The sequence below is a fragment of the Prionailurus viverrinus genome, chromosome B2 (genome assembly GCF_022837055.1).
Source record: "Prionailurus viverrinus isolate Anna chromosome B2, UM_Priviv_1.0, whole genome shotgun sequence".
Taxonomy (NCBI): domain Eukaryota; kingdom Metazoa; phylum Chordata; class Mammalia; order Carnivora; family Felidae; genus Prionailurus; species Prionailurus viverrinus.
The window spans coordinates 27,437,144-27,509,232 of record NC_062565.1 but is presented as its reverse complement, the minus strand read 5'-3'; the positions used below and the strand labels follow the sequence as shown (position 1 = coordinate 27,509,232).

Sequence of the window (72,089 nt, the reverse complement as noted above, 5' to 3'; positions counted from 1 at the left end):
ACTGATACCTCAGTATAGCCTCTAGTTATCACTATGGACTCTGGAGCTTGAGTCCTAGCTTCATTAGTCACACTTGCTGTGTGACATGCACCTCAGCTTCCTTATCTGTAAAATGGGGGATGTTAATAGTGTAGAGTTGTGCAGATTATGAATTAATACATACAGAGACAGAGTACTTAGAATAGGGCCTGGTACACAGCAGGTACTATCCCTACTATTCCCTCTGTCTCAAAATAACAGGAATATACAACCTATGAAATTTGTTTATATGATGGGTTGACTACGAAATGATTTCGTCTGTGGATGTCAGTGAGCGTATGCTGATAGGACCTCAGCTGCCTCCTATTCCCATATCGCCCAGCCTTGTTGTCAGGCCCCCAAGTCCAGTGATCTAGAATCTCTAGAATGCCAGGAATTGTTCATGTTATGGAATTTCATACATATTTACAAAGTAGAAGTGAACATTTTAGTTTATATTCAGAAAAGGAGAACATGTTAACCAGTAATTTGGGTTTGATATGCCTTGAGAAACAGATAAGCTGGGTAGCTGGTCTCTGAATAACAAAGTCCAGGGGGGATGTCTGTACTAGCCTTAGACAGGTGAATGTCCACACCTCACTGGGAGCCAGCATGTAGAGTAGGGTGGTCTATGCCAGATGCCTCCCACACCACTCAGTGTGTTTCCACCAGTGTGAGGTGGCACAGAGCTAGGGGATTTTTTAAGTTCCCTGGGCAAATCTTTGCAGCCAGGGAGGAGAATCAGAGGTGCTGTGAAAGAACACAGGCTTGTGTGAATCTGAATTCACAGGATAATTCATCACTAATTATGTAGGCTTCAGCCACTCATCTTACTTCTATGAGACTTAATTTCTCATTTGAAAAAGAGAAAAAAATGTAGAGAGAAGACATTTATGCATAGATTCCTTTGAAAATTAAGTGAAATAATAATAGAAGATGCCTAGTAAATTTTTGCATTTACCAAGTGCTCAATAAATGCTCAGTACGAATATCAATAATATATTTTTTATTCTTAACATTAAAGTCAACGTGTTATAGGAAGAGGGTTCCAATTTATAATTTTTTCTTCTACTTAAAAAAAATAAACGTCAATTGAACAGAATAGAACAAGCAAGGTACATCTCAGAATGAAGCAAATACCCTACCATATGCTAAGAAGAATTAAAATTACAAGAACACATTTCTATTTGATTTTAAGGAAAATATATATTAATTGAACTTTTCAAAGTTTAGATTATAGACATTGAGCATTGTGACCAAAATAGATTCTGAATGTTTTTAATTAATTAATTAATTTATTAATTTTGAGAGAGAGAGAGAGAGAGCAGAAAGGGTCAGAGAAAGAAGGGGACAAAGAGAGTCTCAAGCAGGCTCCAGACCATCAGCACAGAGCCTGATGTGGGTCTTGAACTCACAAACTGTGAGATGATGACCTGAGCCGAAACCAAGAGTCAGGCCTTTAACCAACTGAGCCACCCAGGTGCCCCATAGATTCTGTTTCTTAATCAAAGATAGCTTCATTGATAATAGCCTCATTGGGATAGAAGTTTAAAATCTGCTTTTTGGTCAAGTAGACAATAAAGCCACCTCTGAAATTTCAGTCCTTACTGTGACTAACAGCAGGAGTTATGCGCTAAAAGATCATAAAACTGCAGTTAGTTAACCCTATGACTACCCACACCCCACCTCTAGCATGTTCACACCTTAGTAACAAGGGAGTCCAGGGGAAAAGCCCACCCTGACTGGAGATTCTCTGGCTTTACTTTGTAGGCAAAAATCTAAAGGGTTCTTTATTTTTTGGTGAGCAGTTCCCACTGTTTCCACCTGTACATCCCAGAGCTAACCCCTAGCTTGTTTCAGTTATAGGCTCAAATAATATACATAAACACATGAAGGCTAATTTGCGTGATTTGCTTCTCTGGATTTCCCAAAAAAAATCCACTCAAAATTCTTCCACATTTAGAATGGGAAAAATAAATCTGTTCTTTGGGTTACCATGAAAAGTATGCTATTTAAGAAATTCATGTTCTGTAAAACCATGGTGATTCATGTCTGTGTTTAGATCACACTACCATCCACACTTGTGAGAGAACACTTGGAATGTTCATTAGTAAGGACTACACTGACCTTTCATAGCTAGCAGTAATCCTTTATGTGAGTAATATGTCTTCAACTTTATTAGAAATTTTTGAACCTGTCTGTAAATAGTATATGTGAATTTCTACAAAACATGTCCATTTTTCAGTCCATAGCTAATATAGGTTGTATACCAAGATTTATAGTCAAAGAATTATGTTTAGTAACATTAACTGTTACCTCAAAATGCTGAAACAGGAAAAGGTTAACTAATTTCTTAGCATTCTTCCTTATTGTACACATGAGTACATGATTTTAAGCTTTCATAACATATACGTATTATTTACTATCACAAGTCTCTATATCTGGAAAGGAACTCAGAGATTACTTAATTAAAACATATAGTATTCACTTTACAAATGAAGAAATGGAATTGGGGTTCAAACATCTTCAGTAATTTACCCAAGATTACTTTGTGTTTTGTAGAGTAAATTAAACTAATTTTTACTATCATCCGTTAATTTACTGAATAACTATTTGTTACACAGTTTCTACATGCTAAGTATCATGCTGTGCTCCAGGAATACAATGCGTAAGGCCCCACTTCTGCCTTCCAAGAGACTTTAGTTAGTCTAGTGGGTAAGAAAATAAGTTAACAGGCAATTACATTGTAGTGGGATAAATGGTAAGCCAGGGAACCCAGCTGTGCTCTAGAATCCTCAAAGAAAGGAAATGATTCTGACATTCAGTGTTCAGGGAATGCCTTATCTGATTTTCAATTCTTCATTATTAAAATGGTGAGCACTGGAAACATGCCTTGACTCAGGGAAATAAAAAAAACTACATTTTAACTTAATTTTGCTACACACTTGCTCTATGGGCCTTGGACAACTTACCCTTTCTGAGTTCCCTCATATTTCAATGAAGTTAATATTAACCCTGGTTATTTGAAAGACTCTATAATGAATACAAAATTCTAAGTATTCACTAAATAGACACTGCTATCCAAATAATAATTTATTTATTTTTAAAATTTTGTTTTTGTTTTCAGAAAGAGAGAGAGAGAACATGAGTGAGGTGGAGGCAGAAAGAAAGGGGGACAGAGGACCCAAAGTGGGCTCCCTGCTAACATCAGAGAGCCCAACACTGGGCTCAAACTCATGAACTGCGAGATTATGTGTAACCTGAGCTGAAATCAAGAGTTGTACACTTAACCAACTGAGCCCCCTAGGCACCCCACCAATATATTAATTTAAAATGTAGCCTTTTGGGGATGATGCAATATAATTCAGAGTATGTATTTCAGAGTGGAGGAGAAAATGCCAGAGATACTCAAGTAAAAGGCTTATGAGCCTCCCAGTACAATGTTCTCTCCTACCTAAACACACTGGGTAAAGCTACTGCAGGGGCAGAAGCTTGGGGATAAAAGGACACAAAAATTCAGGTTCATGAGTGATCACAGAAGCTGTGGCAATCTGGAGAGGCATACAGTAGAATGGGAGTGGGTGATACATGTTATGAACAGCTGCCAGAGGAGATCCTGGGAAGGAGACCTATCTTCCTGATTCAAACACCCCATATCCCAAATTTTTTAACCTGTAAAATTCACTAATGAACATAAGTTCTCCATTGCATTAGGAATTTGGGTGTGACTTGAATTAAAGTTCTTATCACACAAATAAAATTTCCTTCCTTCTTTCCTTCCTCCTTCCTCCTCTCTCCCTTTCTCTCTCTTTCTTTCTTACTTTCTTCTAATTTTATTTAAATCCAAGTTAGTTAAATATAGTGTAATAATTATTTCAAGAGTAGAATTTAGTGATTCATCACTTATATATAACACCCAGTGCTCATCCCAACAAGGGCCCTTCTAATGCCCATCACCCATTTAGCCCATCCCCCCACCCAACTACCCTCCAGCAACCCATAGTTTGCTCTCTGTATTTAAAAGTCTTTTATGGCCAACAGGCACATGAAAAGATGCTCAACGTCGCTCCTCATCAGAGAAATACAAATCAAAAGCACAGATACCACCTTATGCCAGTCAGAGTGGCTAAAACGAACAAATCAGGAGACTATAGATGCTGGTGAAAATGTGGAGAAATGGGAACCCTCTTGCACTGTTGGTGGAATGCAAACTGGTGCAGCCACTCTGGAAAACAATGTGGAGATTCCTTAAAAAAATAAAAATAGATCTACCCTATGACCCAGCAGTAGCACTGCTAGGAATTTACCCAAGGGATACAGGAGTGCTGATGCATAGGGGTCCTTGTACCCCAATGTTTATAGCAGCACTCTCAACAGTAGCCAAATTATGGAAAGAGCCTAAATGTCCATCAACTGATGAATGGATAAAGAAATTGTGGCTTATATACACAATGGAGTACTACGTGGCAATGAGAAAGAATGAAATATGGCCTTTTGTAGCAACACAGGTGGAACTGGAGAGTGTTATGCTAAGTGAAATAAGTCATACAGAGAAAGAAAGATACCCTATGTTTTCACTCTTATGTGGATCCTGAGAAACTTAACAGAAGACCATCGGGGAGGGGAAGAAAAAAAATAAAGAGGTTAGAGAGGGAGAGAGCATAAGAGACTGAAAAACTGAGAACAATCTGAGGGTTGATGGGAGATGGAGGGAGGGGTGGGTGAGTGATGGGTATTGAGGAGGGTACCTTTTGGGATGAGCACTGGGTGTTGTATGGAAACCAATTTGACAATAAATTTCATTTTTAAAAAAAATTTTTAAAAAGTCTCTTATGGTTTGCCTCCCTCTCCATTTTTATCTTATTTTTCCTTCCCTTCCCCTATATTCATCTGTTGTGTTTCTTACTTTCCACATGAGTGAAATCATATATTTATCTTTCTCTGACTGACATAGTATTTTGCTTAGCATAATACTTTCTAGCTCCATCCACATTGTTGCAAGTGAAAAGACTTAATTCTTTTTGACCATCAAGTAATATTCCATTGCATGTATACCACTTCTTCTTTATCCATTCGTCAGCTGATGGACTTTTGGGCTTTTTCCATAATTTGGTTATTTTTAATAGTGCTTCTATAAACATTGGGGTGCATGTGCCCCTTCAAATCAGCATTTATGTATCATTTGGATAAATACCTAGTAGTGCAATTGCTGGATCGTCAGGTAGCTCTATTTCTAATTTTTTCAGGAACCTCCATACTGTTTTCCAGAGTAGCTGCTCCAGTTGGCATTTCCACCAACAGTGCAAAAGGGTTCTCCTTTCTCTGCATTCTTGCCAACATCTGTTGTTTCCTGAGTTCTTAATTTTAGCCATTCTGACAGGTGCAAGGTGATATCTCGTGGTTTTTCTTTGTACTTCTCTGATTATGAGTAATGGTGAACATCTTTTCATGTGTCTGTTAGCATTCTGGAGATCTTCTTTGGAAAAGTGTCTATTCATGTCTTTTGCGCATTTTTTCACTGGATTCTTTGTTTTTTGGGTGTTTAGTTTGATAAGTTCCTTATAGATTTTGGATACTAATCCTTTATCTGATATGTCATTTGAAAATATCTTCTCCCATTCTGTCAGTTGCCTTTTAGTTTTGTTCATGATTTCCTTCACTGTGCAGGAGCTTTTTATCTTGATAAGATCCTAATAGTTCATTTTTGCTTTCATTTCCCTTGCCTCCAGAGACATGTCTAGTAAGAAGTTGCTGTGGTCGAGGTCAAAGAGGTTGTTACCTGAATTTTCCTCTAGGATTTTGATGGTTTCTTGTATTATATCTAGGTCTTTCATTCATTTTGAGTTTATTTTTGTGTGTGGTGTAAGAAAGTGGTCCAGACTTTTACATGTTGGTGTCCAGTTTTCCCAACACCATTTGCTGAAGAGTCCATCTTTTTTCCACTGGATATTCTTTCCTGCTTTGTCAAGGATTAGTTGGCCATACATTTGTAGATCCATTTCTGGGTTCTCTATTCTGTTCCATTGATCTATGTGTCTGTTTTTGTGGAATTACCATACTGTTTTGATGATTACAACTTTGTAATACAGCTTGAAGTCTGGAATGCCTCCAGCTTTGGTTTTCTTTTTCAGAATTGCTGTAACTATTTGGGGTCTTTTCTGGTTCCATACAAATTTTAGAATTGTTTCTTCTAGTTCTGTGAAGAATGCTGGTGTTATTTTGATAGGGATTACATTGAATGCATAGATTGCTTTGGGTAGTATTGACATTTTAACATTTGTTCTTCCAATACATGAGCATGGACTGTCTTTCCATTTTTGTGTGCTTCTTCAATTTCTTTCGTAAGCTTTCTATAGTTTTCAGCTTACAGATCTTTTACCTTTTTGGTTAGACTTATTCCTAGGCATTTTCTGGTTTTGCTGCAATTGTAAATGGGGTTATTCCTTGATTTCTATTTATGATGCTTCATTATTGATGTATAGAAATACAACCAATTTGTGTACATTGATTTTATATCTTTCAACTTTGCTGAATCAATTCTAGCAGTTTTTTGGTGGTCTTTTGGGTTTTTCACATAGATTTTCATGTTGTCTGTGAAGAGTGAAAGTTTAACTTCTTCCTTGCTGATTTGGATGCCTTTTTGTTTTGTTGTATGATTGCTGAGGCTAGGACTTCCAACACTATGTTGAACAATGTTGGTGAGATTGGACATCACTGTCATGCTTCTGACCTTAGGGGGAAAGCTTTGTTTTTCCCCACTGAAGACTATATTTGTTGTGGGTCTTTCATATATGGTTTTTATGATTTTGAGGTATTTTCCTTCTAATCCTACTTTCTTGAGGATTTTTATCAAGAAAGGATGCCATATTTTGTCATATACTTTTTCTGCATCTATTGAGAGGATCATGTGGTTCTTATCCTTTCTTTTGTTTATGTGATCTATTATGTTGATTGATTTATGGATATTGAACCACCCCTGCAGCCCAGGAATAAAGCTCAGTTGATTGTGGTAAATAATTCTTTTAATGTATTGTTGGATTTGGTTCGTTAGTATCTTGTTGAGAATTTTTGCATCCATGTTCATCAGAGAATGGTCTGTAGGTATCCTTTTGTGGGGTCTTTGTCTGATTTTGGAATCAAGGTAATGTTGACCTCATAGAATGAGTTTGGAGGTTTGAATAAAATATTCTTAATAGTACCTTGGATTCTGAAATCCTAAATCTATAAATTTGTGTATGAGACCAAAATACAGAGAGGTAAACTGACTTGGCCACAGCCATTTAAAATTTACCAATATGAGGCTGGATGTGCAAGAATGTTATACATCCCCATGTGAGAGAGAATGGACAGGGAATGGAGGAAGATTGCAAAAACTATGACTGAGAGGCAAGTGTGTGCTGGAGTGATAGAGTGGAGGCAGTGTGGTGAGGTGGGGTGGAAGGAATCATCCTACACTGCTATTAAGCCAGTCTGAGAGTCAGTCTTTTTTTTTTAATTTTTAACATTTATTTATTTTTGAGAGACAGAACATGAGCAGGAGAGGGGCAGAGACAGAGGGAGACACAGAATCAAAAGCAGGCTCCAGGCTCTGAGCTGTGAACACAGAGCCTGATTACAGGGCTTGAACTCATGAACGCTGAGATCATGAGTTGAAGTTGGACACTTAACTGATTGAGCAACCCAAGTGCCCTCAGAGAGTCAGTCTTTAAGCAAAAGTCAGAGAAGCCCATTTCTTCCAGGGCTGGATTTGGGATCTCTGCTGCCCTGTTATTAGCCAGGAAGAGGGATGGCCATGGCACAAATATGGTGAAAGACTTCAGAAGGCAGATGCTGGGCCCCTCATTCAATTATTTCTCTATGGTTAAAGATCATACATTTGGGAGCAGTGCCTCCCTGGCTCCTGTGGGGCTTTCTCCAAAGGGAAAATGCAGAATAGGGAGATGATTAGGATGAACTGTATCCTCCTTTGCCATTATGAAAGTTGACTTGGGGGCACAACCGGTACTTATCCTCCCCCTACTCCACTCTCTGTTCTAAATGTCCCTTATGCTGAGAGAGTGCCTAAGCAGATCATGTTCATTTATTTTATGGGATGACCCAAACCTTCATTCATGGAGAGTCCAAAACTTGATAAGCATATTCTTCTCAGTCCAGGGTTGCTCAGAATGTCCATTCTTGCTCACAAAGGAGAAAGTCCCATTTGGGCCCCTGGCTTCCACAGGTGTTTGTTTATGTTCCAACCATGTAAAAGCAACCCCAGCTCGTCCCTTGATCAGGGTCAATTTCCCTGCCAGTATGGTAACACCCCTTTCTGCTTGCTGGTTCTTGAACACAGCAGTCCAGCGTGCCCTGTGATCATTATAACTTTTATTCAATAGGACTCTTGTTGTATCATCTACAAGGGTATACTGCCCTATAAGACCTGGAACCTCTAACTCCTCTGAGGTATATGAAAAGCATAGCAGTCTGTGGAAGTAATTGGGAGTGATATTAAGTGGGGCCCTGCCTACTTATACCTCTTGATTTCCAGACCCAAGTATCTTTCCTACTGGGGACACAGCACCACTGTGGGGTGACTGATTTAATAAGTATGCTATATTTTCAAGGATGGTAGCCTATCCTTTCAGAGAGGTTTCTCTAATCTAGTACCTCAGTTCAGCCTTCAGAAGGCTATGCCAATGTTCTACAAGACCAATTGCTTCTTTAGGGCAAGGTCATGATATACCTAGTGTATTCCATGGTCATGGACCCACTCCTGTGCTGCCTTTGCTCTGAGGTGGGTGCCCTGGTTAAATGCTAAAATGTATAAGGTTCCATACTTGTGGATCAGGAATTCTTCAAACACCTGGACTGTGGTGCTGGCTGAGACTATGCAAGTAGGAAAGACAACCCTTCTTCCTTTCCAATATGGATGCATTTTATTTCTTTTTCTGACATAATTGCTCTGGCTGGGACTTCCAATACTATGTTGAATAGAAGTGGCAAAAGTGGGCATCCTCATCTTATTACTGATTTTAGAGGAAAATATTTCAGCCTTTCTCCACTGAGTATAATGTGAGCTGTGGGCTCTTCATATACGGTCTTTATTATGGTAAGGTAGGTTCCCTCTTTACCACTTTATTGAGTACTTATCATACATAAATGTTGAATTTTATCAAAAGCTTTATCTGCATCTATTGAGGTGATCATATGATTTTTATTCTTTATTTTGTTAATGAAGGGTATCACATTGATTGATTTGCAGATGTTGAACCGTCCTTGTATCTCTGAAATCCCACTTGATCAGAGTGTATGATCCTTCTAATGTTTTGTTGAATTAAGTTTGTTAATATTTTGTTCGGGAGTTTTGATCTATGTTTATCAGGGATGTTGGCCTGTAATTTTCTTTTCTTTTGATTTCCTGTCTGGTTTTGGTATTAGGGTAATTTTGGCCTCCTAACATGAGCTTTAAGTATTCCCTCCTCTTTTATTTTTTGGAGGGTCTTAAGAAGGATTGATATTAATTCTCTTTTGAATTTTTGGTAAAGTTCACTAATAATGTCTGTTTAGTTTTGGATTTTTGTTTGCAGGGAGTTGTTTTTTTGTTTGCTTTTGTGTTTTTTGTGGTTTGTTTTTGTTTTTGTTTTTGTTTTTAGACAGCACAAACAGGGAAGGGGCAGAGAGGGGGGGGGAAAGAGGATTCAAAGAAGGCTCTGCACTGACAGCAGTGAGTCCAATGTGGGCCTTGAACTCATGAACTTCGAGATCCAACCTGAGCCAAAGTCAGATGCTCAACCAACTGAGCCACCCATGTGGTTAGGAGTTTTTAAATTATTGATTCAATCTTCTTACTTGCAATCACTGTGTTTGATTTTCTATTTCTATGGGGACCTATTCTTCCTGCAACACATTAACTTTGATGTTAAGAATAAAAATATATTATTGATAATAGTACTCTGCATTTATCAAGCACTTGGTTTATACAAAAAGTTTACTAGGCATCTTCATCATTATTTCACTTAATTTTCAAAGGAATCTATGGGTAAATATGGGCAATGAGAAATTAAATCTCAGAGAAGTAAAATGAGTTGCTCAAGGTTACGCAGTTAGTAAACAATAATCCTGAGATTCAGATTCACACAAGCCTGTGTTCTTTCACACTACCTCTGATTGTTCTTCCTGGCTGCACAGATTTGTCCAGGGAAGTTGAAAACAAATACCCTAGCCCTGAGCCACCTCACACTGGTGGACACACATTTCTGAGTGGTGTGTCATTCTGGTTCCCAGTGAGGTGTGGACATTCACCTGTCTAAGTCTAGTCAGACCTCCACGCCCCCACCCCGCCCTGGATTTTGTTATTCAGAGACCAACTATCAAACTGATCTGTTTCTCAGGCATCTCAAATCTAAATTACTGGTTAACATATTCATGATTCAGTCTTGGTAGATTATGTTTCTAGGAATTTATCCATTTCTTCTAGATTATCCAATTTGTTAGCATATAACTGTTCATAGTAGTTTCTTATGATCCTTTGTATTTCTGTGGTATTCATTTTAACATCTCCTCTTTCACTTCTGATTTTATTTATTTGAGTCCTCTTTTTTCTTTGTGAGCCCAACTAAAAGTTTGTCAATTTTGTTTGTCTTTTCAAAGAACCAGCTCTTGGTTTCATTGATCTTTTATATTGTCTATTTAGTTTCTATTTTATTTATTTCTGGTCTGATCTTTGTTATTTCCTTCCTTCCACTAAGGAAGTTCCTAGTTCCTAGTTCCTTGAGATGCAAAGTTAGGGTGCTAGGTTGAGGGTTTTTTTTTTTTTTTTTGAGGTAGGCTTTTATTATCCCTTTGAACTTTCCTCTTAAAACTGATTTTTCTGTATCCCATAGGTTTTGGTGTGTTGTATTTCCATTTTTGTTTGATTGAATGTACTTTTTGATTTTACTTTTGATTCCTTTCTTGACCTTTTGTTTGTTTAATAGTGTGTTGTTTAGTCTACATATCTTTGTAAAATTTCCATTTTTATTCTTATAATTTATTCTAGTTTTATGCAGTTTTGGTCAAAGAAGATGCTTTGATATAATTTCAGTTTTCTTAAATTTGTTGAGCCACTTGTTTTGTGGCTTAATACATTATCTATCCTGAGGAATGTTTCATGTGCATTTGGGAAGTATGTATATTCTGCTGGTTTTGGATGGAATGCTCTGCATTTATCCATTAGGTCCATCTGACCTAATGTATTTTTTAAAGCCAATGTTTCCTTATTGATGATCTCTCTGGATGATTTATCTATCACTGTAAGTGGTGTATTAAAGTGCTCTACTATTATTGTTTGCTGTCTATTTCTCCAGTTAGGTTGATTAATCTATATATATATATATATATGTACTTCTATGTTGGGTGCATAAGTATTTATAAACGTTATATGCTCTCTTTGAAATGATCTTTTTATCAATATATAATATCCATTGTTGTTTCTTATGGCAATCTTTGTTTTAAAGTCTATATGGTTTTATATAACTACCCCAAATATATATATATATATATATATATATATATATTTCCATATATATATATATATATATAACTACTATATATACATACACACAAACATATATATATGTGTATATATATACATACACACAGACATATATATATATATATATATATATATATATATTTGTATGTTTCCATTTGCATGGAGTGTCTTTCCTCATCTCTTCACTTTTAGTGTGTGTGCTTTCTAACATTTGAAGTGAATCTTTTGTAGGCAGCATAGAGATGAATGTAGATTTTTAAAATCCATTTAGTTACCCTAAGTCTTTTCATTGGAGAATTTAGTTCATTTACACTTAATGTAATTATTGATAGATATGACTTATTGCCATTTTGTTATCTTCTGGCTGTTTTGTAGTTCATCTCTTTGTTTCTCTTTCTTCTGTTCTCCTCTCTTGTAGTTTGATAATTTTCTGAGTAGTATGCTTAGATTTTTTTCATTATCTTTTGAGTTTTTATGAGGTTATTTTCTAAGTAGTTTACATATAACAAATTATATTTATTACAGTCTATTTTAAGTTGATAGCAAGTGAAGTTTGAACAAATTCTAAATCTCTATATTTTATGTTTTTGATGTCATGTTTTACTTTTTTATCTTGTGTATCCCTTAACTATTATAGTTACAGTTATTTTCGCTTTTAAACTTTATATTAGCTTTATAATTGATTAATCTACTACCTTTATCACAAATTTACCTTTACAAGTGAGATTTAGATTTTTATGTTTCCCTTTACTAATTAGCACTCTTTCTTTTCAGTTTCTTGTAAAGCTTGTTTGGTGGTGATGAATTCTTTTAGCTCTTTTCTCTCCTCACCCCACCTTCTTTTTTTTTTTCATTTAGCTTCTTAAGTTTTTATTTTATCCAGTTGGTTAATATATAATATTATATTAGTTTTAGGTGTACAATACAGAAATTCAACAATTCCATACATCACTTGGTGCTCATCACAAGTGCACTCCTTTATCCCCATCACCTGTTTAACCTATCTCTTCACACTCCTGCCCTGTAACCATGAATTTGTTCTCTGTGGTTTGTTTCTTGGATTTGTCTATCTCTCTCTTTTTTCCCTTTGCTCATTTGTTTTGTTTCTTAAATTCCACACATAAGTGAAATCATATGGTATTTGTCTTTCTCTGAATGGCTTATTTCACTGAGCATTATACTCTCTAGCTCCATCTGTTTCATCGCAAATGGCAAAATGTCTTTTTTTTTATGGAGGAATACTATTCCATTGTAGATATATATTTGTTCTTTTGTTAACCATTTATAAACTGATTGACACTTGGGCTGTTTCCATATCTTGGTGATTCTAAATAATGCTGCAATAAACATTGCGTACATGTATTCCTCTGAATTAGTGTTTTTGTATTCTTTGTGTAAATAACTAGTAGTGCAATTGCTGGATCATAAGGCAGTTCTATTTAATCCTTTTGAGGAACCTCCATATTGTTTTCCACAGAGACTGTACCAGTTTACATTCCCACCAAGAGTGCAAAATGGTTCCCCTTTCTCCAAATCCTCACCAGCACCTGTTGTTCCTTATGTTTTTGATTTTAGACATTCTGACAGGTGTGAGGTGGTATCTCATTCTGATTTTGATTTGTATTTCTCTGATGATAAGCAATGTTGAGCATCTTTTCATGTGTCTGTTTTCCATCTGTATGTCTTCTTTGGAGAAATTTCTGTTCATGTCTTGTGCCCATTTATTAACTAGATTATTGGATTTTTGGGTGTTGAGTTTGATAACTTCTTTATATATCTTGGATACTAACCCTTTATCAGATAGATTGTTTGCAAATATATTCTTCTATTCCATAGGCTACCTTTTAGTTTTGTTGATTGTTTTCTTTATTGTGCAGAAGATTTTTATCTTGAAGTCCCAATAGTTCATTTTTGCTTTTGTTTCCCTTGCCTCCAGAGACATGTCTAGTAAGAAGTCGCTGCAGCCAAGGTCAAAGAGATGGCTTCCTGGGTTTTTATTCAAGGTTTTGATGGTTTCCTATATTACAGTTAGGTCTTTCATCCCTTTTGAATTTATTTCTGTGTATGGTGTAAGAAAGTGGTCTGGTTTCATTCTTTGGCATGTTGCTGTCTAGTTTTCCCAGCACCATTTTTGTAAGTTTTATTGATTTTATTTTTGAGAGAGACAGACAGCACAAATAGGGGAGTGAAAGAGTGAGACCCAACTGTATCTGTTTTTATGCCAGCACCATACTATCTTGATGACTACTGGTTTATGGTATGCTTCAAGTTGGAAACATGATGCCTCCAGCTTTGCTTTTCTTTTTCAGGATGCTTTGGCTATTCAGGGTCTTTTGTGGTTCCATACAAATTTTAGGATTGTTTGTCCTAGCTCTGTGAAAAATGCTCATGGAATTTTGATAGGGATTGAATTAAATGTGTAGATTGTTTTGGGTAGTATAGACATTTTAACAATATTTTTTCCTCCAACCCATGAGTATGAGGAGTATGAGATGTTTTTCCATTTCTTTGTGTCCTCTTCAATTTCCTTCATAAGTGTTCTATAGTTTTCAGAGTACAGATCTTTTACTACTTTAGTTAGGTTTACTCCTAGGTATCTCATGGGGTTTGGTGTAATTGTAAATGGGATCAATTCCTTGATTTCTATTTCTGCTGCTTCATTATTTGTATGTCAAAATGCAACAGACTTCTGTACATTCTTTTATATCCTGAGACTTTGCTGAATTCATGTATTATTTCTAGCAATTTTTTTGGTGAAGTCTCATGTTTTTCACATTAGAGTATCATGTTGTCAGCAAATAGTGAAAGTTTGACTTCTTCTTTGATGATTTGATTGCCTTTTATTTCTTTTTGTTGTCTAATTGCTGAGGCTAAGACTTTCAGTACTATATTAATTAGTAGTGGTGAGAATGGACAACCCTGTCTTATTCTTGACCATTGAGGAAAAGTTCTCAGTTTTCCCCATTAAGGATAAAATTAGCTGTGGGTTGTTCATATATTGCTTTTTTTAAGTTGAGGTATATTCCATCTATCCCTACTTTCTTGAGGTTTTTTATAAAGAATGGATGATGTATTCCGTCAAATGTTTTTCATCTATTGAGAGGATAATATGGTTGTTATCCTTTTGTTTATTAATGTGATGTACCACATTGATTGATTTGTGAATACTGAGCCACCCCTGAAGCCCAAGATTAAATCCCAGTTGATCATGGTGAATAACTCTTTTTATATGCTGTTGACTTTGATTTGCTAGTATCTTGTTGAGAATTTTTGTGTCATGTTCAACAGGAATATTGATCTTTAATTCTTCTTTTCAGTGGGGTCTTTGTCTGGATTTGGAATCAGGGTAATGCTGGCCCCATAGAAGAAATCTGAAAGTTTTCTTTCCATTTGTAGTTTTTGGAACAATTTGAGAAGAATAAGTATTAACTCTTATTTAAATGTCTGGTAGAATTCCTCTGGGAAGCCATCTGTCTCTGGACTTCTGTTTGTTGGGAGATTTTTGATTACTGATTCAATTTCTTTGCTGATTATGGCTCTGTTCACATTTTCTATTTCATCCTGTTTCAGTTTTGGTAGTTTGTTTCTAGGAATTTGTCCATTTTTTCCAGATTTCCCAGTTTGTTGACATATTTTTCACAATATTCTCTTATGATTATTTGTATTTCTGCAGTGTTGGTTGTGATCTCTCCTCTTTCATTCATGATTTTATCTACTTGGTCCTTTTGTCTTCTTTTTAATAAGTCTGACTAGAAATTTATCAATTTTGTTAATTCTTTCAAAGAACCACTTCTTAGTTTCGTTGATATGTTCTACTGGGTTTTTGTTTGTTTTTGTATCATTTATTTCTGCTCTAATCTTTATTATTTCCCTTCTTCTGCTGCTTTGAGCTTTGCTGCTACTTTTTTTTTTTTTTTTAGCTCCTTTAGGTGTAAGGCTAAGTTGTGTCTTTGTGACTTTTCTTGATTCTTGATGTAAGCTTGTATTGCAAAATACTTCCCTCTTAGGATTTCCTTTGCTGCATCCCAAAGGTTTTGGACTATTGTGTTTTCATTTTCATTTGCTTCCATGTACTTTTTTATTTCTTTTATTTTCCTGGTTAACCAAATCATTCTTTAATAGGATGTTCTTTAACCTCCAAGTATTTGTGGTCTTTCCAGTTTTTCTTCTGGTTTTTAAGTTTCCTAGTATTGCGGTCTGAAAATATGCATGGTATGATCTTGGTTTTTTGTACTTTTGGAGGGCTGATCTGTGACCTGCTATGTGATCTACTCTGGAGAATGTTCCATGTGTACTGGAGAAGAGTGTGTATTCTGCTGCTTTGGGATAAATTGTTCTGAATATGTCTGTTAAATCCATCTGTTCCAGGGTGTTTTTCAAAGCCATTGTTTCCTTGTTGATTTTCTGTTTAGATGATCTGGGGTAAGTGGGGTTTAAAGTCCCCTACTATTATTATATTATTGCAAAGTGTTCCTTTATGTTGGTCGTTCATTTTTTTTTTTTTACATATTTGTGTGCTTGGATTTGGGAGGCATAAATGCTTACAATTGTTTTATCTTCTTGTTGTATGGTCTCCTTTATTATGATATAGTGACCTTCTTTGTCTCTTGTTAGTCTTTGTTTTAAAGTCCATGTTGTCTGATATATTTATTGCTACTCCAGCTTTCTTTTGACATTCATTTACATGATAGATGTTTCTCCATCCCCTCACTTTCAATTTGCAGGTCTAAAATGAATTTCTCATAGGCAACATATAGATGAGTCTCTCTTTTTTTTTTAGATGAGTCTTATTTTAATCCATTCAGTCACCCTATGTCTTTTGAATAGAGTGTTTAGTTTATTTGCATTGAAGTAATTGTTGATAGATATGTATATGGTCATTTTATTATTTGTTTTGTGATTGTTCTGAAGATTTTCTCTGATTCTTGTCTTTCTCTCTTTCATGGTTTGCTTAGTTTCTTTAGTGATCTATTTAGATTTATTTCTCTTTATTCTTTGCATATTTATTTGTGTTTTTTGATATATGGTACCATCAGTTTTGTATATAAGCTCTTCTGAGTATAACTATCTATATTAAGTTGATGGCCCTTTAAGTTTGATCTTATTTTTTACTCTTCTCCACATTTTAAGAGTATGTGGTCATATTTTATATCCTTTCATTTTGTGAATTCTTTGACTTAATTTTACAGAAATATTCATTTTTACTGCTTTTGTGTTGTCTACCTTTATACTATCACTTTTGGTCTTTCCTTTTCATTCAAAGGGCCCCTTAATATTTCTTTTAGGGTTGGTTTAGTGGTCATGAATTCCTTTAGCTTTTGTTTGTCTCAGAAACGATCTCTCCTTCTATTCTGAATGTTAGCCTTGCTGGATAGAGTATTGTTGGCTGCAGATTTTTCCATTCAGGACTTTGAATATATCATGCCACTACCTTCTGTCTTGAAAAATTTCTACTGAAAAATCCCCTGCTAGCCTTATGAGTTTTCCATTTTCATCTTAATATCTTCTTTTGTCTTGCTGCTTTAAAATTTTTTTCCTTATTATTATATTTTACCAATTTTAATTACAATATGTCTTTGTGTGGATCTTCTTTTTGTTGATTTGATGAGAGCTCTGTTCCTCCTGAATTTAGATACCTATTTCCTTACTCAGATTAGGGAAATTTTCAGCTAGTTTTTCTTCAAATACATTTTCTGCCTGCTTTTTTTTTCTCTTCCTCCTCCTCTTCCTCCTCTTCCTCCTCTGCTTCTGCTTCTGTTTCTGGATTCCTATAATATAAATATTATTATGCTTGATGTAGTTACTGAGTTCCTTAAGTCTATTCTCATGTTGCATATTTATTTTTGCTCTCTTTTGCTCAACTTGATGATTTTCCCTTACTCTGTCTTATAGGTCATTAGTTCATTCCTCTGTTTCTTCCAGCCTGCTGTCCATTCCATCACACATGTTTCTCATTTTATTTATTGAGCCTTTTATCTCTACTATGTTATTCCTTATCTTTGTATTAAGAGTATCACTCATGTTTTCCACTGTGTATCGAGTTCAGTGACTATCTTTATGATATTACTTTAAATTCTCTATCAGACATGTTACTTATATCTATTTTGCTTAGATCACTGGCCATGGCCTTGTACTTTTCTTTGTTTGGGATAACTTTCATTATCTTCTCGTGTTTTCTAAGTCGCTATGCCTGTTTCTGTGTGTGATGAAAGTCAACTATATCTCCCATTCTTATGGATAATGGCCTTATGAAAAAGAGGTTCTGCAGTGCTCTGCCATGTAGTTTCCCCTGTTGCCCACAGCCTGGCTCTTTCAGGAGTGTCTCCAGTGTGTGTTATATGTTCTCTGGTATTTTGTCTTGGCTGCTTTATTTTTCAGGTTAGTCATCTTCAAAGGCTCTCTTTGCTCAATGTGGGCAGTGTTTGGTCCTTAGCCTGAATGTGGCTCATTTTAACTAGGTGTGCTCTGGTCTATTTGTGAACTGAAACCTGTTGTTACCACTATGGACACAGAAGCTCTGCAAAATTCCTACATCAGGAGGTAAGGTGTGAGCAGGGGTTTGGGCTGGTCTTCTGGGGGAGGGTGCCTACTCTAATGGGACTGAGACAAGGGTGACTGGAAGGGTTGTTCTTTTGGAATCCAGGGCTGGGGTTTAGTGTAAGCAAATTAGGTAGGAACTATTTGTCTGTGCTAGTTCCAACAAATGTCTCTCTGTTAATGTTGAGGGGTGGGGGAAGGAAATGCCACAGGCTATTTCCTTTCTTCCTGGAGGGGGTTTCTCTGTGATGCTGCCTCTCTGGGATGTTCTAGTGATGATGTTTTTTTGAAGTGATGGTAAGGTTTGTTGCTAATGGTCAAAAATAATTCTTAAAGATGTCTTTGGTACAAAAAAAAGAGGTGATTTTATGAAAGCGTGGGGACAGGACCCATGGGCAGGAAGAGCTGCCCTGTACCTTGAGGAGAGACTGATTATATACTTGGGAGTTTGGGGAGGTGAAGTCAAGAGGAAGTTTCCAAAGAGATTTTCATATGCTAAAGAAGACTCACAGGATACTGGAGGCCTCCGTATTGTCAAACTAAGGTTTTTTTTCCCTCTAGCAAAATATTAACATTAAGACAGTAAGGCATTCTTGGAGAAATGTTTACCTGCCTCAAGTATTTGTTAATGGGCTGCAGGTTAAAGGAAATTTAATTCTATATGCCCTTTCCTTCTGCCTTTGTATCCCATATCACTAGGAGATGAGTGAATAACCTCCCTACTGTGTGCGTCAGCTACTTTTTAGATCTCAGTTTCCTCACTGTCTGTCAGGGGTTGTTTGTATGCCTTGACTCCAAAAGCAATGCAATGCCCTCTGGGCTCTATCTCAGCCATGGCTTTTGACTTTTAAAACTCCAGACTTTATGCCTACTGGGGCATTTACTATGAGGATTTGTTTTCCCAGTGTGCTCTCCTCTGTGTCAGTCTGTCTCACACCCTTCTCTGCAACCATGGCTCCCTCCCCACTGCAGTAGCCATGATCCACTTCTCTCCCAAACCACATCTCCACACTTCCTACCTTCTTCAACATGGCCTCTTCTCTACCTTTCGTTGTGGAGTTTGTTCTGCCAGTCTTCAAGTCAATTTCTTGGGGCATTTGGGATCATTTGATAGTTATCCAGTTGTGTTCATGGAATGAGGTGAGCCTCGGGTCTTCTTACTCCACAGCCATCTTCCAACTCCTGTTTGTTTTGTTTCTTTTAGCACTTTGAATATATCATGCCAGTCCATTCTATTGTGCAGGGTTGCTGCTGAAGAAAATCTGCTAATAGTCTTGCAGGGGTTTTCTTGTATCTAGAAAATTGTATTTCTTTTCCTGTCTTTAAGATTCTCTTCTTGTCTTTAACTTTTAACATTTTAATTATGATTTGTCTTGATGTGTGTCTCTTTGGGTTCCTCTTATTTGGAACTCTCTGGGCCTCCTTGACTTGGATGTCTGTTTTTTTTCCTAGGTTAAAAAAGTTTTCAACCATTATTTCTTCAGATAAAAATTTTCTATTCATTTATATCTCCCTTCTTCTGGGATCCTTAAAATGCAAATGTTAATCTGTTTGATGTTGTTCCATAAGCCCCTTAAGCTATCTTCATTTTTTAAAATTCTTTTTTCTTTTTGTTTCTCCCATTGGTTGAGTCCCTCTGTCCTGTTTTTTAGTTCACTGATCCTTCCTTCTGCTTCATCTAGTCTGCTATTAAACCCCTTTGGTGTACTTTTCATTTCAGTTATTCTATTCATTTGTTCTGTGACTTCTGTTTGCAATTCCCTATATTTTCTATCTCTTCATTGAAGTTCTCACTGTATTCATCCATTCTTCAGTTTGGTGAACATCTTTATGACCATTACTTTGAACATTTTATCTGGTAAACTCCTTATCTCAATGACATTAAGGTTTTATCTGGGATTATATCATATTCTTTCATTGAGAATGTATTCCTCTGGTTCTTCATTTTGGTTGACATTCATATTTATTTCTATACATTGGAACAAACAGCCACCTCTCTGTCTCAAAGCACTGACCTTGTATAGGAGATGAAATTTATCATTCAATCCTGCTCTCTTTGGTTTTCTCTCAAACTTTTGTGATTTCCAAGTGGCTTATGTTATTTTTCACAGCTCCTTGTAGTTGAGGGTGTGCCAAGATCTATCAGTGTCCCAAAAAGAAGTATCTCAGATACTAAAAGAAATATCTGCATTTAGATTTAGGGTGATTGGAAGTGAGACCCTCAGGCAATAGCTTTATAAAAATGCAAAATATACAGTCCTGTCACATGTTTTAGCCCTATTGCCCCCAAGACCTGGTAATCTGGAGTTGTTCCCTGGGTAGCAGTTACAAAAAGTGGGGCTCCAGACAAACTTATAAGCTATTTTCTGGAAGATACAAGGCAGACAGAGAGAATAAAGATGGCATTCTTCAGCCTATATTCACTGAAAGAACTTGTATAGCCTCTACATGTGTGCCTAGCATGAAGACTGCCACTAAGGCCAAATCTCCAGGACTAACCCATTGGCCTCTTTCCTGAAAGTCTGGGAGTGTGTATTACTATGCTGTTTGTACAGTGCCCTGGAGGTGGCAGCCTATCAAGGGATGTTTCTTTGATTGTTATAGTCCAGGGGACCCAAGAATGCTAGCCCCTCTACCAGTTCCAGGATATCAAAGAGTACCCCCTTTGTGGCAGCTGCAAAAACCAGATCACAAGACATAAACTAGAATACCAAGCATGTATAAGAACTCCTCTTTAATGGATGAGCACTCTGGCACTCTGGATCATGGCAGAGGGAAAGCATGAAGGTAGTGCTCTCCTTCTGAGGTCTCAGGAAAGGTTTACAGTCAGCCCTTAGATCTGCCCCTCAAGCTGAAGCTGTGATGATAAACAAATGGATCTCTTTTCAGAAATATTGAGCTTCTGGGTCAGTGCCTTTCACTGTGTCCTGGTGGTGGTAACTATTTAAGAACTCTTTCTCCATTGGTTATAGTTTTGTGGGATCCATCCATAAGCATAATCATCACTGGTCACGAGAGCCAGATGATGTACAGGTGTCCTCTGGTAGCAGATGAAAAATTAGGGCACCAGAAAAGGATGTAAGCTCCTTTCTGTATGATACTGATGAGCTGTAGTGAAGCAGAAGAAAGCACAAAATTGAATTTATCAGCCTCCATTCCCTGGAAGCTCCTCTGTAGGCTACTCTAAGTGTCCCTGACAACTCTGTGGGATGTTGTAAGTGTACCAAACCAGAAAGCTGCCCCTCAAGCCAAAGCTCCTGGATAAGCAAATAGACCTCTTTCTCAGAAAGACTGGAAGTGTGTTTCAATCTCCTTTCAGTGCAGTACCCTGGGAGTAATAGTCTGCCCCAAACTGTCTCTCTCATTGTTACAGCTTTACGAGACCCAGAAATGAAAGCCCCTTCCTTGACCTCCAGATCCAGGCAATCAAGGAACGCCCCTGGATGGCAGCTGCAAAATCCATATAACTAGACATAAAAATCAGGCAACAGACATGTGTAGAAACTCTCCTTGGGAAGATGGGAGCATTCTGGAACACAGCAGTTGCTCTTCTCCCAACTTTTTTTTAATCCTAAGAACATTTTGCTCTATTAACAATCTCTAAAACTCCCTGTAGGTCAGGTATCTATGGCTACCTCTCCATTGATCATGGTAATTATGGCTTCCTGGATTCTACTCTCTATTACTTTGGGGCCCTGTCATTCCCAGGATGTTATTGAATCCAGTTTGGTGACCCAGTGTGCAGAGAAGGGTTATCACCAAACTTCCTAGTGTTCATGCCCTTCTCACCTGTGCCTTCCTATGCCCTTGGTGCATGTATATCCATTGGGCCTTCTCATGAAAGATAGTCATTTTGTAGCCCTTCGGTTTCTTACCATGTGCCTGTTTCTACGCGTTCCATTCTCTTAGCCTCTTTTTTCCTTCCTCTACATCTACCTACTTTGCTGATATTTAGCCACCAGTTTTCTCTAGTCTTCTCAAAGTCACCTCAGTAGTGAATTAGCTCCATTCTAGGACTCCTGACTAAGATGTTAAATCCCATATCCTAAAAACACACACACACACACAAAAACCAAAAGAAAACAAAAAACAAAAAACAAACCAAAAAATCCCACAAAACTTTAATTATTGCTTATCTGACTTTATAGTCTGAGCCCTTTGATCACACACCCTCAAAATCCATCCCAAGTATACTCCCTTTGCTCCTGGTTGGGAGCCTTTCAATTCTTTAGATGAATAGTCTTTTTCCTCCCTTATCAGGCCCAGCAAATCCCTAACTGGGTTCTGTTAATATTTAATCTTAGTTGTTGTCTTGGGAGCTAGAAGAGGAAAGTGCCTATTGGCTTGTGTATGGGGGTGGGACCTTCTGAGCTCTAACTGGGAAAGGGGAGGGCACCTCTGTAGTCCTGAAAGACAATGGGATCTGTAGAATCACCATCCAAAGGGATCTCCACCCAGATACTCCTGTCATAGTTTTCAGGTTTCCAAGTTTCTCCCCACCAAGGTTCTGACTTGCATATCTCAGACCTGCCTTCACTGGACATTCACACCACTATAGAGATCTAAAACTCTCACAAAGACCCTCTGCTATATTGCAGCTTCCTGCCAACCACAGATGATGAAAATCTCTTTGGAAGCCCTGGGTGAAGCTCTCTGGCTCCTATGCTTACTCATACATGTAAGTAAATCTCACTCTCCTTTTTTTGCTTCAGGACATCAGCTCAACATAGCAATAACTGACCAACTCCACTATCTTTGTCAGCACTGTTCCCTCATGTTTTTCAAATGCTTGTATCATTGCACTTAGCTCAGCAACATTCCACATAGGGTCATTTTCCAAGGCCAACTCCAGTGAAATCTTTAGTAATTGAGCTCCCGTCTTGCATCAGGGTCTATATGTGCCCTTTCCATCAAGGATTGTGTCTTCTTTATCTCATAGCCAGTGTGAGATCCAATCCCAAGCCCTCATTTTGTGTCTCCTTTTTAAATTTTAATATAATTTAATTTAATGTCAAGTTAGCTAACACACAGTGTATACAGTGTGTTCTTGGTTTGGGGAGTAGATTCCCATAATTCATGGCTTACATACAACACCCAGTGCTCATCCCAACAGGTGCCCTCCTCCCTGCCCATCACCCACTCACCCCCATCAACCCTCAGTTTATCCTCAGTTTTTAAGAGTCTCTTATGGTTTGCCTCCTTCCCTCTCTGTAACTTTTCCCCCCTTCCCCTCCCCCATGGTCTTCTGTTAAGTTTCTCAGGATCCACATAAGAGTGAAAACATATGGTATCTGTCTTTCTATGCCTGACTTATTTCACTTAGCATAACACTCCCAGTTCCATCCACGTTGCTACAAAAGGCCATATTTCATTCTTTCTCATTGCCAAGTAGTATTCCATTGTATATATAAACCACATCTTCTTTATCCATTCATCAGTTGATGGAGATTGAGGCTCTTTCCACAATTTGGCTCTTGTTGAAAGTGCTGCTATAAACATTGGGGTACATGTGCTGCTGTGAATCAGCACTCCTGTATCCTTTGGATTAATTCCTAGTAGTGCTATTTCTAGGCCATAGGGTAGTTCTATTTTTAAATTTTTGAGGAACATCTGCACTGTTTTCCAGAATGGCTGCACCAGTTTGCATTCCCACCAACAGTGCAAGAGGGTTCTTATTTCTCTGCATCCTCACCAGCATCTGTTGTTTCCTGAAGTTGTTAATTTCAGCCACTCTGACTGGTGTAAGGTAACAGTGTGGTTTTGATTTGTATTTCCCTGATGATGAGTGATGTTCAGCATCTTTTCATGTGTCTGTTGGCCATCTGGATGTCTTCTTTAGAGAAGTGTCTATTCATGTCTTCTGCCCATGTCTTCACTGGATTATTTGTTTTTCAGGTGTGGAGTTTGGTGAGTTCTTTATAGATTTTGGATACTAGTCCTTTATCCCATATGTCATTTGCAAATATCTTTTCCCATTCCATCGGTTGCCTTTTAGTTTTGTTGATTGTTTGCTTTGCAGTGCAGAATCTTTTTATCTTGATGAGGTCCCAATAGTTCATTTTTGCTTTTAATTCCCTTGCCTTTGGAGACATGTCAAGCAAGAAATTGCTGTGACTGAGGTCAAAGAAGTTGTTGCCTGTCTTTTCCTCCAGGGTTTTGGTTTCCTGTCTCATGTTTAGGTCTTTCATCCATTTTGAGTTTATTTTTGTGAATGGTATAAGAAAGTAGTCTAGTTTCATTCTTCTGCATGTTGCTGTCCAGTTCTCCCAGCACCATTTGTTAAAGAGACTGCCTTTTTTCCATTGGATATTCTTTCCTGCTTTCTCAAAGATTAGTTGGACATACATTTTTGGGTGCAATTCTGGGTTCTTTATTCTATTCCATTGGTCCATGTGTCTGCTTTTGTGCTAACACCATACTGCTTGATGATTACAGCTTTGTAGTAGAGGCTAATGTCTGGGATTATGATGCCTCCTGCTTTGGTTTTCTTTTTCAACATTACTTTGGGTATTTGGGGTCTTTTTGGCTCCATACAAATTTTAAGATCATTGTTCTAGCTTTGAGAAGAATGCTGGTGCAATTTGACTGGGATTGCATTGGATGTGTAGATTGCTTGGGGTGGTATTGACATTTTAACAGTGTTTATTCTTCCAATCCACGAGCATGGAATGTTTTTCTATTTCTTGGTGTCTTCTTCAATTTTCTTCATAAGTTTTCTATCGTTTTCAGCATACAGACATTTTACATCTTTGGTTAGGCTTATTCCTATGTATTTGTGGGTTTTGGTGCAATTGTAAATGGGATCGATGTCTTGATTTCTCTTTCCATTGCTTCATTATTGGTGTGTAGAAATGCCACCGATTTTTGTACATTGATTTTGTATCCTAAGACTTTGATGAATTCATGGCTCAGTTATAGAAACTTTTTGGTGGAGTCTTTCAGGTTTTCCATGTAGAGTATCGTGTCATTTGCAAAACGTGAACGTTTGACTTCTTCTACCAATTTCTTTTTGTTGTCTGATTGCTGAGGTTAGGACTACTCAGATTTCACTTGTTGTTTAATAATAACTAAGACATTACCTGGAAACCTTTTTTTTTAAATATAACCTACCAATCAGTGGTTTGCTGGTGAACTGTCCCTTCAATCAAAAAAGTCCTAATTGGTATCATTTACTGATTTCTGTGATATGAATGTCCCATGATGGCTGGTTCTCAGCTCCCAACGTGATGTGTGGATGTGGAATGGAAGGAAGTGAGCAGCATCTGTCTTGTGAGTGGGTATAGGCCTGCTCCAGGAGAACACTTTTGCCAAACCTATCTGTTTAATTTTTTAAATGTTTTTTTAAGTTTATTTATTTTGAGAGAGAGAAAGCAACAAAGTATGAGTGGGGGAGGGGCAGAGACAGAGGGAGACACAGAATCTGAAGCAAGCTCCAGGTTCTGAGCTGTCAGCACAGAGCCCAATGTGGGGCTCGAACCCATGAACCATGAGATCATGACCTGAGCTGAAGTCGGATGCTTAACTGACTGAGCCATCCAGGGGCCCCTTGCCAAACCCATCTTTGATTGATTGTTTAGTATCCATGTACTGCATTGTCTACCTTTCAGCTGAACAAAAACACAAGCTCACTAGCACAGACACAATATAAATGCACTACACCCTTTAAGTGCTCAGATACTAACACTAATGTTTGGAAAGAGTTATTGTTACCAAGTATCTCCATATATATTTCCCTGTTCAGTCATTACAACTGTCCTGTAAAGTCAGTATCATTTTTTCCTTTTTAGGTTTGGAAGCTGATGCTCAGAAGGGTTCAGTGACTCACCCAGTCAGCCCTGATGCCAAATCGGGGTAAAGCAGTCTTATCTCACTCCATTCGATCCAGTCCTCTTCCCACCTGGCCTCTCTTGATTTTCCTAATGACATGCTGGAGATCATAGCCAGAGTGGGATTGGAAGAATTAGAACATTGACTTGGATCTTTTTTAGGGATAAATTGGTAAACTTCCTGGAATACATTGTTTTTAATCTCCATTTTGTGGATGATAAAGGGATGCAGTAGCTCTTTGTGAGAAAGAACAATCATAACACACACCTGAGGTAGGGAAGGCAGCCAGTGGAAAAGCACAATAAGGCCTCATGCCTGGATCTAAGCCCCTTCCATTTCTTCCCTACTGGGCCCAGCACCATCAGATGGGGCAAGGATAGGCCTCTTCCTCTTTAGAATACTTGAGTATGGACAAAACACCAAGTCTCTTTTCTCTGTTCTTCTTTGCACAGCTGAGAAAGCATGGGATTTTCAAAAGAAATTTTACTTAGACATTACAGAAAAACAAACAATGAGTGAACAAATGCAAAAACCATAAAGGCAAAAAGAGCCTTCAAAGTTTTGACATGGAGACCCACAAAAGCTTACCCTTTCATCAAGCATAGATGCTTATTTAGCAACACACCTTGTCTGACAAGCAGAGCCCTTCCCTTGCAATCCCTGTACCTCTTTACCCTGCCAATTTGTCAAGGAGAGTCCTGCTACCTAAGGGAGAAAGGGTACAAAATGAACGGGGTAGTGCTGTAGCTGGCAAATGCAGCCCTTCTCTCCAGAGGTTATGAGATGCAAAGGGAGTAAGTGGTGGATCACTTTTGTGGAGCACAATGTGTGGGTACCTGGGCTTGGGAGCCAGGTGGACATAGTATAATGCCCAGGTAAAGCGAAAGACTTGGATGAGTCCCTCCATCTTTGGTCAGTAAGATGGAAATAATTATCTTTTCTAAATTGTTATTCAAAAAAAAATTTTAACATTTATTTTTGAAAGAGAGAGATAGAGAAAGAGAAAGAGTGCAAGCAGGGGAGGGGGAGAGAGAAAGGGAGACAGAATCTGAAGCAGGCTCCAGGCTCTGAGCTGTCAGCACAAGCCAGATGTGGAGCTCAAACTCACGGACCGTGAGATCATGATTTGAGCCTAAGTCAGATGCTTAACCCACTGAGCCACCCAGGCGCTTCTGGAAATAACTATTTCTTAACTCTTGCTGGGGGTTGTGAGGACAGAAGGAAATGACACATGTGATGGACTGAGCATAACTCCGGACTCATAATAAGTCCTCAGGATGGGCCATTAATGAATGTCACTAACAACAGCTGATTTGAGCCTGACCTTTCCGGGGGCCCTACCCTAGTTCTTTACAGGGGCAAATGACAACAGCATATCCATGTATATGAATAGGACTTGCATTGGCAAAGGTCTATGAATTCTATGCCTGTAGACTAAAGATACTGGCCCCAGATTCTGTTCTCACTAGGTAGGTTTTCATGACCACCAAGGGAAACATGAGGAAGGAAAATGGAGAGAAGATGGACAAAAGAGGCAAGAAAAAAGAAGAGCAAACCATTCAAGACAGCAATACTGAGTTCCTGGCTTTGGGAATATGTTGCATAATGCCAAAAGCTTGAAGAAATAGAGAAATTGTGCACCTGGAGTTTGCTTTGGGAATATTAAGAATCAAAAATCAAGAAAGCCCAGATATATGCAGCATCTATTGGGGAAGGCCTATACCACCTAGGACTTCCTTTACTATTACTGAAACTTTCCATTTCTTCATTCTGCTTTGTTGCTTTGTTCTTTATACCCTACCTATAAATAAGGAAAAGGGAGTGTTACATGGAATACAGCAATGGTTTTATACTTTTTTGAAAAAAAAACCACTATTTTCCCCCAAATTATGTCTTATACCGTAGACTATAAATGTCAAGAAGGCAAGAGAAATGTCTTTCTTAATTATTGTTGAAATTTCAGTCTTAGAACAATGCCTAGCAGATACTCAAAATACGTTGGTTTAATGAACAAAGAAGAATCCAAATCATAAAGCTGAAAAAATTGCTAATTTGGGACTTCGAATTAAAACTTAGAAATGAAGAGGTTTACTCTCTTCCCATCTCTGGAAGTCATAAAAATGAACAACAACAAACAACAACAAAAAGAAAATGAAGTAGAAAACTTCATCTCTAACTAAATTAGGAAGGAGTTCAATAATATTAAGAATTCCACCAGATAAAATGACATTTTGATCAGCTGAGAATACTATGGTTGCCTCCACACCTTGTACCCATTCTCTCCTCATAACTGGACTCCGGTCTCCTGGCCATGTGGTTTCAGTGGAATTGAACTTTCCTCCCAGCCCAAGCAGAGACTCTGATTATCTTGAGACCATCTCAAACCCCTGGGCTAAGATTATTTGTTCAATTCTGGACACAGAACCCAAGTTAGACCCATAAGGGCCTATTAGACTAATCTCCAATACTTTGGCTGACATACTGGAGAAGCAGTTCATTTCTTTTTCCTTTTGCAAGTAAATGAGAATTATATTGGCCCATATAGTCAGTCAGCCTCTTAAGACCTCCAAAAAAGACCTGCTTGAGAACTCCCAAGATGCAAAGACAAAAAACAGAGAGAAAGTGGTTCATGGTCATGTTGCTTAAGGCCTGGTTAAATCTCATTTGAAGCCAGATATGCCCTTGGATTCATCAGCTGTGGGAGACAATTGACTTTGTTTATTTAGAGCTCTTTCAGTTGGGTTTTCTATAGCTTGCATATGCATCTGAAGTGGAACAATCTCAAAGCTGATAATACACCTCTCAAGATTTTTAGATTGCTCTGAAGGTAAGTGGACTTTGAGGAATCTGATGAAGCTATACTTGAAAATCAAAAGGTGAGAGCATGAATATAGGAGAGGAGTAGTAGGAGACATACAATTTTCCATCTTGAAGACTGGTTAAGGGTGGAGGTCAACACTAGACATTCTTATTTTCTATAAACAGGTTTTTAATCTGGAGAAGCAGCTGGAAGTAAGAAATTGTTAACCAGAGTCATGGGAGCAGAGAAAAATCAATGTTAAATTATTATCAATGTTAAACCTAATACCTTTTGAGCTATGAGGCATCTCTGGAAATCACTGTCCAGCTGCTGTTGGGAGATCATTTTACTTCAATAAAGTGAAGACTCCAAATATAAGGAAAGAATTATGTCCACCAAGTGGTAGATTTTGTGGAAAAAGCACTTAGTGACAATAGAACTAATTGGACGCTATTGACTGATTGGAAGCTAATACTCTCTGCCCTCCTAATCTTTTTTTTTTTTTTTTGAGCAAATAGAAGGTACAGACAAACCCATCCCAATAAAAATGAGTAATATGCAGAAGGGATATGAAATAGACCATGTGCACAAACATCGCAAATTTTTAAGTGAAAGTAAATGATAATTACACGCAAAGAAGAATACACTTAAAAAGAAAACTCATTGAAGGTAAAAAAAGAAAATTTTAGGAAAATATTTCTCTGTACTCTCAAATTGAAAAGTGAATAGATTCTTTTTGGCAGTTGGGAAATTGTTTGTTTGTTTTAAGTAAGCTTTAAGCCCCAACATGGGGCTCAAACTCACAATCCTGAAGTCAAGAGTTACATGCTCTACTGATTGAGCCAGCCAGGCGCCACCAGTTGGGAAGTACTTTAAAAAAGAGATTTAGAGGATATAAAATGAGATTGCAAAACTCCGAAAGGCAGTCAGTGATAACAATATAATTCTTACTGGGAAAAAAAAATTGTTAGTTTAGAAAAATATTAGAATATATATCACTGAACACAGTGTCAGTAATATGAGGAAATCACCCAACAAAGTTAAATAAAAAGAGATTCCGATTCCTGGGTGGCTCAGTAGGTCAAGCATCCGAGTTTTACTCAGATCATAATCTCTGGGTTCACCAGTTCAAATCCCAGCTTAGCCTCTGTGCTGACAGCTCAGGGCCTGGATCTACTTCAGATTCTGTGTCTCTTCTCTCTGCCCTTCCCCCACTCATGCTCTAGCTCGCTCTCCCTCAAAAATAAATAAACATTAAAAAAATTAAGAAAAGGGATCATGACTAGACAAAAATGAAAGATATCTAAAGCAAGACAGAAAAAATTAAATTGAGTGAGTTAGTGTTCCCGAGGAAATGAAGAGAATAAACAGAAAAGTAAAAGTACTCAAATATAATAGAATGAAACATTTCTAAAATAAAAACAAGAACTGAAACTGCAGGCACACTTCGTACTGGGTAAAAATTGATACAGAATTATTAACACTGAGTCATACCTTAGTAAACTTATTGAGCTTTAAGGATAAAGAGCAAATGCTGTAGACATCCAGGAAAAAAGGAAGTCACTTATCAAGATGAGCCTCAAACTTCTCTAGAGGCAGACACAGTGCTTTAAGATAAAGTAAAAAAAAATATTCAAGAATTCTGAAGGAGGAAAAGTTCGACCTGAGAATTTTCTACCCAGTCAAATGTTAATTCATCATCTAAAAACTTAAGCATATAATAGTCATGAAAGATTTTTGAAAAAATATTTGACAATTGTATTTATTCTACTAAGAGAAGAATCAAAATAAAGAACTAAGAAAATTACATTACATATAAGTATAGGGATAATAATATCTATTTAATAGGATCAAATCAATACTTCCAAATTGTTAAAACCTTTAAGTTTTTAGAGTAGTTTTATGTTTATAATAAAATTAAGAAAAAGGCACAGAGACTTCCCATATATCCCTTGTTCCCAAACATGCATGGCCTCCCCTATTATCAACATCACTAACCAGAATGGTACATTGTTTTCAACCAAGGGTAAGCCTACATTGACACAACATAACCACCCAAAACCCATAGTTTACCTAAAAGTTTACCCTGGACATTGTATATTCAATGTATTTAGAAATGTATCCATCATAGGGTATTTTCACTGCCCTAGAAAAGCTTTACACTCTGCCTATTCTTCCCCACCCTCCCACCCTCTGGGAACCACTGATGTTTTTACTGTCTCCACAGTTTTGTCTTTTCCAGAATGTCTTATAGTTGGTGGAATCATACAGTATGTGGCATTATCAGATTGACTCCTTTCACTTACTAATATGCATTTAAGTTTCTTTTATGTGTTTTCATGGCTTGGTAACTCATTTCATTTCAGTGCTGAATAATATTTCACTGTCTGCATGTGCCATTTATTTATCCATTCATTTACTGAAGGCCATCTTGGTTGCTACTAAGTTTGACAATTATGAATAAAGCTGCTTCAAATATCCATGTGCAGGTTTCTGTGTAGATATAAATTTTCAACACTTTTGGGTAAATACCAAAGAGTGTGATTGCCAGATTGTATAGAGAAGTAGTTTTATAAGAAACCCTAAACTGTCTTACAAAGTGGTTGTACCATTTCACATTTCCATCAGCAAAGAATGAGAGTTCTTGTTGTTCCATATCCAAATGCTATTGTCAGGTGTCCCAGATTTTGGATGTTCTAATAGGTGTGCAGTGGTATCTCATTGTTTTAACTAACTCTGTTTATGTCAAAGAAGTTATCAAGAAATGAGAAATAATAAGCTTTAAAACTGAGATAAATTCATAGAATATAAATATTGTGATTCCTCATAGAATAAAATTAATCATAATGTAATTTAAATATCTGGAAATACAGAGTGAAAAGAAACCTAGGAAAAAATTTAAGTGTTTTCATGTCCTCATATGTAATATCAGAGAATCAATGAAAATTATATTTAATTAATACAACTTTATTTTAAAATCCAAAGTTAAAAAATACTTAAAAGGTAAATGAAAGATAATCTAGATTCTTTTGGTGACCATGGAATTTGAAATCAGGGCATATGGATTTTGTATATTTCCAGTTTTCAGCATATTTCTGTATTTATTTTCATTACACAGACATGAGAAACTCATGATACATACAGATAATTAGTTGTAATTGATTTTTTAAAAAATTTTAATGGCTAGTCTTGGAATCTCAAGGTACTCTAAATGTGTCAGGTTGAATAACTAAAAACAGACCACAATTGCTCTCATTTCTAAATAGACAAATACACAGTTGAGAAGGAATCAGTGAGCAGATTCCTCAGACAATTAACATCTGTATTATTTGACAGAAAAAAAAAAACGCCTTTCAAATATACATAGAGTGACTATGCGGGCTGCCATAAACAAAATACCACAGACTGGGTAGCTTAAGCAACAGGTATTTATTTTTTCACAGTTCTGAAGATGAGAAGTCTAAGATCAAGGTGCCATCATGGTTTGTGTCTAGTGAGAGTTCTTTCCTTGGCTTGCTTCCATCTTGCTGTGTGCTCACAGGGCTTCTCTGTACCAGTGGGAAGACAGAAAGTTCTCTGGTGTCTCTCATTTTCTTGTAAGGACACCAGTCCTATAGGATCAGGGACTACCCTTGTGACCTTCTTCAGCCTTAGCTACCTTCCGATCTCTAAAGAGAGTCACCTTGTGGGTTAGGACATATGAATCTCAACATGTGAATTTTGAGGGAAGAAAATTTAGTCCATAGTACCTAGTAATAGTTTAATATGTTCCATGGTATCTTTTTCAGAAATCTCAAATACTTCAGATTAACCTCTGTCAAGTTTACTGAGAATTAAAAATTTATTTTATTTATGTTATGGACATTAACTCAAAATAGAATTCACACAACAGGGAATTGTGGGGGCGCCTGGGTGGCGCAGTCGGTTAAGCGTCCGACTTCAGCCAGGTCACGATCTCGCGGTCTGGGAGTTCGAGCCCCGCGTCAGGCTCTGGGCTGATGGCTCAGAGCCTGGAGCCTGTTTCCGATTCTGTGTCTCCCTCTCTCTCTGACCCTCCCCCGTTCATGCTCTGTCTCTCTCTGTCCCAAAAATAAATAAACGTTGAAAAAAAAAATTAAAAAAAAACAGGGAATTGTGAATGTATACTGAATTATGTCAGCTTATTAATTAGATCAGCAAAACACATAGAGCCAATTTATAATATTTTAGCTAGTAGAGATTCCTTATCCCTTAAAAGTAGTGATTTATTGTGCATTAAAATGTTTGGTTTAGAATCTTACTTTTTGACAACCAAAGAACTTGGTTCACTTCTCATTAAATAAATAAAATCCTGAGAATAACTATTTCATGTTATATAACTGAAATTTTTATAATAGAAAACTGTACCTAATCGCTATTAGAAAAAGAAAGATGTTACATGCATAAAAATTGGATTAGAACAGGTAAAGTTATCATTGTCTACAGATCATATAATTATAAACATGAGTAAAGAAAGAGAACTAAGTGCACTCACTGGTGGTAGGAATACAAAATAGTGCAGCTGCTATAAAAAATGGTATGGTGGGTGCACCTGGGTGGTTCAGTTGGTTGAATGACTGACTCTTGAGTTCAGGTCATGATCTCACGGTTTGTGACCCCACATCAGGCTCTGCACTGACAGCATGGGGCCTGCTTGGGATTCCCTCCCTCTCTGCCTGTCTCCCACTCTCACTCTCTCTCTCTCTCTCTTAAATAAATAAACCTTAAAAAATGGTATGGTGATTCCTTAAAAAAATCCTTACTATATTATCCTGCAATTTCACTTCTGGGAATATATCCAAAAGAATTGAAAGTGGGAAGTCACACAGATATTTGCACACTCATATTCATAGCAGCATTATTCACAATAGCCAAAGGTGGAAGCATCCCAACTGGTCATTGATAAATGAATGGATACACAAAATGTGGTATTTGCATACAATAAAATATTATTTGGCCTTAAAAAAGAATAAAATTCTGATACATGCTATACCTTGGATGAGTGTTAGGACATTATGTTCAGTGCAATAAGCCAGGCACAAATGGGCATATACTGTATGACTCTATTTACATGAGGTTTCACACTAGAGTAGTCAAATTCTTAGAGTCAGAAAGTAGAATTGTGGTTTCCAAGTCTAGCAGAAGAGAGTAATAGAGTTAATGGTAAATGGATATGAGTTTCAGTCTTGGAAAAGTTCGAGACAGCTCATGATGATAGTTGCAGAACTCTGTGAATGCCATGAAACTATACAGTTAAAAATGGTTAATATGCTAGGTTATATGTGATTTATATTTTATTGCAGTTGAACAAAAAAAGAAAAGTAAGAAACTGTTATCAATACCACTCCATTCCCCCAAATTCAGAATAATACTTGGGTATACGATTAATATGTAAAAGTCAATAGCCTTCATATATATAAAAGCAAACACACAAAAAACAAAAACAAAACAAAGCTCCCAAAACCAAAAAAAGAAAAAAAACCAGAAATTATAATCAAGGGCCTATTTTTAAAATTTTGTTTTGTTGTCACTTAATATGCATTACATAAAATTTACCACCTTAATCACTTTTTTGTGTGTAATTCAGTGACATAAAGTATATTCACAATGTGTACAACCATCACTATTATCCTTCTATAGTACTTTTTCATCATCCCAAACAGAAATTCTATACTTATTCAATAATAATTACCCATTCCACCCTTCTCCTATTGCCTGGCAACCTCTATTCTACTTTATGTCTCTATGAATTTGCCTAGCCTGAGTACTTCATATAAGTGGAACCATAAAATACTTATCTTTTTTGTCTGCTTTATTTCATTTAGCATTTTCAATTTTCATCCATTTTGTAGCATGCATCAGACTTGTCTTCCCTCTTAGACTGAATAATATTTCATTCTCTATATACATATTTTGATTACCCATTCATCCACTGATGGATATTTGGATTTTTCCACTTACTGGATACTGTGAATAAACTGCTATGAATATCACTACAATTGTCTTGGTCCCTGGTTTCAATTCTTTTGGGTATATTGCTAGGAGTGGAATTGCTGGATCATATGGTAATTCTATTTTTAATTTTGTAAGGAACCATCAAACTGTTTTCTACAGCAGTTGTACCATTTTACATCCCCATCAAAAACGTACACAAGTTCCAATTTCTTCACAAATTTGCCAACTCTTGTTATTTTGTTTTTGTTTTGTTTTCTTTTGTTTTGTTTTGAATAGCTATCCTAGTGGGTGTGAGATAGTCTCCCATTGTTATTTTGATTCGTATTACCCTAATGATTACTGATATTGAGCATCTTTTCATGTACTTAGCCATTTGTGCATCTTCTTTAGAGAAATGTCTATTTAAGTGTCCATTTTCTAATTGAGTTGTTTGTTTTTATTTTTATGGAGTTGTAGGAGTCTTTTACATATTCCGCACAATAATCCCTTATTAGATATATGACATACAAATATTTTCTTCCACTTACTTGATTGTCTTTTCATTCTCTTAATAATAACCTTTGATGCATACATTTTAATTTGATTAAAAAATGCAATTTATTTATTTTCCTTGTTGCTTGTTTTGGTGTCACATCCAAGAAATCATTGTCAAATCTAGTATCATAAGGATTTATTCTGTGTTTTCTTCTATGATTTTTATAGTTTTAGCCTTTAAATTTTGGTCTTTGATCCTTTATGACTTAACTTGTTTTGCATTATGGCACAGGGTAAGGTTTAAATTTCATTCTTTTGCATGTGAGCATCCAGTTTTCCCACACTATCTATTGAAAAAAAACTGTCCCTTCAATGAATGATCTTGGCAAGCTGGCTAAAAATCAATTGACTATATGTTATTTCTGGTGTCTCTATTCTAATCCATTGGTATATATTCATGTTTTTGTGCCAGTAAAATACTGTTTTGCTTATGGTCACTTTATAATAAGTTTTGAAATCAGGAAGTGTGAGTTTTCCAACTTTATTCTTCTTTTTCAAGATTGTTTTGGCAATTCAGGGGCCCCTGAAATTCCATACGCATTTGAGAATAGAATAAATTATGTTTCTGCCAAAACATCCTTGGAATTTTCATAAAGATTGCATTTAATCTGTAGATTGCTTGGGCAATCATCTAAACAACATTGAATTTATAATCCATGAACACAGGATGTCTTTCCACTTATATTTCTTCTTTAATTTTTTTTTTCAGAAATGTTTTGTAATTTTCAGTATACAAGTTCTTCATCTTCCTGGTTACATTCATTCCTAAATATTAAAATTGGTGCTATTATAAATGGAATTTTTCTCATTTTCTCTTTGGATTTTTGATTTTTAGTGTATAGAAATGAAACTGATTTTTGCGTTGGTTTTGTGTCCTTCAACTTCACTGAATTTGTTTATTAGCTCTACCAGTATTTTTTATATGTGTTTTTTAGGGTTGTTTACATATAAGATCATGTCATCTGCAAACAGATAATTTTACTTCTTCCTTTCCAATTTGGATGCTTTGTATTCCTTTTTCTTACCTAATTACCTTGGCTAGAACTTCATGTTGAAGAGAAATAGTGAATTCAGGCATCCCTTTCTTGTTCCTGATCTTTGGGGAAAAGCTTTCATTCTTTCATTATTGAGTATAATGTTAGCTGTGGCTTTTTCCTATTGGATTTGATCACAAGAAAGTTTCCTTCTATCCCTAGTTTATTGAGTGGTTTTATCATGCAATGAGTTGAATTTTGTCACTTTATTTTTTTTTTGCATCAATTGATATGATCATGTTTTTCTTCTTTCTTCTTCATCTCCTTCTTCCTTTCTTCTTTCTCCTTCTCCTTCTTCTTCCTTTTTCCTTCTCCCTCTCCTTCTCCTTCTCCCTCTCCCCTTCCTCCTCCTCCCCTTCCTCTTCTTCTTCTTCTTCTTCTCTCCTTCTTTTTCTTCCTTTCTTCTTTCTCATTCTTCTTCTTTTCTCTGTCTCCTTCTCCCTCTTCTTCACTTTCTCTCTTCTTCTTCTTCTTCTTCTACTGGCTTTGGTATCAAGATAATTCTGGCCTCAGAGAATGAGTGAGGAGGTGCTCCATGCTCTCCAGTCTTTTGAAAGAGTTTGAGAAAGAAATGGTATTAACCACTTTCTAAATGTTTGGTGGATTTCACCAGTGATGCCTTCTGATCCAGGTCTTTTCTTTCTTGGGAGATTTTTGAGTAGTGATTCAATATCCTTAATAATTAAAAGTAAAACACTATTTTTTAAGTTGATTTATGTTGAGAGAGAGAATGCATGAGCAGGAGGGGCAGAGAGAGAGAAGGAGAGAATCCCAAACAGGCTTTACACTGTCAGCACAAAACCCAATGTTGGGATTGAACTCATGAACTGTGAGATCATGACCTGAGCCAAAACCAAGATACGAAACTTAACTAACTAAGCCACCCAGGAGCCCCTATTTTTAAAGCACCAAAATATGTATAAATTGCTTCAAATAAATTACAATAACTGCATGATATATATAAGAATAATTGTAAAATTTATTGGTGTATACCTTTGTGATTTGAAAAATATTCTCACTCTATCTTCTTGAACAAGAAGATTCAGTGTCATTTTTAAAACTGACAATATTTCTAAAGTAATTTATAAATGCAATGCAAAATCAATATCAGAAAAATATTTTGAGTGAAAATGTAGAGAAACTTTGATAGGGGATTTAAAAAATTTATATAGAAAATTAGGGGTGCCTGGGTGGCTCAATCAGTTAAGGGTTCCACTTCAGCTCAGGTCATGATCTCATGGTTCATGAATTGGAGTCCCACATTAGGCTCTGTGCTGACAGCTCGGAGCCTGGAGCCTACTTCAGATTCTGTGTCTCCCTCTCTCTCTGCCCCTCTCCTGCTCCCACTCTGCCTCCCTCTCTCTATCTCTCAAAGAAATTGAAAAATTTAAAATTTATATAGAAAATTAAATATGCTATTCCCAGAGAAATTCTGACAGAAAGGAGTAATGAGATGAGATTACCCTATAAACCATGAAAACATAACATAATTAAAACAGTGAGGTACTGATATACTAATATGCTGACAAATTAATGCACAGGATGATGTAACATCAAGGAATAGGTTCATGTATCCCTGGAAATGTAATATTCAGCAAATATATATTATTTTCAAAATCACATAGTCAAATAGAAAATAATATGAACTTGGATTAAAATTATGTACCAAAACAAATCCCAGAAAGATCAAATATTTAAAATGGAAAACAAGAAACTTTTAATTTTTTTCTAATGTTTATTTATTTTTGAGAGAGAGAGAGACAGTCTCTCCTCTCAGGGGACACAGAATCTTAAGTAGGCTCCTGGCTCTGAGCTGTCAGTACAGAGTCTGATGCAGGACTCGAACCTATGAGATGTGAGATCATGACTTCATATATAAACAATAAATATATATATTTGTATACATAACCAAATATATATTTGTATATATTCATTTTATATATTATATATTTTATATATGTAATATATAAACAATATATGTATGTATGTGTGTGTGTATATATATATATATATATAATCAGTAAGAAAAAATACCAATAACCCAACAGAAAAATAAGCAAAATATATAAACAACAAAAAAGGAATTACAAAACTACAGATTATTTTTAATATATTGAAAGATGTTCAATCTCATTTATTATTAGAAAGATGCAAATTAAAATAACACTGAGATGCCATTTTTTCTCCTATCATATTGGCAAATGTCTAAAAGCTTGATAAATTTCCCTGTAAGTTTGAGTATAAGTGTATGAAACATGTCTGCTAATACACTGCAAGTGGGAGTGTAGACTGGTACATCTCAATGGTGAGCATTTGGCAGCATCTATCAAAATTATAAATGAACCTACCTTTTGACCCAGCAATTCCATTTCTGGAATTTACCTTACAGAAATACTTATACCTGTGCTACTTGATGTATGTACAAGGCTATTCATTGCATCATTGTTCTTGTAGCAAAGAGTTGGAGATAATCTAAATATACAATGTAAGACTAATTAAATAAATGATGGTACAATCATACAGTGGAATGCTATGTAGCTTAAATAAACAGTGAGAAAGCCTTGTATGTACAGATATGGAACAATGCTCCAAATCTATTGTAAAGGTTTTTTTTAAAGACCATGACTTAAAAGTATGAGTATTATTAGTTTTTTTTGTTTGTTTGTTTAAAGGGAAGAGAATATGCATAAAATATCTCTGAAGAGATAGGCAAGAATCTGATAACATTGATTTCTCTCAGAGAAGGGAACTTGGATGGTTGCAAGAATGAGTTTTTTCACTGAATTCACTTTTGTCCAATTTTATTGTCATAATTTTATTTTTTAATAATTTTCATTACCTATTTCAAGGTTAGTAAATAAAACATAAGAAATAAAGCAAAATAAATATATTCCTTCATAAAATTGGCAATTTTTGTATGGGATTCTCCCACACTTTGGGAACCTGGCTATTGCGAAGCTTGGATTTGCCCACCAGCATGATGTGACAATATTCTTGTGTTTCTTTTGCATCATTGATTTCTTTGTCATGCCATGTTATTATAAACATATGTAAGTTATTGGATGCATGAAAAATTCTAATTAATACATGAAACAAACACACTAATATCAGTACATGAAAACTAATATGTGAAAAATGTTCCTCTTTTTTTAAAAAAAATAATAAAAATTCCTTTTATTCATTATGTGAGAATATTATTTGAAAATAAAAAGTTCATGTTCCAAGTCCTCATTATTTTGAGGACTAATTGAAATTTTGCTAAATCTGTAGTCTTATCCAGTTGAACCATAATGATTTTATATAATCTCATCATCTAAATGAGTGAAGGATATTGAATTTTTTTCTCTAGTTTGCATTATCATAATGTTTTCAAATGACACAGTGGGATCCTTTAGTGGGTTATGGAATTTGATGGGTCATAAGCAGATTTTTAAGAACATGAAATACAATAAAACAGAGTGAATAACAGTGAATCACATACAATAAAAAAATATGTTCTGGATTGTGATGAAAATTGTGTTTCTTTTTTATTTTATTTAAGTAAGCTTCATGACAGCACAGAGCCCAGTGAGGGGCTTGAACTCATGACCCTGAGATCAAGACCTGAGCTGAGGTCAAGAGTCAGACACTTTACCAACTGAGCCACCCAGATGCCCCTGAAAATTGTATTTCTTACATACCAGGTACTGAGGGTTCTGGTGCTGAGAATGCAATGGCAAACAGGACTTTGTTCTGGCCCTTATAAAGTTTACACTCTATTGGAAAGAGTCAGGCAAGAAAGAAGCATCAAATAAGCCAGTGTGGATTATAAACAGTGCCAAGAAGGAATTAACAACATGCTGGAAGGAAGAATACCAGGGATAGTAATATCTTAAATGGAGAACCTGAGGAAGGCCTCTAGGAGATGATGGTCAAGTTGCAGCTGAAAGATGAAAAGAAGCCAGCCATCTCATGGTCCAGAGAAGAGAGCTTGAGGGACAAGGAACAGCAAGTGTGGACCCCCAAGCAGAGAAAGAATAAGGTGTGTTCTAGGGATGGAAACAACAGGGAACGTAGCATGAGATAAGACTATGGAAAGAAACAGGAATCAGACCATGCCAGGTCTCCCAGGCCAGGGGAAAGCAAATATGGATTTTGTTCTAAGTACAGTATGAGGTCACTAAAGGACTTTTATCAGGGCAGTTATAAGTTAGTGCTTGAATTTTAAAATAACATCCTGGTTTTCAGTGGAGGATGAATTGAAAATAGGGCAAAGGTTGGTGGTCAAGAATGCTTTGGAGGGACAGGAGGTGAGAAGGGAAGGAGTTTGCCCTTGATTTGGAGGTAGAACTGACATGTCATCAATGTAGAGTTAAGCAGAAAGGAAATGTTAACAAGAATGACCAGCCTCATGGCTTTAATAGCTGGGTGTATGACAATACCATTGGTTGCATTTTTGTGGCTACCTACTCATCTAACAGACTTAATACAATGTCCCTGGCATGGCATGTGATTAGCTTTGGCTTTATGGATTGTGCTTTCCTGCATATATAACATGGTAACTTAACTTTGAATGATGTTCAACTTTAATTTTTTTTTTTATTTTAGAGAGAGAGAGATCATGAGTGGGCGAGAGGGGCAGAGGGAGACAGAGAGAGAGAGAAACAGAGACAGAGACAGAGAGAGAGGGAGAGAAACAGAGAGAGAATCCCAAGCAGGCTCCATGCTCACAGTGTGGAGCCTGAGGCAGGGCTTGATCACATGACCTTAGGATCATGACCAGAGCCCAAATCAAGAGTCGGATGCTCAACCAACTGAGCCACTCAGGCCCCCCTCCAAGTGATATCTAAATGTATGCTCATTGTTGAATTTAAATGTTATGTATATATACATTTGTTATAACTTTGAGCTATTCAGTTTATCATGAAAAGTATTTAGAGCCTCATATCTATTCTCTAGAGAGTTTTCTATTGATCTGATAGGTTACAAATGATGTTTCTTATTGGCAGAATTCATAAAGCTATTTTCCAAAATTTCATAAAATGGTGAGGACTTGGGCAATTTGAACTTCTTGCAGAGTGAACCCACCCTCCTGAAAAATAAGTTGTATCACTTCCTTATTTTTCATCACATTGCTATTATGCCATGCTATTGGCAGTTTAGATGTAATTGAAACATCAGTTAGTGCTGTGTAATATGATTTGTTATTGATCTTGAGTCTGGTCAATCTGTTACATTTATTTTCAATTAAAAATATTTTTAATTTTTAACTAATAATCTATTTCTAATTTTAAGGAAAAATGAGAAAATAATTTAAAAAATAGAAAATGATGAAAGATTACTACTTAATAAATATTGAAATAGAAGTATCCCAATGTCCAAATTTATAATAATTCCATCTTGTATATCACAGACAAAAAAATTCCAACCTATGCTTAAAAGAACCTATGACTCTTGTCTCTTATTAGGAATACAGGCTGTTTTGGGTTCACTTATTATTAGGAAATGATTATGCATTGATAAATGCTTACCCCAGATGATGCTCTGTACTTTTCCTGGCCTTTAATTGAGGGAATGCCCATGGGCCATGCAGGTGAGGTATGACTTTCTGGGGCCTGAGCATCCACAGGTCTCCACCTAAAGAAAGATCAATGCAGGATTATACTTATTAATCACTGATATATGAATAACAAGTTAAAATTTAAATACAGGTATTGGGAGAAAGAAATTTTTAAAAGTGTTTTAAGAGAAAAAACTTACACCCATACTCCAAACCATTGTATTATTAAATATGGCTGATAAATTTGAGGACACATGCTCTTTTCTATGGCTTTGAAACAGTTAAAAAATGTATTTTTCAAATTTGATTTGGAAAAGAATGTTTGCAGAACCACTAAAACATATCCCTGAAGCCCAAATGGTCCGGGGCATGGTTCAAAAACTATAATAACAGACAAGATTGATGACTTATGAGGACACTGAGAAGAAGTTAAATGCTTCTCTGCAGGTTCTACTCTGATGATCCTCTCCCAGCCATCCCATCACTTCTCTGGAGTGTTCAAGGCCATGGTTTTAGAAAAACCCCAAATATTTTTTATAATTTCTGTACAGTTTCAGAAGGGCAACCAAAAAAAAGGAGGGGGGGGAGAAGAAAGCCTAGACTTTGCTACTGTCTAGCTCTATGGCCCTTGGGCAAATAAACTAACCTAAGTTCTATTTCCTCATCTGCTAACATCTGGCATATAGGGCAGTTCTGAGCAATAAGTGAGGACTATATTTATCTGATCTAGCACATTGCCTGATATATATTAAGAATTCACTAGACAGTAGATATATTAATTAGTCAACAAGGGTATATTATGTATCTACTACATGCAAATTTCAATTATAAGAGCTGTGAGAAAAAAAAAAAACGTAGACCACAGAACCCTGCCCTTCATGAATTTATATCAACAATGGGTGGAAGAAGGCAAACGAAAGGCTGATAGTCCTTGTACCAGGTTGTGCTAGGTTCAGAGTGATGGATTCTGTTCAAAGAACAAAGTGACTGAAACTCATGTTTAAATTAAATAAATCATGGTACCTGGGTGGCTCAGTTGGTTAAGTGTCTGACTTTGGCTCAGGCCATAATCTCACCACTTGTGGGTTTGAGCCCTGTGTTGGGGTCTGTGCTGACACCTCAGAGCCTGAGGCTGCTTCAGATTCTGTGTCTCCCTCTCTTGATGCCCCTCCCCACTTATGCTCTCTCTTTCTTTCTCTCTCTCTTTCTCTCTCAAAAATAAATAAACGTTAAATAAGTCACTGTTAGTCTGCGATTTCATTTCTAAGCTGTTAATTTCTTTGTACAGTAATCAGCTGTTGCTGTTTCCAGTAATTGATCAGGGGTCAGAGTGCTGGATTTAAGGTGTAACATCTATAAACTGGGAAGAAAAACCTGATTTCTTTATATGTAAACCACTCTTTACAATGGGAATATGAAACTCAAGTCCAACATCTGCTGAGATTTTTAAAGAAGAGACCCTATTCAGTGACAAAGCAGAAGAGCATGGCCTTCTCACTTAAATACAAGTGCCTGTTGCTAAACAAGAGGCAGACATTTCTAGAACTAAAGAACAGTCAGATTTGACTAGACCCCATAATTCTCTGGTTTTACAATGTTTCTGATTCAGTTAAATCATAAGTGTGTTTTGCTTAAGTGCTTTTCACCCCTGATTTTCAAATGTAAATTTTTCCAACGTTATTTAACCAACATTAAAAATTATTTTCTTGAATCTGAACAATTTTTAAGAACTATAAAAAACTCTTAGTGTCTACTCCTCTCTCTCTCTCTGTATATATATATATATATATATATATATATATGAATGTATAATTTGCTGTTCAAACCTTCAGCACAGCCATTAACACCATGCTCCCTTCCTAGGAGGCTTAACATTTGTGGAAGAGGCTAAAATGCTTTCACACATATGTGAGGTAGGTAAAAGAGATGTCATTGTCTGAATGTTTCCAGTCAAGAAACAGAAGTTAAATATCTAAGGTCACATGGCCAATAAATGTTCAAACCCTGTCTAGTACTCAGGGCGATGGATTCCATGTCCTGTACCGTCCATGACAGGGATACATAACCTGGAGTCAATTTGTTGGCATTTGACTACTGTATGTGTGTGTACATAACCCAAGCACCAGGAAGAAAAAAAAAATTCCCCAGGGAAATCATGCCAATGGGTGGGGACAGAAACAAAGGAACAGAAGAGATTCTGCAAGTAGAACTCACTGACTGCCTTGATTAATTGCCACCCACACAACTAGGTGTTGTTACTGTTTACTTAGAATTCTGCCAGCAGTGAGGGTTCTGGATTCCTGAGGATTGCTCCATTTCTAGTCCCAACTGAAAGTCATTATCAATTATATCTAATGGATGACCACCACCCCAGGCATTGACTCTCACCATGTTGGATCCAGGCAGCCAGTTGTGTGCACACACACCATTAAGGCTGTCCCTGCATGTTCTTCCCTGTGGCTGCACCCTCAGGCCCTCTCAGGAACTTCACCCCTCTGTTTCACCATGTCAAGTTTCTACTTGTGGCTTCATTTTGTATTTCTCAAGGCTTAGGGGAACTCTGTGGGATTTGTCCTGAAGACAGGGGCAATGATAAAAAGGACTGGACAAATAAAAGATGAGAACAGAGAGAAGAATTCACCTCTAAAATGTGGACTTGATTGGCTCTCAACCCACCTGAGCGAAGATACACAGCCTTCAAGGGGAAATGGCCGGGAAAGGTGCAGAAGCTTCTCTTTCTAATCTGCTGCTGTGGTTTTCATTAGACTTCCAGAGCTCAGGGAGGAATTGAATAGAAGTCTGAGGAGACCCACCTAAGAATTGGAGGAGGGCCCTGGGCAGACACTGGTTCAGGGTACACTTATTCCTCCCAGAAGCTTTGGTGTGCTTACTGCGAAATTACTGATTCCTTGCCTAACCAAGCCAGGAGCCTCCATTGTCTCCCCTTGAGCCTCTCCCAGGCAAAATAGTAGTTTCCCAGAATTATCCCTCCTACCAACCCCACGTCCTGCCTCCATCACACACAGGGAGGCATATTCACAGGGTATAAGATGGATAAGAGGGATGTCTGTAAACAACATTCCTGTCACAAATGGAAATTCTCTCTCACTGGCCTGTAATTTCATGCCTAAATTTCTACCTCTAGTCTTCATTATTTATTGAGTTTCCTTCTTCTAATGGCCTCTCTGTCTCTTTAAATACTTTTTTTTAAATTTTTGGTTAAAAAAACCCACATAGCATAAAATTTAGTATCTAAACAATTTTAAGGGTACAGTTTAGTGGTGTTAAGTATATTCACATTGGTGTGCAAAAGGTCTGTGGCCCCTCTTTCAGAACACAATGTCCCTGGGAGGGATAGAGTATTATGAGTGGATGAGCTTTCTGAAGCCAGGATATCATGTCCCTTCAGTAACAGGAGAGACACAGGGGTCATAGCCAGGGAACATGGGACAGCTGGGACAAAGATGGGCTCAGGTGCCTTGGGAAGAAGGAAAGGGGGACAGAACTGTCACAACCCATGCCCCTGTGAGCTACACATACCCTAATGCCACATGACTCCCTCTCAACTAAAGACAAGGGGAGATGCTTAAAGAAAACCAGAATGATTACCAGAAGCCTCATTTCTTTTACTGATTATAGATGGCTAATGCTTACAATACATGAGCAAAAACCATTAAATAAAGAATTTTGTTAAACAAAGGTAAAGTAAAAAAGTGTTTTTTTAAATTCTTAACCTTTCACTATTCACCTAAATATTTACCAGAATACAATTATTTTAAAGTACATTGCTAATTCTTAAGAATAGAATTATCTTATTTATATGGTCTAAGATATGGGCAATCAGTGCAGAGCCCAGAACAAAATAAAGGTTTGTTTTTTGCATACCAAAAATAGTTCTTCCATAATATACTACAGGCACTATTGCCAGAAACAAATGATATAACCAACCTTTTCAGTGGAGGAACAGGGAAAGAAGTGCTTCTTGCGTTTCTTTTTCACTTGTGGTAAAATATACACAACATAAAATGTACCATCTCATGTTTAAGTGTACAGTTCAGTGGCATTCAGTGTGTTTACATTGTTGTGCAACCATCACCACCATCCTTCCACAGAATCCTTTTCATCTTGCAAACTGAAATTATGTATTGTTTAATTTCATTAAACAATAACCCCCATTCCCACCTCCTCCAGCCCCTGGGAACCACCATTCCACTTTGTGTCTCTCTGAATTTGACCACTCTAGGAACCTCATATAAGTGAAATCATTCAATACTGGTTCTATTGTGGCTGACTTATTTTAGTATAATGTCTTCAAGATTAATCCATATTGTTGCATATGTCAGAATTTTCCCCTTCTTAAAGCCAAGAAATATTCTATTCCATTGTATGGTTATGTCACATTTTATTTATTCATGTACCTATTGTTGGATACTTGCGTTGCTTCCACCTTTTTGACTACTGTGAATAATGCTGCTGTGAACATAAGTGTACAGATATCTTGCTTTTTAAATTCAATTGCCATCCAGAAAAAATCATGAGCCATCTCACTGCTATCTCATCAGGGAAATCAGAGTCATGGTTAGTTTTTGTCTATTAGTCCCTCTTATAGTAATGTTAGGCTTCAGAGTAGGCAGTCCTCAATCAAAATGGTTTTGATTATTCCCTCCACTTCTTTGGAAGTCAGGAAGGGTCATTAATTGGAGCTTTCTTGAGAGTTGTAACTTCTGATCTTGTCCCCTGTAAGGTTTGAATCAAAGTTATGAATCATGTCAGGGATGAAAATCTTGGTTGAAAATGAGTTGAACTGGTGTGTAAAATAATAACAAAAAAATAATAATAGGGGCACCTTGGTGGCTCAGCGTCAGACTCTTGATTTTGGCTCAGGTCATGATTTCATGGTTTGTGAGTTTGAACCCTGTGTCAGGCTCTACATTGACAGCACAGAGACTTCCTAGGATTCTTGGTCTGCCTCTCTCTCTCTCTCTCTCTCTCAAAAATAAATAAATAAACATTTAAAATAATAATAATAATAGGCTGAATCTGGTGTAAAACAATGATGCTTTCATGGGTTAGCTACTCGGAGTATAGGTCTGAAAGCCTAAATAATCAAAGAGCTGGGCAAACAAATGTCAGAAGGTAGGCTTATATTGGGAAGTCATCAACAGCATGGGGACATTAAATGTACAGGAACTTACAACCTGCTAAAGAAAAATTAACAGGATATTTATATAATTTTTTAAAAGCACATTTTGCTTTAAAAAACATGAAATACATATTGAAGTATCAAAGTGTAAGTAAACCATAGCAATTTTTGAGTTAATGTAGTTTTCCTTATGGTGATAGATAAAAGCTTTATTGACCCAAAATTTGCCTGATAATAGTAAAGCAGGTAATCATTGAGTCCTGAGTAGAGCATGGCTTGATTTGGATGTCAGGGGGTCAGGGTTTAAATCCTACTCTGCTGCCTGGCTAAACTACTTACCCTCGCTGATTCTGTTTCCTTTACTATATAATGGGAAAAATGATTTAAAAAAAAACCTCACAAGAATATTATCAGAATTAAATGGCACATATGTTAAAGTGTCTCATGCAAGACAGGCATTGAATGTTTGCTCATACTCATTTCCCTTCTCTTCCATCTGCCTAGTAGATAGATTTCACAGGTCAGGCAATGGTGTTTTTTTCAAATACTTATGTCTGTGTTGCCATTATTGAAGAGTAACTTCATCTGAGCCAAACCAGTTCAGTCGCTAAGTTAGAATAAAGATCTCTTTTCAAAAAAAAAAAAAAGATATTTGACCCAAATGGAGAGCTGAATACTCTAGGACAAATACCCCTAAGGTATTTTCTAATCTCTATTAATTACACTTGGTAAGATGTTGGAGGATCCAAATCAATGGGATGTTAAATTACTCCTGTGTGGGAATGTTATGCCTCAGAAGATGTGTCTTTGGTTTTACATTGAAGGTCTCATTCTCCACGGTCAAGTCAGCATGTCAAGGCTAACTGAACAAAGGGAATGGCATGTGATGATTCAGGGTTTTTTTCTCTGAGTTCTTGGCATTTTTTTACCAGAAAATTTACATGTATGGAGTGTTTTGGTACCAGCTGCATTTAAATATACCTCTTATATGTTGCTTTGTTCTTTTAGTGACATAACTGCCCTCCAATTATTGCTGCAATCAGCACTTTGCTTTCTTCTCCTTGTAGCTCTTTGTATAGTGTATACAGTGAGGGAAATGATGTATGCTGTTTAGAAATACTCTGGTCAATTCACTTCTCTTTCTTTCTTCATATGATCATCTGGAGACATGCTGTGTTTACCAGTGGTAAGCCATGAAACATGCACTTCCCTTGGAAGAGTACTGGAGAAGAATGGCATGTGGTGGAGATTAGCACAGAAAACCAGGGACAGGAATCCCAGAACCTAGATCTTAAATTCATCTCTACACCCAACCATTTGCTAAATTACAAAGAGCAACTGTGAGTATGCCATTCTCTGATCACTTCAGTAGTGTTTTTCAATCTTATTTATTCATTATTGAGTTGACTAAGCAGCAGAGACAGGGAATGCCATGTATCGACCAGGGAAAGGCTACTATTCCTTCTCTAAAATCCTTCTGGGAAGATAGATATTAAATAATCAATTCCAGGTGTGTTCAGGGTCTCAACAGAATAAAGTCAGAATGCTATTGGAATGTAATTTAAGCCTCAGTGCCTCAAAGGAGGCTTGAATTGGCAAATGCCATTAGAGACAAGTCATTGGAAACCCCAACCCTGCCTTAACTGAGAACTCCACATATCCTAAATTGTTTGTAGTCACAGGTCCTGGGTTGTAATAGGTCAGTGTGTTCTCCAATGCCACATCTTTCTGGAGTGGCCAGTGTACATCCATTCCACAGTGCCCAGGCTGTTAAGACCAAAATTTTCCTGTGAGTATGGTGGTGAAGGGCAACTCAAACTTTCTTGGTTCATTGAACACCCACACTTCCTCCTCAGTAGGTGTGTTTACAGAAGAAGGTAGTTATCAGGTGCACCATAAGCATACTTTTCAGAACAATTGCCTGCAACCAATGTTTTTATCAGCTTGGCTTTCTTGTCCGGAATGCAGTCCTTGGCAGGAAGTCAGCTGTCTATTGACTTTACTAGTAGGATAAACAAGCCTCCTTTGACATACAGAATAGCAGAAACTGTGACTTCCTTCCCACCTCCCATAAAGGCAAAGCAGTTCAAGTTGGAGAAAGAGAGATTCCAGTTTAAATGGATTCAGAAAGAAAGTCATATTAAATATCTGGCAAAATGCTCCAGGCAAGGAGTGAAAGGCATAAGAATCACCCAGGAAGCCTCAAATAAGAAAGGAAGGGGAAAGAGTCCAGGAAGAAAGGGATAGACCCACTTCCCAAGAGGTATTTGTTTTGCAAACAATGATGTCTAAATGAGCTTTTTTAGCTTTGAGTTTGCACTCTGAATCTGCTGCATATTATTTAGTGACATGATTGTAAGTGAACTTGAACGATCAAGAAGCATTTTGGTAACTGTGGAATTAGTACATTGAAAAGCAAGATTTAGGAAATGTAATCACAAAAGCATCTTTCATTTGTGTGCTTCTGCTACCCATTTAAATTTGCTCATTACAGTTTAAAGGTTGTCTTCTGCTCCTAGCTGAAAAATCAAGCCATCTCCATGACACTCTACTCACTGTTTTGTAATAGAAAATCCTACCCATACTGTAACATTTAAGGGCAAATGTAATTAGGAAATTACAATGTTCAACCAAATGATAAATAGAACTCTAAGCAATACTGTATTAAAGCTTCAACTCCCTGTACCAAGCTTGGGTGGGCTGAAGGCTGCTTATAGTGGTGGCATCAGTGTGAGGAAAGATGGGCTTGGTTCTTCTCTATTTCTCCACTTTGTGTACTAGGTTTCCAATCTGGGCATGGTCAAGGGTTGGTAAGAAAAGGAACAGATATAAGAAAGTTTTTAAGTTGGTAAGAAAAGGAACAGATATAAGAAAGGTTCAGGGTCACTGAACCTGGTATATGTTTATAGTTGGCTTTCTATGGGCATTTTTATGAGTTCATTGGGGGTAGGTGCCATTGAAAATTTTGCTTACACTTTCCAAAATGAAGACAGTATATTTTCTTCTGAATAATTCTAGAAAAATACTCAATGTTAGGAAATTTTTATTTGGTGGCAAAATTGATGCATGTCAATAAAGAGCATGTGTTATTCCATATGTAGAATTATTATAATGGAGACAAATCGGGACAGAGTTTGTTGTCTCCCTCCTATAATATGTAGCCAGTCCAGTTTTTGTACATGTGGCTGACCAATGTCTTTGTCCTTCCCCTTCTGATCCTGGACATCCATTCCTCTGAGGTCCTGTCCCATGGAAAGAATGCTCTCCTGGCCCTTCCTCCAGGTCACTGAGGAATAGGGAGGATTTAGCGCTGCTAAAGGAAGGAGAGGTGCTCTTGGCATTGCATCTTGGAACTCAGATCTCATTTTGCTGATAAATTTTAAGTCTCCCAATTTGAGAAATGGGAAATATTATTACCCACAGGATTTGGGAGAATTTATGGAATTAATCAGTGAAAGTACCCTTCCTAAAGCCAAAATGCAATAAAAATGAGTTTCTTCCCTATTTCTTCAAAAAAAATTTTTACTGTGAATGAGTGGGGAAAAGAAAGACTGAAAGTACAATAATCATAAGTATCCATTATGTGGCAAACAATGGTTAGGATAAATGGCGCTACCAATGTTCAAAATCAGTTCCTTTGTAGATTAATCAGGATTTTATGGATTAATCTGAAACTTCATAACCATTTTGGCAGGGTTTTTTGAGAAAAATGTGGTATAGATTCTGAACAAGTGTTTCGACATGAAATTTGGAACTAAATTTGGAACTAAAAAATGGCAAATGCTATATATATATTATAATATTATACATATTACATATGTATAATATATATTATATTGTATATAAATGCTATATATAATATATATGAAATCATCAAACATATATTGTGAAATATTCTCCATTTAAGATTAAGTGAATTTTAACCTGTTTTGCTAGAAAATTAAAATTTTTAATTTTTTGTTACCAAAATTGCCAAGATTTTCTGCTTAAAGCTTCAAGGAAATAAATTAGATTAATTAGAAAATAGATTGTACCACTCAACTATCTTTTGGGTCTTCAGATAAACAAATACCCAAAGGATATTTGGGAAGAATAAATTTCTCAAAGCAGCCTAAAGGAATATATGACACTCTGCTTGCAGGATTAATCTGGGCTAGAAAACAGGAAGATTGTGGCTTTCTCACCTGAAAGTAGGTATCTATTGTTCTCCTTCCTGGTAAATTGCCATATAGCTGTTAGGTCGGCTCATCCCTGTGTCCCCATGTCACAGAATTTAGATGATACAAAGGCATATCACCACTCTGAGAAACCCCAAGATACAAGGTCCAACAGCCTGTCATTGTCAAGTGGGGTGGACCATCTTGGTTCATGCAGAAGGGGAATCCCAGCAGGAGAGAGCTTCTGAGGAAGTCTGTGTCTGGAGAAAAGACACATTTGGCTTTCCCTGTGGTGCTAGCCTGTACACTCTAGGAGTATTCTTTGGATTAATCCTGATTATAGAGACCAAATCATTGAAGACTTAGGATGTGTTAAGCAATTTTCTGATGTCTAACCAGTGTATTATTTATTGAACTTCTTTTCCACTCTCTTCATTGAGTCACCCATCTGTCAGCATCAGATCTATTCTCTACAATACTGTTCCATGTGCCATGCAGATCTCCCACCTATATCTTGAATCTTCATTTTGCTTGTTTCCTGTTGTCCAAATTCTTTCTAACTTTCTATTCAGTTCAAGTTCTACATTTGCTCTCAGTGATTCTCTTGAATCACTTGAGATTCACCTGGAAGGCTTTTGTCAACTATATATTCCTACCAGAATCTTGTAACCAGTGGAATGTTGGCTCTTAATACATATTGGCCTTAATTATTCAAAAATGGAGTTCATCTCTTCCACACCTAAGTTTGCAGACTGTGTTACTTGGTACTCATGCTGCATCTTTCTCCTATATTGAGAAAACCCTACAGAATTGGGAATATGTTGATAATTTTTTAATATCTTTTCTTGTAGCTAAATTAAAATGGTATCTGCACAGAATCTAAGGAATGTTGAAAGACTGAAAGAACATAAGCTAGAAAATAGAGTACTAACATGTTCTGTTTTTCAGTCTTTCCATCTGTTCAGTGGAAGCACTATGTCTAAAGTAGATCTCTCATACAAAGATAATTCCTGCTAAATCCTTGACAGATGTGAAGCTTCATGAACAGTTCCGGGTGGGTTGTGAATATCTTTCAGATATCACTTGAGTCATTCAATTTTATTTTAAAATTTTCAACCTTTTCTCTTGGCAGAGTTTGTACTTGTTTAGCAACAATCATGCTGTTAATCATGCTGTTAAAAATGATCATTGCTTTCATGAGCAAATTATTACAATATTTTTAAAATTTCTGCCTTCTATTGCTACACACACACACACACACACCCTTGCATGAAACACATCACAGGTTATTTCTTGATTACACTAATGCTTTTGTACAGAGATCTCTTATCCTTGTTTGAACTTTTTGCCCTTCTCCCCACCCACCCCATCTTCCACAGGGAAGAAGACCAAAGAAATTACTGGTGTGCTTTCCCCCTGGCACCATCACCTCAAGGCTTTCTTCCCAAGCAAAGCCTACCTTAAGCCACTCTCCATGGCCTCTGGCATGCCCTCTGACCAGCAGCTTTGAGGAAGGTCAGGATCCTTTGCGTGTCTCTGTTGCTTGCTGTCAGGCACCAAAATAGTATCTCCCCTTCTTTCCGTCTCCAAGCACACATACTTTTCTCTCTTGCTTGCTTGCCTTGTACAAAGGAAAGAAAACATCCTCATGTCCTGGACTTCTGCCAGTTTAAAAAAAAATAATTGAACTTCCCTTACTTTCAAAGAGACCAGTTCTCTGTGACTTCTAAGCTCAGATGTTCAATTCTGTGGGTGCTACTTAAGCTTTGACTGACCTTTCCTCAGGACCCTCTGATGACATAACAGGAAACTCTATGGGCTGAGGAGCAAGTGTCTTGTTATCTTGGCCACTGAAACTGATGGGGACCATGGCTCCAGGGGTTGGAGGAGAGGTTGCTACTGAGGACAAAGGTGTGTCCATAGTCACCAGCATCTTCAAAATAAAAGACTCAGTGCATTTCTATGGCCAGCCTCTTTGTTCTGTTCTGCCAAGTGAGTTTTTAGTTCTGATAGTAAATTTCAGCTTTCTGATTTAGCTTCGTCTCCTCTAGTTTTTCCATCCTGAAGCCTCAAGCCTACTGACAAATATCACCAAACAGCATGCAACATGATGGCTGCTGTGGGAGCAATTCTTTCGCATCCATAGTTGTCAATTTGGAAAGCAGTGGGGTGTAGTGGGAAAAACAAGGTCTTTGCAGCCAGACTCACCTGGGTTAGTCCAAATTCAGCACTTATTACAATTTGACATTGGGCAGGAAATTGGCCTTTCTGAACCTCAGTTTCTCCACCTTTAAAACTGAGGAATGCCTTACAAGCATTTTTTTTATTTTTCTTTTTTTTCAAATTAAACATCATCCTGTGCAAAATTCTTCGTGTTATTCTTGTTATGAAACAAGTCATCAGTACCTTATAGTGTTATTACTGTTAAAAATATGTTTTCCATACTCTTTGAAACGTTGCTTGAGCTAGATCACAAAAGGAACTTAGGCCAGCTACAAAACAATAGACAAGAATTAATATTTTTCTTCCAAAACTTCAATTTTTTTTAAAAAAAGTTTATTTTGAGAGAGGGAGAGAAAGCCCATATGTGCATGCGAGTTGTGGAAGGGGAGGAGCAGAGGGGGAGAGAGAGACAGAATCCCAGGCAGGATCCTTGCTGTTAAGGCAGAGCCAAATTGGGGCTCAATCTCACCAACCATGATACCATGACCTGGGCCAAAATTTAGAGTAGGATCATTAACCATCTGAGCCATCTAAGTGCCCCAAAACTTCAACTTTTTAAATTTAAAAACTTGAGAGACTTTAAAATTAATATTGTAAAAGAAAATGAATGTTCACTTCTCTTGGTGCTTGGAAACCTCCTGTATTTCCATCTACATTATGCCTGTTCTTGAGTATCTCCTGAAAATACACAGTTATTCCGGCAGTTTCCAAGGCTTCTTTCATGTGTACTCATGAAGAGGCTTATAATGCTCTTCTAACCCACTCCCTTATTATCAGGATCAGTATTAGTCTGCTTAGGCTTTTATAATAAAATGCCACAGACCATGTAGCTTAAATAATAGAAATTTATTATCTTACCATTCTGGAGGCTGGATGTCTGAGATCAAGGTGTTGGCAGGGTTGCTTTCTTCTGAGGCCTCTCTCCTTGGTTTACCTCCATATTGTATCCTCACATGGTCACCTTTTGGTCAGTATGTATGTCTATATTCACTCCTCTTAAAGGAAGAACAGTTGGATTAGGGTCTAACCATGTGACTTCATTTTACCTTAAATATTCTTATAAAGACCCAATCTCCAAACATAGTCACATTCAAAAATACTAAGGGGTTAGAATTGCAACACATGAATTCTGCAGGTGAGTGCAGGGAGGAGACACAATTCAGCCCATAATAAAGTCTCTGGAAGAAACACATTTGAAGGTGACACTTCACCAAGTTCTGCTCCCAGGGAAGACACTGATGTTTGAGCCAGAAGTATCATCTCCCTGTGTTCCTACAGCTGCCAGCCTTCAAAATGTAAAATCTCCTTGTGTATTTTTTGGTCCTTTTTGCCAAAGACAACCTAAGCTCTCTACTCCTCTACCACACTTGATCACTGAGGTGGACCCCACTGTATCTTCATGAAGACAGTGTCTTCACATTCAGTCTCAATTTCTTGTTTCACAAGACTCAGAGATGAGTCCTATGACTTCGCTGGTCCTGGACCTATGTGGTCTGCCCACCCAAAGTGGTACTCAGAGCCACTTCTATCCCAAGAAGGTGGCTTGGTTACTGGAATGCAACTAAAATTCCCAGCTCTGTCTCCCTCAAGGATAAGTTCATTACCAGATGATTCCACAGATTCACATCATTCTATTTCACTTGACATGCCAATAGGGATATAAACCTCAATTGTGGACTAAACTTAAGCTCAGGCTACCATTCATATTTCTACACTTTGCTGTGATATGTACCTTTTCATAAGTTTTTAAGCTAAAAGATTTTTTTAAGAGAGAGATAGATACCCCACATGGTTTTAAAGGTGTCCTCTTGCAATATTTTTTTTGTTTGTCTTCCATAGCTTTCTGTCATAAACTAGGATGGAACTTCATGGAAATTTTGAAAGAGAGATAAAGTAAGCAAACAAGTGATTACTTACTCTATGAGGATTAGGACAGGACATTGTCTGCTTTATCCACCCATGTATACTCTGTGCTTATCAAGGTGACCAACACATAGTTGGAACTCAAAAATGTTTGTGGACTGTTGAAAGGCATATGTGCTAGAACAAGTTCTAGTAGAAGGCAGAGATCTAGTAACTTAACTACTATTCTGTATCTCAAGCCAGATTTTCTGGGTACTTTCTTAGACCAGGACATGCTGCAATTTTTAGCCCTCTTAGCTCTTAGCTGAGACTTAGTTCTATCCATAGCCATACACACAGACACAAACATGCACATGCACATACACATAGCAGTGGTCCTTTGCCTTATATAGATCACATGCAAGCAAAAAAATATGCAAATGGGGTTCTGCTCACTAAGGGCATCTTTGTCACATTTCCAGCATCTTCACACTAGCATCACACAGTGTGCAAGTGTAACACAACATCATGGCATCCTGGATGCTAGCTGGAAAGTAGTAGCTATCTTCCTTCAGCATATAGACAGTCCAGTACACATTATCTTGGATTCTATAAGCCATTTTTTATTTTGTTACCATTTAATTGGTTCAAAGTTTAGAAATAATTCAAACATTTATGGAATTGTACTAAAGAAAGACTCAGACATTCTCCACATATAGGATGTTGGGTTGAGTTTCAGAACATTTTCTCATTGATGTATTATTTTGTATCTGAACAAGTCACTGATGTACAAGTCTATCCTTTTGCATACATAAATCTCAAACTTTTTCTGACTCATAAATCTCTTCAAATTGTCCAGTGTTGGATTAATACCAAGATATTCAACCTTTTGGAACTCATCACTGGGTTGAGCACTACAAAGGGTCCTTCACAATAACTTCATTGATAGCATTAATAAACTGTGGAATCCTCCAGCCTCACATAAATTTTTATGATACATTTTCTTGATATTTTAAAAAATTTTTTAACGTTTATTTTGAGAGAGAGACAGACAGACAGACAGAGCATGAGTGGGGAAGGGGCAGAGAGGTGGGGAGACGTAGAATCTGAAGCAGGTTCCAGGCTCTGAGCTGTCAGCACAGAGCCTGATACCGGGCTTGAGCTCATGAACCATGAGATCATGACCTGAGCTGAAGTTGGACGCTTAACTGACTAGCCACACAGGTGCCCCACATTTTCTTAGTATTTAATGTGTTACGTTTTCATCACCAATTTAAGTAATTATTCATAGTTACCTATGATGCATGATACTGAAAAACCTCGCACCCACTCTTCCCTTCCCTCTCAAGAAATAAAGTTTCAACTGTAGCACAACATCCCTCTGTCCATGATAGCCTTACACACAAAATGATTTGACTGTCTATTTAACAGCAGAAACCGGAAGAGAAAAAAATGTGTTTTATTACAACGAGACATAATGTGATGAATTATATGATTCTTTTTTTAAGTTTATTTCCTTTGAGAGAGACAGAGGGAGTGCGAGCAGTGGAAGGGCAGAGAGAGAGAGATAGAGAGGAAGAATCTTAAGGAGCCTCTGTACTGTTATCACAGAGCCCCACAGTGGCTCAAACTGATGAACCATGAGATCATGACCTGAGCCAAAATCAAGAATTGGATGCTTAATCTACTAGGCCATCCATGTGCCCCAGATATTATTCTTAAATATCCTACTCCAGTAAAAACTTTGCCATCAACCCTGGTTGAGGAGCCTGGGATTTCCTCCACTCCTTATAAGGAAAGAAGCAAAAATAAATGCTAGAATTTACAGAGGGGAAAATGAGATAATATGGAAGAGAAAAACATAGATCATGAAGATAATAAACGGAGAATAATAACATAGGGAATGTGTGGATCCATCAGAAGGCTGTATATGAGACTTATGATGTAATTCTAAGGTGTTACAAAACCTTGAGGCAGCCTCCCTCAGTCTGACAACGGGGGTAAGTATGGGGGTGATGAATAGGAAGATAAAATTTCCCATAAATAACAACAATGAAACACTTCTCAGAAACCACATCAAAGTGCATAAATATTGCTCTTCAAATTCCACTCATGCCAGGAATAGATGCCTATAGAAGGAATTCTCAACCTTGGCACTTTTGATATTTTGGGCCAGATAAGTCTTTGTTGTGGAGGACTGTCCTGTGCATTGTATGATATTTAGTAGTACCCATTAGATACAGTACCCCCTTCCTCTTAGTCGTTACAACCAAAAATACCTCCAGACATTGCCAAATGTTGCCAACATTGTTCCCACCAGTTAACAACCATTGGATAAAGAGGGGGAGAAGGGAATATATATGGTAAGGAAATTCATATTATTCTCCTTGGACTCGCCACTGCATAAGGATGTCAGGCAGTAGAGGTAAGCAAATATGTAGAGAGGTTATCTTAATAAAACTTAATTTTAACTTGGCTTTCAACAACCCTCTTTCCCCATCTTCCTACCTTCCTCTACCTATGCACATTCTTTCCTTTTTCACTGGGCCTGTTCCAATAGCTGTGTGAGTCTTCCAAATCAAAATCATTGGCCTTTAACAATCACCTCTTTGATTCTACTGTAAAAGGTGGGGGAAGCCATTCTTTCCTGTTGTGAAAGGCTTCTTTGGTTTTCTGTGATCTCCCTGGGTGTGTAGATTGCAAAACCCAGGTATAGACAAGGAGCTTAGACAATAGGAAGACTCATTAGTAAATCCTTTGAACTGTGCAAACAATGCAATGGCAGACACCTCTTCTTTTTCTTTCTCCCTCCCTCTTTCTTCCCATCCTTCATTCCAGATGCCAATGGTGGGAACTGGCAAAGTAATGGAAGTAAAGAATGAGATCAGGAAAGAAAGGAGTCTTCAGAAGTGACATGGAGAAGACTGCCAATGCTTCTTTTCCCCACTGGGAAAGAACTCAGAAGGCAGCAGTCTGTACCCTAACCTGAGGCCTGGATCCTAAGGATAAGGGAGGCACTTTTGAGAACAGGTCTCATGTGATCTTGGGTAGCTGTTATGGCTTGGTTTAGGGACTGCGAGTCATGCAAGCTTGACTGATCAGCCTTGGCTGCAATAAATTATGGCCTAAAATGTGTTAGAGGAGCACAACTCATCTGTATTGCAACCTTATTTTTAACACTTGGTTTAAAAAGTCAGTTTGAAGTATTCAACACCTAACTTTCCTCTCTATCCTTGGTAAGCTATCCCTACTCTTGGCCAGCTGTACTGGCTTACCAGAAGATGATATGCTTATTCACCTCTGGGATTCCTGACTTCATGTCTTCACTCTGGGAAGGAGAAAAGTCTACAGGTACATTTTGATATTATAGGGGAGGAAAACTTTACCTTTCTTCTTTTCTAGGTCCTTTGGCTGATCTAATAATTAATTAGAAATAAGACATAAAGCTGATCTAATTAATAAATAGACAAAGAAAACAATTTCAATTCATCCGTACAAGAGCTCATAGAAATATGAGATCCAGAAGTGAAAAAAAGCAGATAGATTTTATATATTTTAGACAAAGAAAAAATAAATTTGCAAACAATTGAGGAGACAAAGGGGCTAAGTCTTAGGATAGAAAATTAGGAAAGAAGTAACAAGGTTTTTCATACAATTTTCTTAGCCTTGACTTTCTTATCTCTGATGGTAAGGATGCCTTCTACCTCCAGATGCAATGGAGGTACCCTTCACTTGAGGAATTTATTTTCTGCTTTCAGGAGGAAGGATGAGGGTCAGACTGTCCTTCTTGCATTGGCTGTTTCTTAATAACTTTAATCAAATATAATCAATTTGTTGGGACTTCTGGGTGGCTTAGTTGGTTAAGCATCCAAATTCAGCTCAGGTCATGATCTCATGGTTCATGAGTTCAAGTCCCTCATCGGGCTCTGTGCTGACAGCTCAGAGCCTGGAGCCTACTTCGGATTCTGTGTCTCCCTCTCTCTCTGCCTCTCCTCCACTCACATTCTGTCTCTGTCTCTCAAAAATACATAAATGTTAAAAAAAATAAAAAATAGTCAATTTGCCAAAGTGGCATATTTTGGAACAGCCTTCCGGTGCCCCATAAATTTCCTCCTCTGAAACTTTACATGTTAAGAGCTGAGCTGATTGCTGTGGAGAGCACATTTGGGTTAATAGTGAGTAGTAGATTGTTCCATATCTCATCAAACAAGTTTTTTTAGTCCTGAGAACAGTTAAGGCAATAATTCAGGTGGGCTTCCAAAGTTAGGCTATTGTATAAGCAATCAGGTATTTAATAAGAAGCATTTCTTTGGACACAAAAGAAAAACAATAGTTAATGGTTAGAGCAAATTTCAAACCAGTATCTGAGTTCTGAGTGTACCCAATCAAGAAGATTTTAGATGGCAGGCTCGAAGCATTTTCAGACAGAGTGACAGAGGTGATGACCATCTGACAGATTTTTCCTGGTGTGCAGTCTGAATGTCTCTGATGATCTGTCTGAGTATTTCACATAGCAACAGGCAGGAAGATTATCTATACAGGAACTGTTGTGATGATTTACCTAAAGTTTATATAGAGTTGTCTAACTAGTTTCTAATAATTACAAGTCAGAAAAGTGGGAGAGGAATTATAAATGTTAGTTTGGAGAGTTGTAGCCAAATATTGAGGGAAACTAGAAAAATTCAGGATATGACCGGTTTATAGGTGGAAAACAAAACCTCAAAGACAATTAAGAGAATGAGAATCCAATCTCCACGAGTGTTTATTATGGTTGCTACTAACACATACTTTTTCTTATAATCATTCTCATTTTTAAATTAAAAAAAACTTTTTTAATGTTTATTTTTGAAAGAGAGAGGGTGTGAGTGAGGGAGGGGCGGAGAGAGAAGGAGACACAGAATCTGAAGCAGGCTTCAGGCTCTTGAGAATGCCAGCACAAGAGGAGGGGCCAACATAGTGGAGAAGTAGAGGGAACCCATACTTCCTGTGTCTCTCAAACAAAGAAGTGTAGAAGCCAAAGGACTTTGAACACCAGATTCTGGGAGGAAAAGAGACTGAATCTACTAGGCAGAAAATGAGAAAGCTGCAAAGAAGATAGGTGAGTGACTGCGAACTGGGGGAGATAAAAAAAAGCTGCATAGGCACAGAGGGGAGGGATCCCCTTCTGCAGAGAGACAAAGGGAAGAGAAAGAGCAGCTAGGAAGTGTAGGACCATATCTGAACAAGAGAAAGAACTTGAACTGAGACTGAGAGGGATATAATCTCTAACTGCAGGGCTTTCTTCTGACTGGGGCTGGCTCCCCGTTCACACACCTTGGGAGGAGGGGAGCCAGGGGTCTGGGTGCTGTGATAGGTTAGGGACTCAGTCCTCACTTGGAAAAAGTGGTTACCTCCTTGAAGGGCTGTGCAATAGTACAGAAGCTGCTTGTGTCCACTACCCCTGGGCACATTGGCTGGGCCGAGGGTGCAGTCTTCAGGAGGAAACAGTGGCCATCTCCCTGGAGTGCTGTGGGAAAAGACAAAGGCTGCCTGCTGTCTGCCACCCCAGGGGCTCCAGGCGGTGAGGGCGGTGGCTCTTGGTCCACAGTAGGAGAAGGCTGTCCTCCCTGAAATGCAGCGGCACAGACAAAGCCAGCCAGGATCACATACCTCTGCACTGAGAGGTGCTTCCTCAGTGCCAGAGCTCACAGAGTGGTACTTTGAATCCTAGCCAAGCACAGGGTCAGGGGAGTTGGCAGAAAGAGAAGGACTGCCCCGTCTGCACCTGTGGCACAGTGAGGATGACTCAAACTGAGTCCACCGGGTCTGGCTCCATGGAGAAGAGACTGGGGAATCACTATTCCCGCCACCCCAACCACCACCAAGGTGGGCCTCAGGGATCACTCCCAGGGCCCATAGTGGAGGTGGGTCCAGATACAACAAACACGTTTCTTTGCACTGGGTAACTGCATATCCACCATAGCAGCACAGACCCTGTGGACAGCTACTCCTGTCAAGTGATGCATCATTGCCTGGATTAACTCTAGGTCAATTCTCCTCATCTCCCCCCATTTCTCCTCATCTTTTCCTTCCCCTAGGCTGGTTACTCTGGTTATTGAGACATATTTAATCCAATGTCTTGATACAGGTTCTACACCTCCTGCTTTACACTCCTTTCTCTCACTCTGGAATAACCAAGCCATATAGTTTCTCCATCTAGGTAACTTTATCTTCGTTTCATTTTCTCTGCCTCCTTCTTTATTTTCCTTTCTTTCTCTCTGGATTAAGCCTTTTAGTTTCTCTGACTAATCAATGTTTATTTTTTCTACCCACCCACTCCTCCCCCCCGCCCCCCGTCATTTCTCTCTTTGCATGTGCTTTTCCATCAGCACCGCCTCCACCCTCTTCTTTACTTATAGTCAATGTTTTGGGCTTTTTTGCTTTTAGTCTTTAGTTTTTTGTTGTTGTTTATTTGTTCGTTTGTGCTATTTGTGTGTTTGTGGGTTTTTATCTCCTGTTTGTCTATCTGTTTTCATTTACAGGGCTACTCCAAGGAACAAATCAAAGCACACCTGGTGGAAGGTCCAAAATATCACTAGAAGTAGGGTAATAATATAGTCAAAGTCACAAGAAAAAAAAACAAGTAAAAATCTTCAAAAAAACATCTCCTGAAGGGCCAGGCCCTGGACAGTGTATGACCTCCCTTTAATATAGCAGTGGTCCCAGGTACAGAGCACACAACAAGCTTTGAAAACACATAAGGGACAGGAAACTAGCCAAAATGATGAAACAGAAGAATTCTTCTCAAAAGAAATTCCAGGAAGTAGCAATAGCTAATGAATTGATCAAAACCAATTTTAAGCAATATAATGGGACAAGAATTTAGAATAATAGTAATAAAATTAATTTCTTGGCTTGAAGAAAGCACAGAGGACAGCAGAGAATCTATTGCTACAGAGATCAAGGAACTAAAAAACAGTAATGATGAATTGAAAAATGCTATAAATGAGGTGCAAAATAAAATGGAGGTAGACACAGCATGGATTGAAGAGGCAGAGGAGAGAATAGGTGAATTAGAAGATGAAACTATAGAAAAAGAGAAATAAAAAAAATCCAGGAGTACCAGGGGAAAATTAGAGAACTAAGTGATGCAATCAAACAGAACAATATCCGTACCATAGGAATTCCAGAAGAAGAAGAGAGAGAGAAAGGGGCTGAAGGTGTACTTGTAGAAATCATAGCTGAGAACTTTCCCAATTTGGGGAAGGAATCAGGTATTGAAATCCAAGAGACACAGAGAACTCCCTTCAGACATAACTTGAATCAATCTTCTGCATGACACATCATAGTGAAACTGTCAAAATACAAGCATAAAGAGAGAATTCTGAAAGCAGCTAGGGATAGACAGGCCTTAACATATAAAGGTAGACACATAAGGGTAGTAGCAGACCTATCTACTCAAACTTGGCAGGCCAGAAAGGAAAGGCAGGAAATCTTCAATGCGATGAACAGAAAAACCTATGCAGCCAAGAATCCTTTACCCACAAAGTCTGTCATTCAGAACAGAAAGAGTAAAAGGTTTTCCCAAACAAAAACGTAAGGAATCCATCACCACTAAACCAGCCCTACAAGAGATCCTAAGGGGTATTCTGTGAGTGGAATGTTCCAAAAACCACAAAATACCAGAGACACCACTACAAGCATGAAACCTACAGATATCACAATGGCTCTAAACCCATATTTTTCAATAACCACACTGAATGTAAATGCTACAATCAAAAAACATAGGATATCAGAATGGATAAAAAAAATAAAAGACCCAGGAGAGGAGCCAAGATGGTGGAACAGCATGGAAGTTTTTTGTGTGTCTCGAATCCATGAAATACAGCCAGACCAACACTAAACCATCCGGCACACCTGGAAAACTGAGTGGAGGATTAACACAATGATCTGCACAACCTGAACCACACAATTCAGCAGGAATTCACCCCAAAAGAAAGAGCACAAAGAAACGACAGCCAGGGATTTACAAAAACAGATGCAAGCAAGATTTCTGAACCAGAATTTAGAATCATGAAAATAAAAATACTAGCTGGAGTCAAAAATAGGTTAGAATCCCTTTCTGTGGAGATAAAAGAAGTAAAAACTAGTCAGAGTGAAATAAAAAATCCTATAACTGAGTTGCAATCATGGATGGATGCTGTGGCAGCAAGAATGGATGAGGCAGAAGAGAGAATCAGTGATAACCAGGACAAACTTCTAGAGAATAATGAAGCAGGAAAAAAGAGGGAGATTAAAGCAAAAGAGCACGATTTAAGAATTAGGGAAATCAGTGACTCATTAAAAATAAACAACATAAGATTCACAGAGTCCTAGAAGAGGAAGAGAGAGAAATAGAGGTAGAAGGGTTAAGTGAGCAAATCACAGTGGAAAAATTTCCTAGCCTGGGGAGAGACACAGACATCAAAACCCAGGAAGCACAGAGGACCCCCATTAGACTCAATGAAAACCGACCATCAATAAGGCATATCATAGTCAAATTCACAAAATACTCAGACAAGGAGAGCATCATCAAAGCAGCAAGAGAAAAAAGTCCTTAACTTACAAGGGAAGACATATCAAGTTTACAGTAGACCTATCCACAGAAACTTGGCAGGCAAGAAAGGAGTGGCAGGATATATTCAATGTGCTCAATCAAAAAAAAATACACAGCCAAGAATCTTTATCCAGTAAGCCTATCATTCAAAACAGAAAGAGATAAAAAGTTTCCCAGACAAATAAAAATTAAAGGAATTTGTGACCACTAAACCAGCCTTGCAAGAAATTTTAAGGGTGATTCTCTGAAGGGAGAAAAGATGAAAAAATTAATGAATAAATGCAAAAATAAATAAATACATACATACATACATAAATATCAAAAGCAACCAAGTTTAGAAAGGACCAGAGAACATCACCAGAAACTCCAACTCTACAAGCAACATAATGGCAATAAATTCCTCTCTTTCAGTACTCACTCTAAATATCAATGGACTCAATACTCCAATCAAAAGGCATAGGGTAACAGAATGGATAAGAAAATAAGATCCATCTATATGCTATTTACAAGAGACCCACTTTAGACCTAAACACATCTTCAGATTGAAAATAAGGGGAGGGAGAACCATCTATCATGCTAATGGTCAACAAAAGAAAGCCAGAGTAGCCATACTTATATCAGACAATCTACACTTTAAAATAAAGACTGTATAAAGAGATGCAGAAGGGCATTATATCATAAACAAGGGGTCTATCCACCAAGAAGACTTAACAATTGTAAACATTTATGCATCAAATGTGAGAACACCAAAATATATAAATCAATTAATCGCAAACATAAAGAAACTTATCAAAGGTAATACCATAATATTAGGAGACTTCAACACCACACTCACAGCAATGGACAGATCATCTCATCAAAAAATCAACAAGGAAACAATGGCTTTGAACGACACACTGGACCAGATGGACTTAACAGATATATTCAGCACATTTCATCCTAAAGCAGCAGAATATACATTTTTCTCCAGTGCACATGGAGCATTCTCCAGAATAGACCATATACTGGAACAAAAATCAGCCCTAAGTACAAAAAGATCGAGATCATACTGTGCATATTTTCAGACCACAACACTATGATACTCAAAATCAACCACAAGAAAAAAATTTGATAAGGTAACAAATACTTGAAAACTGAAGAACACTCTACTAAAGAATGAATGGGCTAACCAAGAAGTTAAAGAGTAAATTAAAAAGTATAAGGAAGTCAATAAAAATGATAGCAAAACCTCTGGGACACAGCAAAGGCAGTCATATGAGGAAAGTATATAGCAATCCAGGCCTTCCTAAAGAAGGAAGAATGATCTCAGATACACAACCTAACCTTATGCCTTACGGAGCGGGAAACAAACAGAGAATAAAACTGCAAACCAGCAGAAGACAGGAAATAATAAAGATTACAACAGAAATTAATGCTATTGAAACCCAAAAAAAAAAACCAAAACAGTAGAAGAAATCAATAAAACCAGAAGCTGGTTCTTTGAAAGAATTAACAAAATTGATAAGACACTAGACAGTTTGATCAAAAAGAAAAAGAAAAGACCCAAATAAATAAAATCAAGAATGAAAGAGGAGAGATCACAGCCAACACAACAGAAATAAAAACAATAATAAGATAATATTATGAGCAATTATATGCCAATAAAATGGGCAATCTGGAAGAAATGGACAAATTCCTAGAAACATATACACTACCAAAACTGAAACAGGAAGAAATAGAAATTTTGATCAGACACATAACCTTAAGGAAATTGAATTAGTAATCAAAATCTGCCAAAGAACAAGAGTCCAGGGCCAGATGGCTATCCAGGGAATTCTACCAAACATTTAAGGAAGTGTTAACACCTATTCTCTTGGAAGTATTCCAAAAAATAGGAATGGAAGGAAAACTTCCAAACTCTTTTTATGATGCCAGTATTACCTTAATTCCAAAACCAGACAGAGACCCCACTAAAAAGGAGAACTATAGACCAAATTCCCTGATGGACATGGATGCAAAAATCCTCAACAAGATATTAGCCAACTGGATCCAACAATACCTTATAAAAATTATTCACCACAACCAAGTGGGATTTGTACCTGAAATGCAGGGCTGGTTCAATATTCACAAAACAATTAATGTGATTCAACACATCAATAAAAGAAAGGACAAGAACCATATGATCGTCTTAATAGATGCAGAGAAAACATTTGACAAAATACAGCATCCTTTCTTGGTAGAGACCGTCAAGAAAGTAGGGATAGAACGAGCATACCTCGAGATAATAAAAGCCATATATGAATGACCCAACGCTAATGTCATCCTCAATGGGGAAAACATGAGAGCTTTCCCCCTAAGGTCAGGAACAAGACAGGGATGTCCACTCTCACCACTGTTATTCAACATAGTATTGGAAGTCTTTCATCTTCTGTAATCAGAAAAAAAAACAAAGAAATAAAAGGCATCCAAATCAGCCAGGAGGAAGTCAAACTTCCTCTCTTCTCAGATGACATGACACTCTATATGGAAAACCCAAAGGATTCCACCAAAAAACTGCTAGAATTGATTCATGAATTCAGCAAAGTTGCAGGATACAAAATCAACACACAGGAATCGGTTGCACGCCTATACACCAATAATAAAGCGACAGAAAGAGAAATCAAGGAATCGATCCCATTTACAGTTGCACCAAAACCCACAAAATACTTAGGAATAAATCTAACCAAACAGGTGAAAAATCTATAATCTGAAAAGTATAGAAAGCTTATGAAACAAATTGAAGAAGACACAAAAAAAAAATGGGAAAAGAGTCCATGCTCCTGGAGAGGAAGAACAAATATTGTTAAAATGTAAATACTACCCAAAGCATTCTACATATTCAATGCAATCTCTATCAAAATAACAACAGCATTCTTCACAGAGCTAGAACAAATAATCCTAAAATTTGTATGGAACCATAAAAGACCCCGAATAGCCAAAGCATTCTTGAGAAAGAAAACCAAAGCGGGAGGCATCACAATCCCACACTTCAAGCTATACTACAAGCTGTAATCATCAAGACAGTATGGTACTGGCATAAGAACAGACACTCATATCAATGGAACAGAATAGATAACCCACAAATGGACCCACAAACTTATGGCCAACTATTCTTTGTCAAAGCAGGAAAGGATATCCAGTGGATTTAAGACAGTCTCTTCAGCAAGTGGTACTGAAGAAACTGGACACCAACATGCAGAAGAATGAACGTAGACCACTTTCTCACACCATACACAAAAATAAACTCAAAATGGATGAAAGACCTAAATGTAAAACAGAAGCCATCAAACATCTAAAGGAGAAAGCAGGCAAAAACCTCTTAGATCTTGGCCGCAGCAACTTCTTGCTCAACACGTCTCTGGAGGCAAGGGAAACAAAAGCAAAAATGAACTAGTGGGACTTCATCAAAATAAACAGATTCTGCACAGCGAAGAAAACAATCAGCAAAACTAAAAGGCAACCGACAGAATGAGAGAAGATATTTGCAAATGACATATCAGATAAAGGGTTAGTACCCAAAATCTATAAAGAACTTATCCAACTCAACACCCAAAAAAACAAATAATCCAGTGAAGACATGGGCAAAAGACATGAATAGACACTTCTCCAAAGAAGACATACAGATGGCTAACTGACATATGAAAAAAAGCTGAACATCACTCATCATCAGGGAAATACAGTGAAAAGCACAGTGGGATACCACCTTACACCTGTCAGAATGGCTACCATTAACAACTCAGGCAACAACAGATGTTGGCGAGGATGCAGAGAAAGAGGATCTCTTTTGCATTGTTGGTGGCAATGTAAGATGATGCTGCCACTCTGGAAAACAGTATGGAGGTTCCTCCAAACACTAAAAATAGAACTACCCTATGACCCAGCAATTGCACTGCTAGGCTTTTATCCATGGGATACAGGTGTGCTGTTTTGAATGGACACATGCACCCCCATGTTTATAGCAACTCTATCAACAATAGCCAAAGTATGGAAAAAGCCCAAATGTCCATCGATGGATGAATGGTATATAAAGATAACATGGATAAAGGAGATGTGGTATACACACACACACACACACACACACACACACACACTAGTGTATTACTCAGCAATCAAAAAGAATAAAACCTTGCCATTTGCAACTATGTGGATGGAACTGGGGTTATTATGTTAAGTAAAATTAGTCAGAGAAAGATAAAAATCATATGAATTCACTCATATGAGGTCTTTAGGAGACAAAACAGATGAACATAAGGGAAGGGAAACAAAAATAACACAAAAACACGGAGGGGGACAAAACAGAAGAGATTCATAAATATGAAGTACAAAGTTAGGGTTACAGGAGGGGTTGTGGGAGGTAAAATGGGCTAAATGGGTAAGAAGCACTAGGGAATCTACTCCTGAAATCATTGTTACACTATATACTAACTAATTTGGATGTAAATTAAAAATAAATAAATAAATTTAAAAACAAAAACAAAACAAAACAAAAAACAACACCCATCTATTTAATTCCTAAAACAGACACATTTTAGACCTGAGGACACCTTCATATTGAAAGTGAGGTTAGGGAGAATTGTCATGCTACTGGAAGTCAAAAGAAAGCTGGAGTAGCCATACTTATACCAGACAAACTAGACTTTAAATTAAAGGCTGTAACAAGCGATAAGAAGGGCATTATATCATAATTACAGGGTCTATCCATCAAGAGGAGCTAACAGTTATAAATGTCTATGCACTGAATAGGGGAGCCCCCAAGTATATAAAACAATCACAAACATAAACAACCTTATTGATAAGAATGTGGTAACTTCAGGGGAATTTAATACTCCACTTACATCAATAGATAGAACATCTAGACACAGAATCAATAAAGAAACAAGGGCACTGAATAATACATTGGATCACATGGACTTGACAGATAGAACTCTGCATCCCAAAGCAACAGAATATACTTTCTCCTTGAGTGCACATGGAACATTCTCCAAGATAGATCACATACTAGGTCAGAAAACAGCCCTTAATATGTATAAACAAATTGAGATCATATCATGCACAGGTTCAGATCACAATGCTATGAAACTTGAAATCAACCACAAGAAAAGCCTGGAAAACCTCCAAAGGATGGAGGTTAAAGAACACCCCACTAAAAGATGAATAGGTTAACCAGGCAATTAGAGAAGAAATTCAAAATATATGGAAACAAATGAAAATGAAAATACAACAATCCAAACGTTTTGGGATGCAATGAAGGCATGTTCATCCAAGGAACAAGAAAAATCCCAAATACAAAATTTAACAGCACACCTAAAGGAAATAGAAACAAAACAGCAAAGACACCCCAAACCCAGCAGAAGAAGAGAAATAACAAAGACCTGAGCAGAAATAAGCAATATAGAATCTAAAAAAACAGTAGAGCAGATCAGTGAAACCAAGAGTTGGTTTTTTGAAAAAAAAATGATAAACCTCTAGTCAGGCTTCTCAAAAAGAAAAGGGAGATGACCCAAATAGATAAAATCACGAATGAAAATGGAATTATTACAACCAATGCCTCAGAAATACATGCAATTATCAGGGAATACTATGAAAAATTATATGCCAACAAACTGGACAACCTGGAAGAAATGGACAAATTCCTAAGCACCCACACACTTCCAAAACTCAAACAGGAAAACTTGAACAGACCCATAACCAGCGAAGAAATTGAATCAGTTATCAAAAATCTCCCCAAAAATAAGAGTCCAGGACCAGATTGTTCCCTGGGGAATTCTACCAGACATTTAAAGCAGAGATAATACCTATCCTTCTCAAGCTGTTCCAAAAAGTGGAAGGGGAAGGAAAACTTCCAGACTCATTCTATGAAGCCAGCATTAATTTGATTCCTAAACCAGACAGACCCAGCAAAAAAAGAGAACTACAGGCCAATATCCCTGATGAATATGGATGCACAAATTCTCAAGAAGATACTAGCAAATTGAATTCAACAGCATATAAAAAGAATTATTCACCATGATCAAGTGGGATTCATATTTGGGCTACCGGGTTGGTTCAACATTCGGAAATAAAACATTGTGATACGTCACATTAATAAAAGAAAAGAAAAGAACCATATGATCCTGTCAACCAATGCAGAAAAAACATTTGACAAAATTCAGCATCCTTTCTTAATAAAAGCCCTCAAGAAAGTCGGGATAGAAGGAACATACTTAAACATCATTAAACCCATTTATGAAAAGCCCACAGCTAATATCTTCCTCAATGGGGGAAAACCAGCTTTCCCCCTGAGATCAGGAACATGACAGGGATGTCCACTCTCACCGCTGTTGTTTAATATAGTGTTGGAAGTGCTAACATCAGCAATCAGACAACAAAAGGAAATCAAAGGCATCAAAATTGGCAAAGATGAAGTTAAGCTTTCACTTTTTGCAGATGACATGATATTATACATGGAAAATCCAATAGACTCCACCAAAAGTCTGCTAGAACTGTTACATGAATTCAGCAAAGTTGTAGGATACAAAATCAATGTACAGAAATCAGTTGCATTCTTATACACTAAATTGAAGCAACAGAAAGACAAAGAAACTGATCCCACTCACAATTGCACCAAGAATCATAAAATACCTAACCAAAGATGTAAAAGATCTGTATGCTGAAAACTATAGAAAGCTTATGAAGGAAATTGAAGAAGATATAAAGAAATGGAAAAACATTCTATGCTCATGGATTGGAAGAATAAATATTGTTAAAATGTCAATACTACCCAAAGCTATCTACACACCCAATGCAATCCGAATCAAAATTGCATCAGCATTCTTCTCGAGGCTAGAATAAGCAATCCTAAAATTTGTATAGAACCACAAAAGGCCCTGAATAGCCAAAGTAATTTTGAAGAAGACCAAAGCGGGAGGCATCTCCATCCCAGAATTTAGCCTCTAATACAAAGCTGTAATCATCAGGACAGTATGGTATTGGCACAAAAACATACACATGGACCAATGGAATAGAATAGAAACCCCAGAGTTAGACCCACAAAAGTATGGCCAACTAATCTTTGACAAAGCAGGAAAGAATATCCAATGGAAAAAAAACAATCTCTTTGACAAATGGTGCTGGGAGAACTGGACAGCAACATGCAGAAGAATGAAACTAGACCGCTTTCTTACACCATTCACAGAACTAAACTCAAAATGGATAGAGGACCTGACTGTGAGACAGGAAACGATAAAAACCCTAGACGGGAAAGCAGGACAAAACCTCTCTGATGTCAGCCACAGCAATTTCTTACTTGAGCCATCTCCAAAAGTAAGGGAATGAAAAGGAAAAATGAACTATTGGGACCTCATGAAGACAAAAAGCTTCTGCACTATAAAGAAAACAATCAACAAAACTAAAAGGCAACCGACGGAATGGGAAAAGATATTTGCAAATGACATATCGGACAAAGGGCTACTATCCAAAATCTATAAAGAACTCCCCAAACTCTACACCCAAAAAACAAATAATCCAGTGAAGAAATGGCAGAAAACATGAAAAAGACACTTCTCTAAAGAAGACATCCAGATGGCCAACAGGCACATGAAAAGATGCTCAACGAGACTCCTCATCAGGGAAATACAAATTGAAACTATACTGAGATACCACCTCACGCCAGGCAGAGTGGCTCCAATGAACACATCAGGAGACTAAAGATGCTGGCAAGGATGTGGAGAAATGGGAACCCTCTTGCACTGTTGGTGGGAATGCAAACTGATGCAGCTGCTCTGGAAAACAGTGTGGAGGTTCCTTAAAAAATTAAAAATAGACTTACCCTATGGCCTAGCAATAGCACTGCTAGGAATTTACCCAAGGGATACAGGAGTGCTGATGCATAGGGGCACTTGTACCCCAATGTTAATGCAGCACTGTCAACAATAGCCAAATTATGGAAAGAGCCTAAATGTCCATCAACTGATGAATGGATAAAGAAATGGTTGTTTATATACACAATGGAATACTACTTGGCAATGAGAAAGAATGAAATATGGCCTTTTGTAGCAATGTGGATGGAACTGGGAGTGCTATGCTAAGTGAAATAAGTCTGGCAGAGAAAGAAAGATACCATATGTTTTCACTCTTACGTGGATCCTGAGAAACTTAACAGAAGAACATGGGGGAGGGGAAGGGGGGAAAAGTTACAGAGAGGGAAGGAGGCATACCATAAGAGACTCTTAAAAACAGAATAAACTGAGGGTTGATGGGGGGTGAGTGGGTGATGGGCACTGAGGAGGGCACCTGTTGGGATGAGCACTGGGTGTTGTATGGAAACCAATTTGACAATAAATTTCATATAAATAAATAAATAAATACATAAATAA

At 37.4% G+C, this 72,089-nt stretch overlaps 1 long non-coding RNA gene across 2 annotated transcripts; it reads left to right on the top strand.

Annotated features, from left to right (window-relative positions):
• Positions 1-17,934: 17,934 nt before the first annotated feature.
• Positions 17,935-61,853, top strand: LOC125166649 (uncharacterized). Of its 2 annotated transcripts, XR_007152482.1 has the most exons (5): positions 17,935-18,073; positions 22,669-22,748; positions 48,087-48,260; positions 52,457-52,592; positions 61,664-61,853. It is a non-coding gene; the product is annotated as an uncharacterized LOC125166649 (long non-coding RNA). The 2 variants fall into 2 exon arrangements; XR_007152481.1 differs by lacking the exons at positions 48,087-48,260; positions 52,457-52,592; positions 61,664-61,853 and adding an exon at positions 25,858-26,309.
• The last annotated feature ends 10,236 nt before the right edge of the window (positions 61,854-72,089 follow it).